General features: G+C 42.8%; 1 protein-coding gene across 1 annotated transcript; it reads left to right on the top strand.

Moving 5' to 3' along the window:
- Window positions 1-40,724: 40,724 nt before the first annotated feature.
- LOC139390104 (nuclear receptor subfamily 6 group A member 1-A-like) lies at window positions 40,725-66,272 on the top strand. The gene is made up of 9 exons (XM_071137256.1): window positions 40,725-40,960; window positions 54,612-54,842; window positions 55,499-55,554; window positions 57,833-58,002; window positions 58,536-58,769; window positions 59,012-59,266; window positions 60,527-60,648; window positions 60,987-61,139; window positions 61,274-66,272. Exons 1-9 carry the CDS (start codon window positions 40,945-40,947, stop codon window positions 61,411-61,413), a joined length of 1,377 nt encoding a protein of 458 aa, XP_070993357.1. The 5' UTR covers window positions 40,725-40,944; the 3' UTR covers window positions 61,414-66,272.
- Window positions 66,273-72,089: the final 5,817 nt, after the last annotated feature.

The raw sequence follows: 72,089 nt of genomic DNA, 5'->3' as shown, positions 1-72,089 counted from the left end.
ACATTTTATGCTCAGACTGCTTTTTTACAGCTATGGAAAGGCTCTGGAGAATCTGCCACTGCTTCATCAAAGCCAGTAATTTCCTGTCCATTTCAACCCCCATCCCACTACCCTGATTCCACGTCTGCTAATCCCACCCCCGCAAGCCCCCCTGCCGGCGCCCCTGCTGGCGCCCCGCCTGCCCGTTCCACTCCACTCTGTGCTATGCTGCCCTGGGCTGGGCTAGGCTAGGCTAGGCTATGTGGCTATGCGCTTTGTGTCAGTAGGCTTGCGGCTGAGCATTAACAAAATCCTCATTGTCCAGCGCGGGAGTGGTAACTCGCTGTCTGGTTTTCTATTCAAATCCAGGTAAAGGGGCCTGAGAGATCCAGCCTCATAGCAAAGTCCAGTCCCAGCGCAGGGCAGGCTACAGGGCCGGAGGACAGGTTGCACAAGCTCTCAAACCCTGCACCCGAACACACTCCTATCTCAGCCTCAAAGATCAACAAGTGATAGCGAGTGATTCACAAATGCTTTGACCCTAAAAATCTGTTTCAGACTAAAGCGAATACTTTCAATTCATCAATAGTCTTTCATTGATTCCTCTAATTGTTGACGGAGATTGAATGTAACTTCTTGCTGCCAGACTTCCATCGTGGCAACACAGATGTCTATCAGAGTAACAAGACTCTACATGTAAAGGCATCTCAAATAACTACTTGTACTGGGGCTATATCCTGGGGATGTGGTACACATATGCACACCAAATACTTTTTCTCTGTTGATTCTCCCCAGAGCCATAGCTGTTTTTAACGATGCCTATGGAAGACTGTCTGTCTATAGTCCACAGCTGTGCAGCGATAACGTTTGTTTTTAAAGCTGCTTTTCTAGTGTCATCAATGACGTGTCCGTATATTATTGTAGTTTCCAAAAAATACTTGTTGTGGTATTTTCACGTTTTTGTCATAATCCGTCTTTAATGTCTGTCCTCCTCTCTGTCACTGTGTCGGTTCGTTCATGGGATTTGGGCAATGTTTTTGGTGTTACTAGTCCCTCTCTCAGACAGCTTTTGTAGTGGATTAAGGGCTTTGGACAAAGCAGACACGACAAACAAGATAGCTGGGGACAGGCTGTATTTCCTGTCACTCAATACATTCCAACTCCTCCGACCCCACCCCCCCCACACACACACACACACACACACACACAACATGCCGGACAAAAACACCAGCCGTTCTTATAATTACACTCCTCTCTCTTCCTCTTTCACTGCTGTTTATAAACCTTCTTGGACATCCTACGTTGCATTTTTTACTTCTCAGCCTCCGAGCACGTTACTACTTCCCAGCAGCTATGTTTTTTCTGTGTACAACTAGAGTCAAAGAAAGGGGAGGGGGAAGAGAGAGACTCTTTGAAAAGCTAGTCAAAAGTGAAGCATGGTCACCTCTAACCCGGGCCAGGCATCCCCTCCTCCAGCACCCTGAGCAGCAGCTGGCTGCCTATCTCTCACTGCGCTAATGGCTGACACGGCGGTCTGGATGGGGCTGGACGCTTTTGTCCACAGTTCCTCTCAGTCAAACAACTACTAATGCTACTGGGCGCACCCAACATTCCCAGGGACCAGCGTTATGAAACACACGCAGACATACAGGGAAACGCACAGGGATGCATTCATTCACACACACGCACATGAGCACATACTTAAACACACACACACACACACACACACACACAGACATACTTTGTCTACCGCACACAATCTCTCTCGAACTCGCTCTTTCACACAGACCCTCTGTTTAAAGCACACATGCTCTCTTTACGACAAACTGTACAAACTCTCCAATGCATACACACACGTTATAATAACCACATACAAGCATGCCCTTTTAAAGACAATCCAATACTTACACAAATCCAATACTTACACAATCCTCTTCTTTATAAACAGTCATATCACCAATAGGTAAGTGGAAATCATAATTGCAGTTCTAGTACACTCAACTAAGCCATCAGTGAGCACATACAATAAGGCGCTCATTCAGAAATAATGCATAGAAGAAAAGCTTAGAAGATTGTGTTAATAAGGCGTATAATGGGGAGAATGTGTTCTATTCAGAGCCACTCAGACATCATGCAGAGGGGAGCGACTGGCACAGTGTGGCCAGAGGTGAATTGTTACAAAATACAGATTGTAAATGAATAGATACTCACTGAAATAATAGCGGATAGTTATTCAGTTGAAGTTCTCTGCTTGTCTCGTCGATGTTATTGCAGAACGTGGAAAAGTGTATAGGTGGGAGAAAAGGGAAGGAAAAAACCCTCCGTAGCCGGTCGAACAGCCAACTTCCCTCAAGTGCACACATTGAAAAGTTAGTGTGGAACTGAGGGGAATGGGTTCTTCTCCCTCCCTCCCTCCCTCCCTCCCTCTCTCCCTGCCTCTGTCCCACACACACACAAACACACATACTCAAACACATTCACACACGCTGTCCGATCTTCTGATGTCCTGCCCGATCTGTCTGTCTCTCTCCCTCTTTCTCTTTCTCTCTCTTTCACACACACTCTAACTCTCTGTTTTTCCTCCCTGTGTCTCACCCCACTCTCTCTCACTCTGTTTCTCCCCCCCCCCCCCCCCCCCCCACACGCACACATACACACACACACACACACACACAGACGCATACAAACATGCACATACACACAGAGGAGCTTGGCTACGCAAGTTATTAAACTGCTCCACATTTAATTGCATGAACTATATATGAACCAGTTGATGGACAGGAGCACATTTAGTCATGTGTTAAATAGGAAGAGCAGTTATTGGCTGAGACTTTGAGAGCCAGGGGCTAGGCCTCAGTGATTGGGCAGTGTTCAGACCATTGAAAGTAGAGCCCTCTCTATTGAATGGCTAGTGGTGTGGGTGGGGCCTGTGTTTGGGTGACAGACTGGCTCTGAAAAATGATCCTGAGAGTTCAGCTACTCTGGCAACCAGAGCAGCCTATGCAGAGAGGGGGGGAGAAGTGGGGTGATGTTTAGTATTTGTGAAAGGAAGGAATCTGCTCACCAGTAGTTTTATCATCGAAATATAGTCAGTATTTTTTTTAATGACACACTTTGGAGTATACAATGAAGAATATAATCTAAAATGTCTTACCCCACTGTTTTGAATAAAAACATGTGTAAAATATATTTAGCGTCATTGGACGGTACATACAAGAACAATTCTGATCTCATAATAGTTTGAAACGGATTCATTTGAGTCTCCTCGGCTTTCGTCTTGTCTCGCTTGCCAAGGATGGCGATTTCTCTCTTCGCCACCCAGCAGAGGCCGGCTAAACCCCTAGTGTCCCACAGAGCCTTACATCTACATGTCTCCCTGAGATGCACTGGCTGGATACAGCCCCACACTCCTCCCTTTGTGTGCCTTTCCCCCTCTCTCTCTCTCCCCTCATCTCTACCCAGTGATGACGACAGGCCGGGCCCGGCAGTGCTGCCAAGCGCTTTCATTCACACCTGATTAGATCACAGTGACCTCGATAACATCACTCTGCTCCACGCCCTGCGCCACACTGGGACACAAGCCTTTTGTTTGGGTTGAGAAAATACTGTGTCTGCACAAATTGACGCTAAATTAGATGGAGGGGATATTAATGTAGAAATGTCTGAAGATGTGAGAGGGGAGAATGTGCACGTTACAGAATAGGTGGATATAATATCTTACAATGGGGGTTAATTGTACAGTATTTCATGTCATTTCAAGTGGAATGTGTACATGTAGGTATGTTATAAAGGACTGAGGTGGAAATATTGATTCATGGAGCCGGTGACGGCTGAAAATGACTGTCTTTCAATGTTTTTACATTTAGTCAGATTAGAGGAGAGTTTGGGAGCCATGGCTGTGTGTTCGCGCGTGCGCGTGTGTAGGTGTGTGTTTAGGACACAGGACTGACATCAGTGCCATCTGAGACAACCCTACATCCCAATGACAATGAAAGCTATTTCAGCACAGTGGTTTTATGAGCATGATTGCATCAGTCTATTTTCAGTAACCTACATTAACATATTGGGCGATTCCAAGGTGGCATGGCCCCGCAAATATTTTTGGTATCACAGATTATTCTGGCAATTTTCACATAGAAACCTCATTAGGAGGAAGGATATTTAACGTGCTTTTTACATTTGTATCACAAGTCGTTTTTGAGAAAATCATGATTAAAGTGGCCATTTTAGGGCCTTTTTAGACTTACTGTATACATGCCTCGTGGTACATGGTACAGACAACATCGTGGTGTCATAATACTCTTTATAGTGTGTTCTAAAATATGGATTATGTCTATATTCTGAAAAAAAAAATCGCATTCAATTATTCAACATTAGAGTGCCCATTTTGATTTTTATTATGTTTTGGACATATTGTTTGAAACAATATACTCTTCAAACACATCACATTTCCAGAGTGGGCTCTCTGCTATTTTTAAAGAAGTTATCCATTTTATACATAGAAATGTACATTATTGTTACGTCGGATGATAAATGACCGGACCAAGGTGCAGCGTGGAAGGCGTACATTCTCTCTTCATTTGAAAACGTAACACCGGGAAAAAACAATGAACACAAACCGAATGTAAAGCTAGTCGTGCATAAAGCAACAAACAAAGACAAGATCCCACAAAACCCAAAAGGAAACTGACAACTTATATCTGATTCCCAATCAGAGGCAATGATAGACAGCTGCCTCCGATTGGGAATCAAACACACCAACATAGAAACAGAAAACCTAGAATGCCCACCCTAATACAACCTGACCTAACCAAAAATTGAGAAATAAAAAGGCTCTATAAGGTCACGGCGTGACAGTACCCCCCCCCCCCCCCAAAGGTGCGGACTCCGGCCGCAGAACCTGACTCTATAGGGGAGGGTCCGGGTGGGCATCTATCCTCGGTGGCGGCTCCGGTTCGGAACGTAGCTCCCGCTCCGCACGCTGATCCCTCCACCTCTGTGGAACCGGACCGTGGATCGTCGCCAGAGACTCTGGACCGTGAATCGTTGCCGTAGGAACGGACAGTGGATCACGTAGGAGGCTCTGGACTGCCGACCGTTGCTGGAGGCTCTGGACTGCCGACCGTTGCTGGAGGCTCTGGACTGCCGACCGTTGCTGGAGGCTCTGGACTGCCGACCGTTGCTGGAGGCTCTGGACTGCCGACCGTTGCTGGAGGCTCTGGACTGCGGACCGCCGCTGGAGACTCTGGACTGCGGACCGCCGCTGGAGACTCTGGACTGCGGACCGCCGCTGGAGACTCTGGACTGCGGACCGCCGCTGGAGACTCTGGACTGCGGACCGCCGCTGGAGACTCTGGACTGCGGACCGCCGCTGGAGACTCTGGACTGCGGACCGCCGCTGGAGACTCTGGACTGGGGACCGTCGCTGGAGGCTCCGGACTGGGGACCGTCGCTGGAGGCTCCGGACTGGAGGCTTCATACGTAGAGCCAGAACAGGTCTCACCGGAGTGAGGAGACATACTGGAAGCCTGGTACATGGAGCTACCACAACGCGTCCTGGCTGGATACCCACTTTAGCTCGGTGAGTGTGGAGAGCTGGCACAGGACGCACTGGGCTAAGAAGGCGCACTGGAGGCATAATGCGTAGAGCCAGCGCAGGATATACTGGCCGTGGAGGCGCACTGGAGGTCTGGAGCGTAGAGCTGGCACAACGCGTCCTGGCTGAATACCCCCTGTAGCACGGCAAGTGCGGGGAGCTGGCACAGGCCGCACTAGGTTAGGCTGGCGAACTGGGAATACCGTGCGTAGAGCTGGCGCAGGATATCCTGGGCCGAAGAGACGCACCGGAGACCAGGAGCGCTGAGCCGGCACAATCCGTCCTGGCTGAATGCCCACTCTAGCACGGCAAATGCGGGGAGATTGCACAGAGCGCACCAGGCTGTGGATGCGCACTGAAGGCACGGTGCGCAGAACCAGAAAACGTGGCACTTGAACCGTGACCAACTCCTCATTGTATTTCCGCCTGTTTCCACGGCAGGCTCTCATGCCCTTCCTTTACCTCCTCCCATGTCCATGATGTCCTCCACTCCGGGGCACGCTGCTTGGTCCGTGGGTGGTGGGATCTTCTGATACGCTCGTCGAAGGAGGATAAATGACCGGACCAAGGTGCAGCGTGGTAGGCTCGCTAAAGTCAGGGCGTGACAATTCTAGGTCATTAACCAATCACAGCCCTCCTGTAGGATTGCACATTCAGCAAATCACCAGCAAAGGGACTTCCCTTTGAATCCATTTTCACATTCACTGTGTGGCGGTGCTCGTGTGGTTTCCAGGTGTTTTATTCCATTCCATTTGCTCCGTTCCAGCCATTATTATGAGCCATCCTCCCCATCAGCAGCCTCCACTGGTGTCATGTACGGTTCACGGACCATTGGGTCTTACAGGAGGCTCGTATATGTCTAAAAAGTACCTAAAATGGACACTTTCAACATGATTTTCCCAATAATGGTTTGTGTTACAAACGTAAAAAGCATATCAAACATTCTCCCTTCCAGTGAAGTTGCTATGTCACGATTTGCCAGAACATTCGGAGATACCAAAAATATTTTTGGCCCATGCTGGTATGGAATCGGACGATATTTTCATCTACATGGATATAACTGCATCTCTGTTTGCTATCCATGCTATTTATCAATGTTTATCTTATATCTTCCTCTGATGAGCTAGTGTGATTTCCACATGTTCAGAGAACCTCTGGTACAGAGCTGAGGCATGGGGGCCGATGGGGAGGGGAGGGGGAGCACGTCATGCAGCTGTGCCTCTGATGACAGGCCTGTCCTCGACCTGCCCTCCATCAGACTAAACACAGACCTGGACAGGCTCTCTGTGCAGCCTGGCCCTAGCTGCTTACTGCCACACGCCATCCTACAGCTCACACGGAACCTACGGTATAGTACAAAAACACGCTATCGTGAGCACGCACACACACACGCTCGCACTCACACTCACACACACACACATAGGGACGATACCAGTATCACTCATTTTTTAAAATCCATGTAAAAAATGTAAACACACATCAGACCAGGCTGACTATTAGGTTAAAAACCTGCTGTATGTAAAATATTGTGTGCTTTGGGTTCGAGCCCAGGCTCCTTTGCAGCCGCCCGCGACCGGAGGCCCATGGGGCCGCGCACAATTGGTCCAGAGTCGTCCGGGTTAGGGTTTGGGTTTGGGGGGTTTGGCCGGCAGGGATATCCTTGTCTCATCACGCACTAGCGACTCCTGTGGCGGGCCTGGCACAGTGCACACTGACCAGGTCGCCAGGTGTACGGGGTTATCTTCGACACATTGGTGCTCCTGGCTTCTGGGTTGGATGTGTGTTGTCAAGAAGCAGTGCGGCTTGGTTGGGTTGTGTTTCGGAGGACGCGTGGCTCTCGACCTTCGCCTCTCCGAGTCCGTGCGGGAGTTGCAGCGATGAGACAAGACTGTAATTGGATACCACGAAATTGGGGAGATAAAAGGGGGTTAAAAAATATATATTGTGTGCTTTAGCTTGGAAAATAAATACATGTAACTCTGGAAGACGACATGATGATGTTTGCTTCCGACATTAGGGCTGTTTTCCTAAAGAAGTTTCCTTGCCACGATTCCTCGCAACACTGGTAGTAGTCACTTTAATAACTCTACCTACATGTACATACAGGTACTACCTCAATTACCTCGACTAACCGGTGACCCCACACATTGACTCTGTACCGGTACCCCCTGTATATAGTCTTGCTATTGTTATTTTACTGCTGCTCTTTAATTACTAGTTACTTTTATTTGTTATTCTTATTTGTATTTTTAAACTGCATTGTTGGTTAGGGGCTTGTAAGCAAGCATTTCACTGTTGTATTCGGCGCATGTGACTAATAACATTTGATTTAATTTAGTATCGTCCCGGCCCTATACACAGACACACACACACACACTCCCAATGAACACACACACACACACACAAACACACAGTCTCATGTTTTATGGGGACGCTCTGTTCATCATGTCTTCTTTGATACATCAAAGCATTTTTTTGTGGGTGTGGATGTGGGGATATGGGTTAGAGAGTGCTGCTGGATCACACATTGCCCATGTTGCATCACACTGAGTTGTGTGTTTCAGGGAAAGGTGCAGTGCCTCCTGTTGAGGTTCAAATAGTGGACGTGTCCTCTGTGTATTCATTGGCCATCTGAATGGATGGTCCCAGCAGGGTTTTGTGACCGCAGCAGATCTGAGAGAGTCATGCCTGCCCTTTCTGGGCCACGGGGAAACTAGGTCACTGGGCTGTCAGTTGTGGTAGTGCATGCATGTGCGCGCGCGTGTGTGTTTAACGTTGTAAAATAGGGCTTTTACATAAGAGTGGGATGTGTTCAACAGATATGCAGTACCACTGTTGCAGAGATTCTCTCACACTGCAGTACAACGAGATAGACAGAGACTTGGTTGAGATCCCTTACAACGTCAGAAAGGCAGGCTCTTATTATCATAGTCAGTGTGCAGCGTGTAGAGAGAGTGGAGGAGATTAGATGCTTCTGGCCTTTTGAAGTATATTTTCCAGTCATTGTGTGATGGCAAACTCCATCATGTATTTGAGGCAGCACTGATAAGGGGCATCTGTTATAATTGCAGTGGCATTAAAAACCCTCGTGAGAAATAATATAAAACTTTCTCCTCTCCTTGTTTAAATGAAAACGTTTCCCTCATTTCCAGTAAGTGTCATTAATGTGTGTTATTGTAAATCCAAAGAGGCCGGCATAACAATGAGCACATAGTTATAGGAATGCATTTCCAAATACCCTATATATACAAAAGTATGTGGACACCCCTTCAAATTAGTGGATTTGGCTATTTCAGCCACACCCATTGCTGACAGGTGTGTAGAATCGAGCACACAGCCATGCAATCTTCATAGACAAACATTGGCAGTAGAATGCTCTTACTGAAGAGCTCAGTGACTTTCAATGTGGCGCCATCATAGGATGCCACCTTTCCAACAAGTCAGTTTGTCAAGTTTCTGCCCTGCTAGAACTACCCCGGTCAACTGTGCTGTTATTGTGAAGTGGAACGTCTAGGAACAACTATGGCCCGGCCGCGAAGTGGTAGGCCCCACAAGCTCATAGAACGGGACCACCGAGTGATGAAGTGTGTAGCGTGTAAAAATCGTCTGTCCTCGGTTGCAACACTCACTACTGAGTTCCAAACTGCCTCTGGAAACAACTTCAGCACAGGAACCGTTCATCGGAGCTTCATGAAATGGGTTTGGAGCAGTGGAAACGCGTTCCTTGGGGTGAAGAATCACGCCTCACCATCTGGCAGTCAGATGAACAAATCTGGGCTTGGCGGTTGCCAGGAGAACACTACCTGCCCCAATGCATAGTGCCAACTGTAGAGTTTGGTGGAGGAGGAACAATGGTCAGGTGCTGTTTTTCATGGTTTAAGCTAAGCCCCTTAGTTCCAGTGAAGGAAATCGTAACACTACAGCATACAATGACATTCTAGACAATTCTGTGCTTCCAACTTTGTTGCAACAGTTTGGGAAAGGCCCTTGCAGAACAGTTTTTTTTTTTTTTAGATCGGTGTGGAAGAACTTGACTGGCCTGCACAGAACCATGACCTCAACCCTATCGAACACCTTTAGGATGAATTGGAACACCGACTTCGTGCCAGGCCTAATCACCCAACATCAGTGCCCGACCTCACTAATGTTCCTGTGGTTGAATGGAAGCAAGTCCCCACAGCAATGTTCCAACATCTAGTGGAAAGCCTTTTCAGAAGAGTGGAGGCTGTTATAGCAGCAAAGGGGGAACCAACTCCATATTAATGCCCATGATTTTGGAATGAGATGTTCGACGAGGAAGTGTGTACATTTGGTCATGTAGTGTATAACATGTAAAAGTCACAGTCCATAATCTGTCCGTTTTCATAGATCCCTTTTACACTTCAGCAACTATTTCACCAGAGTGGTAAAATAATTGTTGGTGTTTTGAGGGTTTGATGGGATAGTTTTTAATCTAACCCCTTGTTTTGTCTAATTTCTCACTTGTTTGGTAACTATCTTTGAGTCAATTTAGTAATAGTCACTAGCCCTCTCTTGGAATGGGAGTTGAAGGAGAAGACTTGTCTCGGAGGATGTTGGGCTCAAATTGCAGGGCTGGATGTCGAGGTGGTGCAACCATTTGATCTCCTGTGTTGGTGTGTGCTGCTCGGCTCTTTGAACTTCACTTTGGACTGTTGGCTTCTTATGATTGGCTGGGGTTGGGTGTCAGGATAGGGCTTCTCTATGAGTCCTGGCCTGGTGCGTTCACTCACAGTGGGGTGAACGGGGGCACAGGGAGAGGACCTCCCCCCACTCTCCAGGACCCAACGAGTGAGGTCAGGGTAACTGAACGTCCCCAGGGGCCCGAGGGGAGCACCATGACAGGATGTCCCTGAAGAGCTGTGGTGACAGGCATTTAGCCCTCAGATCCTGTTGCAGGGTGTTGTTGATATGCAACAGAGCAGCGCCAGACCAACCACTGCAGACCTCACAGAGGTGTCTGAACATGCCCGGCCTGCCCTAGGACATGTACTCACTCCCCACTCATCCAACCCCTACCATACTTACTTACTCTGGCCCCATACCTGCCTTACTCAGACCCTATACCTGCCTTACTCTGGCCCCATACCTGCCTTACTCGGGCCCTTTACCTGACTTACTCTGGCTCCAAATCAAATCAAAGTGTATTTCTCACATGCGCTGAATACAACCTTGTAGTGAAATGCTTACTTACAGGCTCTAACCAATAGTGCAAAAATTTTATTAGGTGAACAATAGGTAGGTAAAGAAATAAAACAACAGTAAAAAGACACACCTGACTTACCCTCGCCCCACACCTGACTTACTCTGGCCCTACACCTGACTTACTCTGGCCCTACACCTGACTTATTCTGGCCCCACCCCTGACTTACTCTGGCCCTATACCTGACTTACTCTGGCCCCACACCTGACTTACTCTGGCCCCACACCTGACTTACTCTGGCCCCACACCTGACTTACTCTGGCCCCACATCTGACTTACTCTGGCCCCACACCTGACTTACTCTGGCCCCACACCTGACTTAGTCTGGCCCCACACCTGACTTAGTCTGGCCCCACACCTGACTTAGTCTGGTCCCACACCTGACTTAGTCTGGTCCCACACCTGACTTAGTCTGGCCCCACACCTGACTTATTCTCGCCCCACACCTGACTCACTCTGGCCCCACACCTGACACACTCCCTTCTCCAAATTAATATATATACAGTGGGGCAAAAAAGTATTTAGTCAGCCACCAATTGTGCAAGTTCTCCCACTTAAAAAGATGAGAGGCCTGTAATTTTCATCATAGGTACACTTCAACTATGACAGACAAAATGAGAAAAAAAATCCAGAAAATCACATTGTAGCATTTTTAATGAATTTATTTGCAAATTATGGTGGAAAATAAGTATTTGGTCAATAACAAAAGTTTATCTCAATACTTTGTTATATACCCTTTGTTGGCAATGACAGAGGTCAAACGTTTTCTGTAAGTCTTCACAAGGTTTTCACACACTGTTGCTGGTATTTTGACCCATTCCTCCATGCAGATCTCCTCTAGAGCATTGATGTTTTGGGGCTGTTGCTGGGCAACACAGACTTTCAACTCCCTCCAAAGATTTTCTATGGGGTTGAGATCTGGAGACTGGCTAGGCCACTCCAGGACCTTGAAATGCTTCTTACGAAGCCACTCCTTCGTTGCCCGGGCGGTGTGTTTGGGATCGTTGTCATGCTGGAAGACCCAGCCACGTTTCATCTTCAATGCCCTTGCTGATGGAAGGAGGTTTTTGCTCAAAATCTCACGATACATGGCCCTATTCATTCTTTCCTTTACACGGATCAGTCGTCCTGGTCCCTTTGCAGAAAAACAGCCCCAAAGCATGATGTTTCCACCCCCATGCTTCACAGTAGGTATGGTGTTCTTTGGATGCAACTCAGCATTCTTTGTCCTCCAAACACGACCAAAAAGGTCTATTTTGGTGTCATATGTTCAGATGAAATTCTCCCAATCTTCTTCTGGATCATCCAAATGCTCTCTAGCAAACTTCAGACGGGCCTGGACATGTACTGGCTTAAGCAGGGAGACACGTCTGGCACTGCAGGATTTGAGTCCCTGGCGGCGTAGTCTGTTACTGATGGTAGGCTTTGTTACTTTGGTCGCAGCTCTCTGCAGGACATTCACTAGGTCCCCCCGTGTGGTTCTGGGATTTTTGCTCACCGTTCTTAAAGAAGAAGTAACAGGTCTCTGAGAGCCAGAAATCTTGCTTGTTTGTAGGTGACCAAATACTTATTTTCCACCATAATTTGCAAATAAATTCATTAAAAATCCTACAATGTGATTTTCTGGATTTTCTTCTCTCATTTTGTCTGTCATAGTTGAAGTGTACCTATGATGAAAATTACAGGCCTCTCTCATCTTTTTAAGTGGGAGAACTTGCACAATTGGTGGCTGACTAAATACTTTTTTGCCCCACTGTATATCTAACAAAGCTGAAAAGAACCAAACCAATATTTTTTACCCCTTCAGCAGCACACATTTAGTCACTGCATGGTTTACATCAGAATGGGAGGAGATATTCTGTCTGGGCTTGCTTCATGTGGTTGAGTCTTCCACTGTGCACATTTAGAGGCCCAAGAAAGGGAAGCCAACCCAACCAATGAAATACACATTCCCTTCACTTTTATGTTTGTAATGAGACGGTTGGTCATTGTGTGAAGTCTTTGTTGGTTCCTGGGGTTATTGTACTGCATTGTGTTACAGAGATCCTCCCCTCATGTAGCCTGTGAATTATTGAGATGGTTTGGGGAAGCCGGGTGGCTCAACATGAAGAGTATATTTTTAGCCTCTAGTCACTAACTGGAGGTCTGAGAAAGAGGTCTTTAGGGGGGACACTCCCTTTTCTCTCTGTTCTCTCTTCCATACTCACCCCCACTCTTTTATTTTCTTCCAACCCCTCCCATTCTTTTCCTAGCCCTACTCTCATCTCCTCTGGCTTTCTTTCTTTCTCCCTCTTCTCTTTTCCACATCTTTTTACAACTGTTATTTGTTTCACATGAGAGGGGAAAATGAAATAAGTAGTGTTCTGATATCAGAAATAGAAATACATCTTGTGATGAATTAGTATACTTCATGGTTCAAGGTTTATATGAAATATTTCAACACATGGCACGAGGGTGCAGTGAGATGGGTTGGACGATACTTATCTCGTCAATCATCTTGGGAAAAAAACGTATACTTAAAAACCGAAAATGAACCAGTCCCCCGTCGTTAACACAATAGAAAGGTCAAATGAACCAGTCCCCCGTCGTTAACACAATAGAAAGGTCAAATGAACCAGTCCCCCGTCGTTAACACAATAGAAAGGTCAAATGAACCAGTCCCCCGTCGTTAACACAATAGAAAGGTCAAATGAACCAGTCCACCGTCGTTAACACAATAGAAAGGTCAAATGAACCAGTCCCCCGTCGTTAACACAATAGAAAGGTCAAATGCTTCATTATCTAAATGTTGAAAGTGCGTCGGCTACGGAGAGAAACAAGATGGTGCAGTTTGAGGCGGAGAGCGAAGCGGGTGCTAGAGATGGGGGTATGAGCAGGTCCACCTGGGCAGGGGGGATGTTGTGGATGTGTGTGTGCGTCTGTATGTTGTCGTTTGTATAATAATCGTACAAAAAAAAACAAATATTTAAAATTCGAAAACCTTGAATTGTCATGGTCGCCTCTCTACTCATGGATACAGAATGTTAGCATCATGAGGAGTCTGCCTATTCTGCCTGTGCCTCTTTGTATGGAAGAGGAGCTGTTGCACTTGCAATGCAAATGTTCACATGAGGCCATTGGAATAATTAATTGATGCTTTGATATGCGATAATGGAAGTAGTTAGGAATAATTTATATGACAAATATTTTTTGTGTGTCTTCACCATCCACATAGTCCCACTCCTCACTACTTTCTCTCTCTCTCTCTCTCTCTCTCGCTCGCTCGCTCGCGTGGCTGAACAGGGCCCATTTATAATACAGCTCCTTCCATAATTCATCCATTCCACTCGATACTCCCCCAATCCCTTATTTTTCACTTTGATGCAAATTTGTATAAATTCTGTGTCCCACTGACAAAAACAGAATAAACCAAACAAGCACAAAGAAGAGGAGAGAGGAAGTCAGTGCAGTCAGCATTCATTTCCATAGCCCTGTCTCTGTGATTTGATGCTCTGTGACATATTGAGTCTAATTTGTAGCCTAAAGAACTAAACAGCTATGGCCTATTTTGTTGTTCTGTGTTCGGGTGGGTGATGTCACCATTCCTGCCTTTTTAAGGCTGACCTGTCTTCAGTGGTTAGTGTGAGGATGTCAGTACTATTTCTCTGGACCACTAATAGAGGGTTAAGGGGCAGCAAGCCTTAGTAAGGTGGTCAAGCAGAGATCATAGGCTCAGTCATTATAACAGTCATTATAACAGTCTACTATCTCTGCTCAGCATTCCTGCAACATTATTTTGTGGAAATAGAATTTGATGTCTGCGAAATTAAGTTTATTGATTGGACACAAATTTGCCCTTATAATTTATAGGATTCGTATAATATTCAATAAATAAAAATGTCAAAAGTCACCCACAGATTCCCCACTCCCCACGCTAATTTCAACCCGACAACCAATATACAGTATACGTTCTCTATGTCTGACAAGTAATATGGCGCTGCAGCTTGGAGTATTGTTTCTACATACTATGTAATGTATTCCCAGGGAATTTGGTGATGGTTAATTTCACCAATTCAAATAAATTAGTCAATAAAGTTGTTAGGTTTATGTGTCACGGCTGTTGAAGGAAGAGGACCAAGGTGCAGCGTGGTGAGTGTACATGGTCTTTTTATTAGACAAGACGCCGAACAAAACAATAAACACTACAAAACAAACCGTGAAGCTAAAGGCTATGTGCCGTAAACAAAGTCAACTTCCCACAAAGACAGGTGGGAAAAGGGCTACCTAAGTATGGTTCTCAATCAGAGACAACGATAGACAGTTGTCCCTGATTGAGAACCCTACCCGGCCAACACATAGAAATACAAATAATAGAACATAGAATACCCACCCCAAATCACACCCTGACCAAACCAAATAGAGACATAAAAAATGTACCATTATACATCCTGCTATTACCAGGTTCTGACCACTAGATGGTCCTGTTACTGTTATTAGGTGACATTTTTCACCCCTCAATATTAAATGGATAGTTCACCCAAATTACACAATTATATATTGGTTTCCTTACCCTGGAAGCAGTCAATGGACAGCAATCCATGCTTTGGTTTTGTTTACCTTGCCACGGTTTATTTTTTATTACGATTTATTTTACAATAAAAATTATAACATACGGAAGCATACAAACGTCCACAACATCACCCCTTCTCACACCCCAATCTCCAGCGCCCGCTACACTCTCCACCACATGGCCTCCAACCGCACCATTTTGTTTCTCTCCACCTTGCCACTGTTTCAAATGCTGACTTTTTAGCATTTATAGTACAAATCAAATGCAAGTCAATGGTAACAATTTAATCATGTTCAGTGCATTCAGAAAGTATTCAGACCCCTTCACTTTTTCCAAGAAATGTACAGCCGTATTCTAAAATTGATTAAATTAATTGTGTTCCTCATCAATCTACACACAATACCCCATAATGACAAAAAAACGGAAATATCACATTTACATAAGTATTCAGACCCTTTACTCAGTAGTTTGTTGAAGCACCTTTGGCAGCCGTCACATCTTCAAGTCTTCTTGGGAATGACAATATGAGCTTGGCACACCTGCATTTAGGGAGTGTGTCCCATTCTTTCTGCAGATCCTCTCAATCTCTGTCAGGTTGGATGGGGAGCTTTGCTGCACAGCTATTTTCAGGTCTCTCCAGAGATGTTAGATCGGGTTCCAGTCTTGGCTCTGGCTGGGCCTCTCAAGGACATTCAAAGACCACTCCAAAGCCACTCCTGCATTGTCTTGGCTATGTGCTTAGGGTTGTTGTCCTGTTGGAAGGGGACTTTTCACCCTAGTTTGAGGTCTTGAGTGCTCTGTAACAGGATTTCATCAAGGATCTCTCTGTACTTTGCTCCGTTCATCTTTCTCTCGATCCTGACTAGTCTCCCAGTCCCTGCTCTGAAAAACATCCCCACAGCATGATAATACCACCACCATGCTTCACCGTAGGAATGGTGCCAGGTTTCCTCCAGACTCATGGTCTGAGAGTCTTAAGGTGCCTTTTGGCAAACTTCAAGTGGGCTGTCATGTGCCTTTTACTGAGGAGTGACTTCCGTCTGGCCACTCTACCATAAAGGCCTGATTGGTTGAGTGCTACAGAGATGGTTGTACTTTTGGAAGATTCTCCCATCTCCACAGAGAAACTCTGGAGCTCTGTCAGAGTGACCATCGGGTTCTTGGTCATCTCCCTGACCAAGGCCCTTCTCCCCCGATTGCTCAGTTTGGCCGGGTGGCCAACTCTAGGAAGAGTCTTGGTGGTTCCAAACTTCTTCCATTGAAGAATGATTGAGGTCACTGTGTTCTTGGGGACCTTCAAAGCTGCATACATTTTTTGGTACCCTTCCCCAGATCTGGGCCTCGACACAATTCTGTCTCGGAGTTCTACAGACAATTCCTTCGACCTCATGGCTTGGTTTTTGCTCTGACATGCACTGTCAACTGTGGGACCTTATATAGACAGGGAAAGGGTCAGTTGGGGAAAGGGAAAGGGCCTAGTCAGTTGTACAACAGAATGCATTCAACTGAAATGTGTCTTCCTACAGGTGTGTGCCTTTCCAAATCCTGTCCAATCAATTGAATTTACCACAGGTGGACCCCAATCAAGTTGTAGAAACATCTCAAGGATGATCAATGGAAATCTCATAGCAAAGGGTCTGAATACTTATGTAAATAAGGTATTTTTTATTTTCATTTTGAATACATTTGTGAAAATGTCTAAAAAAACATTTTTGCTTTGTCATTATGGGGTATTGTGTGTTGAAAAGAAAAAAAGCATGGCCTGTATCCTTTTTCATAGTAAATTACTCTATACACTGTCTTTCCTGTGTTATATTTCCCTCTGATCCCCTGTAGTCTGTGTTCATGTGATCTAAGTTTTCGATACGTCTCCATTGGAACATGTAAGAGCAAGAACACATATTACTAATTTGTGCTTTTGAGTTTCCTGAATGTTCCAAGACATTCCATAGAATGTTCCATAGCATACCTGCATACCTGTGCTCTCAGACTGTACAGGCCCAGCCTGTCTGCCCAAGAAGCCGGGTGGTACGCTGTGAGTGACAGCTAGACACAACATGGTCCATCAGCTGGGATTGGGGGCCAGAAGATGCTTGACTGAATATGAATGAAAATGAATATGGGTCTTGGCAAGAAAGACTGTAGATTTTTGTGAAGCTATGAAAAAGGCAGAGTGATTCTTTCTATTTGAGTTGAATGGTGTTGATACTAATTACTGTGTGTTAATATGTGTTCTGTTTCTCTGTTTGTTTTACAGATGGAATGAATGACAGCAATCTTGGTAAGTGGCACAAACACTTTGTTTATAATTTAATCTATTTTCACAAGGAATCTTCCTGAACCTCCATTCTAACCATGTTCAGTCACTGAACACAGTGGAAGTATATGATAATATCTGCATTAGCAAATGCCAGGATTCATGTCCTGCAACTCTTCAGATAAAGCTCCCATCTGGTAAAGTAAACCCCAGCATAGTTTCTCTCTCAGTGAGTCAGAGCAAACAGCAGGTCAGGTCAGCTCAGGACAGGTCAGCTCAGGACAGGTGTTGCTGTCTCTCAGGTCATTGTGTAACTCAGTCAGTCAGTTCACTTCAGACAGTTAGGTAGGTTTTTAGATTTTTTTATGTGCCTGTAAAGTTGAGTCTGTCTGATTATCACAATAATACAGACTTGGGGATAGCCTACCAACCAGGCATGGAGGTTTTTTTACATTCCTCCCTTCCACATGCTGCACACAGGAATGTGACTGGGTCTGGGACGTCCAGTCAGGGGTGTGTCACCTCCAAGGAGAGGGGTGGGGGTTTGGGAGGGTACTGAAAACAGTTGGACCATCCTGGCTTGGATGAAGCCTGTGCCCATGCCCACCTGATTAGAGGTATTTTCCAGCCAGCCAGGGTGTAATGACAAAATTGTGTTATTGTCCCTTCCTGCAGCCCCGGCTGGACTAATAGTCATGTTAGCCTGGGGCAGTGTGTCATTAGCTCCCCACCCATATCCCAAATAAGAGGCAGGAGCTCTGTCATTTCACAGCTAAATCACAGGGCTCTCTGGAGATCACAGCAACTCTAAAGCCCTTGTGCAGGCGCCTACCCCTCACTCAATATGTAGGGCTTATACATACTGTATCAACACAGAGACATGACTGTGACATTGATGAAACAGAGGCGAACAGACCTCAATGAGGCAAAACTGTGATATTTGCTGATATAGGCCTACTGTGGTCATTTCATCTAACTGCTATTGGGAAAAATATATTGCTAATAATATTCTAATAATTCTAAGATGATTCATGGTTATCATCACATAGATGATTAACAGGCTAGCGTAGCGTAGCATCCATCAGAGCTCCCACTAATCTGCTGTGATTAGCCTAAGCCCTCTACGCCAGGCTCGGGAAGGAAGGACTGAGTGATGAGAAACTTTTCTCTGCTCAGAGTTTTGCTTATTTGTCTGGAATTGCTTGTCAAACTGGTAATTACACTGCCATTGGTTTGGATCCTCCCTATGGTGCAAAACTGTCCTCACAAGAGCCACAGACATGCAGGGTTATTTTAATGTCGTGCACAGGCTATGTCATAGAAAAAGCTGTATGGTCTCCTGGTATTGGCACAGTAAAAACTAATATGCAGTTTACAAAAACAAAAAAAAATGTTTTAACAAACATTTTACTCCATATTGATCCACTTTTATATAATTTTATGTGTTCACTCTGTAGGCTTCATAGGACGATGGAAATAGATGGCTCGTTCGTTCTTCCAGTATTTGCTTGACTTTATTACTTTAGTTAAAGGGCCATGCTACGGTTGGTGACACCGTCTAATAATAATCCAGGCTCAATTATACAATATACATGACATTCTTTTAGGTCAAGAACATGACCTCCTCCGTTAGGATTCGTGTCTGCTTCACTTTGCCCTTTAGTGGGCTGTGTTGTGTAAGGGCCACAACATGAATAATGTTGGTATTTGCGAGGCAGGCTGTGCTGAGTGGAGAGCTAACTGGAGCAGGAGAATGGCGCTGTTCGGCGAGGTTCACGGCTGTTATTCCTACAGGCGATGAGCGTGAAAGGAACTAATGCCATCTGACAGTTCTGGAGCGGAAAAGGAGGAGAGAGAGAGGGGAGGGGAGGGGAGGGGGGGGGGGGTGGTATGAGAAGAGGTAGATGGGGGATGATGGAGAGGGGGAGGGAGGAGAATACATAGGGGGGGGGGTTGTTGGATGAGGCAGACAGGGAAAGAGGGGATGAGCTAGATATGGGGAAAGCAAGGATGAGCAAGATGGGGGAAGAGAGGGAATGAGCTAGAGAGGAGAGATGGAGCAGCAATGAACTAGATAGTGTAGGGACCTCCACTGTTCACCACCACAAATAATGTAATATGGGCTCTATAGATGTTATCAAGACACATGAAAAGTAGACAGGAAGACGACGGTTTGAAATGCCCGAGGCAAACTCTGACATTTTATCACACAGTCAGGCAAATCCAGTGTGGGTAGTATGTGTGATTTAGCTGGGGACAGATTGGCTACTAGCCTGTCATTCTGAAATTGAGCCTCTAACAGGATTCTTATGATAAGTCCTCAGGGGGGGTTCAGTCTAGAATATTTCTAACAGAGGTGAACCCGGTCATTTCATAGGATGCTGGGATAACTCTTAGGGCTGGAAGATGGAGAGAAAATGGACAGGAACATGAGGGATAGATCGACTGAGAAAAGAGGGTCAAGGCGGCTCGCTAATGAGGATTATAGAGATAGAGAAAAGGGACATGGCAAGTGAGGGAGGGAGAGACAGAGAAAGGGGAAATGGTGGAAGGTGAGAGAAGGATTGACAGCGAGAGGAGAGGGACAGGGACGCGCAGGAGGATCACACTGTAATTTGGCAGGCTCCAGGCCCACTCAGTCTACAGCCGGCTCCTTTTGAAGGAGGAGTAGCAGACAGGGATCTGCACCCTGCTGTCTGTGAAACCTGTCATTATCATGTTGGCTGAGAGAAGAAAAAAAATGGCTTGATGTCTCATCCTTAAAAACACACAAACCCCTCTGCTCCTAAATACCGGACAGCCCAGACGCTTGATGTCAAGACTACCTCTGTGTTTTAGTAGCTTTACTTATAAAACACAGTGTTTTAGGCATAACCCTATTAACCCTCTGTGTTTTAATAGCTTTACTTATAAAACACAGTGTTTTAGGCCTAACCCTATTGAATGTGGTGTAGGTTAGGGGCAATACTAGTCCACTCTGGTTTAAAATGTAGAAATGGAGCCATCAGACGATTTGTTTGTCTATCACATGGGGCGGCAGGGTAGCCTAGTGGTTAGAGTGTTGGACTAGTAACCAGAAGGTTGTAAGTTCAAACCCCTGAGCTGACAAGGTACAAATCTGTCGTTCTGCCCCTGAACAACCCACTGTTCCTAGGCCGTCATTGAAAATAATAATTTGTTCTTAACTAACTTGCCTAGTTAAATAAATATTTTAAAAAAACATTTTTTATACATCATAGCTGAGGACAATGCTGAGGACATTTAGTGTGATGTTATTACTAGTCTTATAGTAGTAAATCTTTAGGTTAGGGATACGACTATAGTGATTCCCTAAAATAGAGACAGCAATGCTCGTCTCTGAAATAAGCAGGGTGTGTTGTTTGATCCCAGGCTTATGGTAAAAGCCAGACTAAAACCCTCAAACACTGGGTCTGTGAGCTGGCCTCATACCCGTTCATCATCTGTCTATCTAGCACGGTATACCTGTCTGTTGTAGGTGACCATAGGTGGAAGAGATTGTATATTAGTGGTGCCTATGCGTGTCTTTGTTTGTAAAAGAGCGAATTGATTCACGTTGGCGTTAGCTATCTCTTGGTCCCCTGGGCGAGTGGTCTTGAGCGGGTTTACTATTATCTGTTGTCTCCCTCTGCTGGTGAATCCTCTGAAGTCTGGTCATGTTGAGGCTGTAGACCCCAAACTGGGTTCTCTGCAGCACTAAACGGCCCTCCCCTCTCCTCCTCTGCTTACGGAATATAACATCATGTTTTATCTGTAGACTGGGTTAAGGGTACCACCTAAATACTGTCAAAAATAGCTTTTGTTTCCCACATTGTAGAAAGCTAGCTAGTGGTATGGATATTTGAAAAATATAGTTGTTCTTTTTGGGGTTATTTAATAGGCACTCTCAGTAACCAGTGATGTTTTTACACATCTATCCCCACATAGCTATAGGCATATGGATTTTCGTCTTTGAGAAACAGATAGCTAATTGTTGGCGTACTGTGCGTTTTAGTTACCGTAACAGGATATGAATGTCTCTCACTCAGTACTGTTCAGTATTGCAGTGTACCCAAAGCCAGGGTGTTACCACTTTACTTGCGTTAGCTAGAATTACACTGATAAAAAATGTGCGAGTTTCACCACCCTGGACTGACTGCCAGCTGGAGACTATGGAATGTGTGTGTGTGTGTGTGTCTCTCTCTCTACAAGACAAGCCTTCTACTGTATGTTCTATGAGGGCCCAGCTGGCTAGGAAGTTAGGGGTAGTGTATCTTCATCCAGTACTTGTGTGACACCAAATGGTTGTGTCCTGTGACTTTACAGGTAGAAACAGAGAAAGAGTTACAGTATGTTGGCAGTGGTGTATGAACTCACAAAGTCCTGTTTTGTCAAATGCCCTGTGTTCTGTCATTAGTTTGATATTTTTGCTTGGGATGAAAAACAGAATATATTGGAGATATTAGCATAAGTCTTGTCAAATGGATCACAAATGGATTCTAAAGATTCTCTGTTTTTACTGTTCAGTCACGTTGACACTGGCCAGTTCAGTTTTACAGTGTCTTCATGTAAGATACTGTAAATCTTCATGTAAGATACTGTAAATCTTCATGTAAGACACTGTAAATCTTCATGTAAGACACTGTAAATCGTCATGTAAGACACTGTAAATCGTCATGTAAGACACTGTACATCTTCATGTAAGACACTGTAAATCGTCATGTAAGACACTGTAAATCGTCATGTAAGACACTGTACATCGTCATATAAGACACTGTAAATCGTCATGTAAGACACTGTACATCGTCATGTAAGACACTGTACATCGTCATGTAAGACACTGTAAATCGTCATGTAAGACACTGTAAATCGTCATATAAGACACTGTAAATCGTCATGTAAGACACTGTACATCGTCATGTAAGACACTGTAAATCGTCATGTAAGACACTGTACATCGTCATGTAAGACACTGTACATCGTCATGTAAGACACTGTAAATCGTCATGTAAGACAGTGTAAATCGTCATGTAAGACACTGTAAATCTTCATGTAAGACACTGTAAATCTTCATGTAAGACACTGTACATCGTCATGTAAGACACTGTAAATCGTCATGTAAGACACTGTACATCTTCATGTAAGACACTGTAAATCTTCATGTAAGACACTGTACATCGTCATGTAAGACACTGTAAATCGTCATGTAAGACACTGTACATCGTCATGTAAGACACTGTAAATCGTCATGTAAGACACTGTAAATCGTCATGTAAGACACTGTAAATCGTCATGTAAGACACTGTAAATCGTCATGTAAGACACTGTACATCGTCATGTAAGACACTGTAAATCGTCATGTAAGACACTGTAAATCGTCATGTAAGACACTGTAAATCGTCATGTAAGACACTGTAAATCGTCATGTAAGACACTGTAAATCGTCATGTAAGACACTGTACATCGTCACGTAAGACACTGTACATCGTCACGTAAGACACTGTAAATCGTCATGTAAGACACTGTAAATCGTCATGTAAGACACTGTACATCGTCATGTAAGACACTGTACATCGTCATGTAAGACACTGTACATCGTCATGTAAGACACTGTAAATCGTCATGTAAGACACTGTAAATCGTCATGTAAGACACTGTAAATCGTCATGTAAGACACTGTAAATCGTCACGTAAGACACTGTACATCGTCACGTAAGACACTGTAAATCGTCATGTAAGACACTGTAAATCGTCATGTAAGACACTGTACATCGTCATGTAAGACACTGTAAATCGTCATGTAAGACACTGTAAATCGTCATGTAAGACACTGTAAATCTTCATGTAAGACACTGTAAATCGTCATGTAAGACACTGTAAATCGTCATTTAAGACACTGTACATCGTCATGTAAGACACTGTAAATCGTCATGTAAGACACCGTAAATCGTCATGTAAGACACTGTAAATCGTCATGTAAGACACTGTACATCGTCATGTAAGACACTGTACATCGTCATGTAAGACACTGTACATCGTCATGTAAGACACTGTAAATCGTCATGTAAGACACTGTAAATCGTCATGTAAGACACTGTAAATCGTCATGTAAGACACTGTAAATCGTCACGTAAGACACTGTACATCGTCACGTAAGACACTGTAAATCGTCACGTAAGACACTGTAAATCGTCATGTAAGACACTGTAAATCGTCATGTAAGACACTGTAAATCGTCATGTAAGACACTGTAAATCGTCATGTAAGACACTGTAAATCTTCATGTAAGACACTGTAAATCGTCATGTAAGACACTGTAAATCGTCATTTAAGACACTGTACATCGTCATGTAAGACACTGTAAATCGTCATGTAAGACACTGTAAATCGTCATGTAAGACACCGTAAATCGTCATGTAAGACACTGTAAATCGTCATGTAAGACACTGTAAATCGTCATGTAAGACACTGTAAATCGTCATGTAAGACACTGTACATCGGCATGTAAGACACTGTAAATCGGCATGTAAGACACTGTAAATCGTCATGTAAGACACTGTACATCGTCATGTAAGACACTGTAAATCGTCATGTAAGACACTGTACATCGTCATGTAAGACACTGTACATCGTCATGTAAGACACTGTAAATCGTCATGTAAGACACTGTAAATCGTCATGTAAGACACTGTAAATCGTCATGTAAGACACTGTAAATCGTCATGTAAGACACTGTAAATCGTCATGTAAGACACTGTACATCGTCATGTAAGACACTGTAAATCGTCATGTAAGACACTGTAAATCGTCATGTAAGACACTGTAAATCGTCATGTAAGACACTGTAAATCGTCATGTAAGACACTGTAAATCGTCATGTAAGACACTGTACATCGTCATGTAAGACACTGTAAATCGTCATGTAAGACACTGTAAATCGTCATGTAAGACACTGTACATCGTCATGTAAGACACTGTACATCGTCATGTAAGACACTGTAAATCGTCATGTAAGACACTGTAAATCGTCATGTAAGACACTGTAAATCGTCATGTAAGACACTGTAAATCGTCATGTAAGACACTGTAAATCGTCATGTAAGACACTGTACATCGTCATGTAAGACACTGTAAATCGTCATGTAAGACACTGTAAATCGTCATGTAAGACACCGTAAATCGTCATGTAAGACACTGTAAATCGTCATGTAAGACACTGTAAATCGTCATGTAAGACACTGTAAATCGTCATGTAAGACACTGTAAATCGTCATGTAAGACACTGTAAATCGTCACGTAAGACACTGTAAATCGTCACGTAAGACACTGTAAATCGTCACGTAAGACACTGTAAATCGTCACGTAAGACACTGTACATCGTCACGTAAGACACTGTAAATCGTCACGTAAGACACTGTAAATCGTCATGTAAGACACTGTACATCGTCATGTAAGACACTGTAAATCGTCATGTAAGACACTGTAAATCGTCATGTAAGACACTGTAAATCTTCATGTAAGACACTGTAAATCGTCATGTAAGACACTGTAAATCGTCATTTAAGACACTGTACATCGTCATGTAAGACACTGTAAATCGTCATGTAAGACACCGTAAATCGTCATGTAAGACACTGTAAATCGTCATGTAAGACACTGTACATCGTCATGTAAGACACTGTACATCGTCATGTAAGACACTGTACATCGTCATGTAAGACACTGTAAATCGTCATGTAAGACACTGTAAATCGTCATGTAAGACACTGTAAATCGTCACGTAAGACACTGTAAATCGTCACGTAAGACACTGTACATCGTCACGTAAGACACTGTAAATCGTCATGTAAGACACTGTAAATCGTCATGTAAGACACTGTACATTGTCATGTAAGACACTGTAAATCGTCATGTAAGACACTGTAAATCGTCATGTAAGACACTGTAAATCTTCATGTAAGACACTGTAAATCGTCATGTAAGACACTGTAAATCGTCATTTAAGACACTGTACATCGTCATGTAAGACACTGTAAATCGTCATGTAAGACACTGTAAATCGTCATGTAAGACACCGTAAATCGTCATGTAAGACACTGTAAATCGTCATGTAAGACACTGTAAATCGTCATGTAAGACACTGTAAATCGTCATGTAAGACACTGTACATCGGCATGTAAGACACTGTAAATCGGCATGTAAGACACTGTAAATCGTCATGTAAGACACTGTACATCGTCATGTAAGACACTGTAAATCGTCATGTAAGACACTGTACATCGTCATGTAAGACACTGTAAATCGTCATGTAAGACACTGTAAATCGTCATGTAAGACACTGTAAATCGTCATGTAAGACACTGTACATCGTCATGTAAGACACTGTACATCGTCATGTAAGACACTGTAAATCGTCATGTAAGACACTGTACATCGTCATGTAAGACACTGTACATCGTCATGTAAGACACTGTAAATCGTCATGTAAGACACTGTAAATCGTCATGTAAGACACTGTAAATCGTCATGTAAGACACTGTAAATCGTCATGTAAGACACTGTAAATCGTCATGTAAGACACTGTAAATCGTCATGTAAGACACTGTAAATCGTCATGTAAGACACTGTACATCGTCATGTAAGACACTGTACATCGTCATGTAAGACACTGTAAATCGTCATGTAAGACACTGTACATCGTCATGTAAGACACTGTACATCGTCATGTAAGACACTGTAAATCGTCATGTAAGACACTGTAAATCGTCATGTAAGACACTGTAAATCGTCATGTAAGACACTGTAAATCGTCATGTAAGACACCGTAAATCGTCATGTAAGACACTGTAAATCGTCATGTAAGACACTGTAAATCGTCATGTAAGACACTGTAAATCGTCATGTAAGACACTGTACATCGTCATGTAAGACACTGTACATCGTCATGTAAGACACTGTAAATCGTCATGTAAGACACTGTACATCGTCATGTAAGACACTGTAAATCGTCATGTAAGACACTGTAAATCGTCAAGTAAGACACTGTAAATCGTCATGTAAGACACTGTAAATCGTCATGTAAGACACTGTAAATCGTCATGTAAGACACTGTAAATCGTCATGTAAGACACTGTAAATCGTCATGTAAGACACCGTAAATCGTCATGTAAGACACTGTACATCTTCATGTAAGACACTGTAAATCTTCATGTAAGACACTGTAAATCGTCATGTAAGACACTGTACATCGTCATGTAAGACACTGTAAATCGTCATGTAAGACACTGTACATCGTCATGTAAGACACTGTAAATCGTCATGTAAGACACTGTAAATCGTCATGTAAGACACTGTAAATCGTCATGTAAGACACTGTACATCGTCATGTAAGACACTGTACATCGTCATGTAAGACACTGTACATCGTCATGTAAGACACTGTAAATCGTCATGTAAGACACTGTAAATCGTCATGTAAGACACTGTAAATCGTCATGTAAGACACTGTAAATCGTCATGTAAGACACTGTAAATCGTCATGTAAGACACTGTACATCGTCACGTAAGACACTGTACATCGTCACGTAAGACACTGTAAATCGTCACGTAAGACACTGTAAATCGTCATGTAAGACACTGTACATCGTCATGTAAGACACTGTACATCGTCATGTAAGACACTGTACATCGTCATGTAAGACACTGTAAATCGTCATGTAAGACACTGTAAATCGTCATGTAAGACACTGTAAATCTTCATGTAAGACACTGTAAATCGTCATGTAAGACACTGTAAATCGTCATTTAAGACACTGTACATCGTCATGTAAGACACTGTAAATCGTCATGTAAGACACTGTAAATCGTCATGTAAGACACTGTAAATCGTCATGTAAGACACCGTAAATCGTCATGTAAGACACTGTAAATCGTCATGTAAGACACTGTAAATCGTCATGTAAGACACTGTACATCGTCATGTAAGACACTGTAAATCGGCATGTAAGACACTGTAAATCGTCATGTAAGACACTGTAAATCGTCATGTAAGACACTGTACATCGTCATGTAAGACACTGTACATCGTCATGTAAGACACTGTACATCGTCATGTAAGACACTGTAAATCGTCATGTAAGACACTGTAAATCGTCATGTAAGACACTGTAAATCGTCATGTAAGACACTGTACATCGTCATGTAAGACACTGTACATCGTCATGTAAGACACTGTAAATCGTCATGTAAGACAGTGTAAATCGTCATGTAAGACACTGTAAATCTTCATGTAAGACACTGTAAATCTTCATGTAAGACACTGTACATCGTCATGTAAGACACTGTAAATCGTCATGTAAGACACTGTACATCTTCATGTAAGACACTGTAAATCTTCATGTAAGACACTGTAAATCGTCATGTAAGACACTGTACATCGTCATGTAAGACACTGTAAATCGTCATGTAAGACACTGTACATCGTCATGTAAGACACTGTACATCGTCATGTAAGACACTGTAAATCGTCATGTAAGACACTGTAAATCGTCATGTAAGACACTGTACATCGTCATGTAAGACACTGTACATCGTCATGTAAGACACTGTACATCGTCATGTAAGACACTGTAAATCGTCATGTAAGACACTGTAAATCGTCATGTAAGACACTGTAAATCGTCATGTAAGACACTGTAAATCGTCATGTAAGACACTGTAAATCGTCATGTAAGACACTGTACATCGGCATGTAAGACACTGTAAATCGGCATGTAAGACACTGTAAATCGGCATGTAAGACACTGTAAATCGGCATGTAAGACACTGTAAATCGTCATGTAAGACACTGTACATCGTCATGTAAGACACTGTACATCGTCATGTAAGACACTGTACATCGTCATGTAAGACACTGTAAATCGTCATGTAAGACACTGTAAATCGTCATGTAAGACACTGTACATCGTCATGTAAGACACTGTAAATCGTCATGTAAGACACTGTAAATCGTCATGTAAGACACTGTAAATCGTCATGTAAGACACTGTAAATCGTCATGTAAGACACTGTACATCGTCATGTAAGACACTGTACATCGTCATGTAAGACACTGTAAATCGTCATGTAAGACACTGTACATCGTCATGTAAGACACTGTAAATCGTCATGTAAGACACTGTAAATCGTCATGTAAGACACTGTAAATCTTCATGTAAGACACTGTAAATCGTCATGTAAGACACTGTAAATCGTCATGTAAGACACTGTACATCGTCATGTAAGACACTGTACATCGTCATGTAAGACACTGTAAATCGTCATGTAAGACACTGTACATCGTCATGTAAGACACTGTAAATCGTCATGTAAGACACTGTAAATCGTCAAGTAAGACACTGTAAATCGTCATGTAAGACACTGTAAATCGTCATGTAAGACACTGTAAATCGTCATGTAAGACACTGTAAATCGTCATGTAAGACACTGTAAATCGTCATGTAAGACACTGCAAAAGTTCAGTGACTTTTTCCACATTTTGTTGTTACAGCCTGAATTTCAAATGTATTAAATTGAGATTTTGTGTCACTCGCCTACACACAATACCCCATAATGTCAAAGTGGAATTATGTTTTTAGACATTTTAACAAATTAATAACGCTGAAATGTATTGCGTCAATAAATATTCAACCCCTTTTTTTATTGCAAGCCTAAATAGGTTCAGGAGTAAAATGTACTTAATAAGTTGCATGGACTCAATAGTTAGTGTTTGACATTATTTTTTAATGACTACTTAATCTCTGTACCCCACATATACAAGGATCTGTAAGGTCTGAATTTCAAGCACAGATTCAACCACAAAGACTGGGGAGGTTTTCCAATGCCTCGTAAAGAAGGGCACCTATTGGTAGATGGGTCAAAAAATAGAAGCAGACATTGAATATCCCTTTGAGCATGATGAAGTTATTAATTACACCCTGGATGGTGTATCAATTACACCCAGTCACTACAAAGATACAGGCGTCCTTCTTAACCTCTTGAAGCTAGGGGGCACTAAGTCGTCAGCAATTTTAATTCTGTGTCGTTAACACACCTGATGCCCAACTTCCATCAAGATGTCTCCTTCACCACTAGGGGCGATAGAGTCCTAGACCATTGTTACTCTACCCCACAAGCAAGCATACAAGGCCCTCCCTCGTCCGCCTTTCGGAAAATGAGATCATGACTCCGTACTCCTGCTTCCTGTTTACAAGCAGAAGCTCAAACAAGAAGTACCCGTGACTGTTGAGAAATGGTCATCAGAATCAGAGATCATGCTACAGGACTGCTTTGCAAGCACTGATTGGAATATGTTCCAAGACTCCGCCGATAACATCGACTAGTTAACCACCTCCGTCACTGGCTTCATAAGGAAATTCATCGGCGACATTGTTCCCACAGTGAAGGTTTGCTGCTTTCCCAATCAAAAGCCCTGGATTAACTGAGGTTGGCGCTAAACTTAAGCACAGGGCTACCGCACTCCGGGCTATCGCAGACAACCCTGAGGCTACGGCTGAGGACAGGAACAAGTACAAGAAGTCCCACTACGACCTCTGCGGAGTCATCAAATTAGAAAAAAGACAATATAGGAATACATTGAAATCATATTACACAGGCTCCAAAACGTGGCAGGGCAGTTCATTATGGATTACAAAGGAAGACCCAGCCATGATCTGCCCAATGCTGCCTCTCTACCAGACCAACTTAACGTATTATATGCACGCTTCGACAATAACAACACCATACCGTGCGTGAGGGCCCTCACCGAACCAAAGGACTGGATGATCTCGCTCTCTGAGGCCAACGTGTGTAAGGTCTTTAATCAGGTCAACACTCGCAAGGCCGTGAGGCCGGACGGAATTACAGGGCGTGTTTTCAGAGTACGCGCAGATCACCTGGCAGTCAGCTGGCAGTCATTTTCAACCTCTCCTTGTCCCAGTCTGTAATCCCCACATGTCTTAAGGTGACCACCATCATTCCTGTTCCCAAGAACTCTAAGGCTTCATGCCACAATGACTACCGCCCTGGAGCACTCGCATCTGTATTCATGAAGTGCTTTGAGAGGCTGGTTATGGCACACATTAACTCCATCATCCCAGACACCCTAGACCCACTCCAATTTGCATTCTGCCCCACAGATCCATAGAAAAAACGCAATCTCAATTCCACTCCACACTGCCCTCCGACCTGTATAAGAGGAATACCTATATGAAAATGTTGTTCATTGACTATAGGTCAGGGTTCAATACCATAGTGCCCTCCAAGCTCATCACTAAGCACAGGACCCTGGGACTGAACACCTCCCTCTGCAACTGGATCCTGGACTTCCTGACGAGCCGACCCCAGGTAGTGAGGGTAGGCAACATCCCCTCCCCCACACTGACCCTCCACACGGGGGCCCCACAGGGGTGTGTGTTTAGTCCCCTCCTGTACTCCCTGTTCACCCACGGCTGTGGGCAATTCACGAATCTAACACAATCATCAAGTTTGCTGACGAAACGACAGTAGTAGGCCTGATCACCTGCGATGATGAGACAGGTCAGTGACCTGGCAGTGTGGTGGCGGGACAACAACCTCTCCCTTAACATCAGTAAGACCAACGATCTGATTGTGGACTATATGAAATTGGGGGGCGAGCACAACCCCTTCCACATCGACGGGGCTGCAGTGGAGTGGGTCGAGAGCTTCAAGTTCCTCATTGTCCACATCACTTAAAATGGTCCTCACACACACAGTCATGTAGAAGTCAGGAGGTTGAAAAAGTTTGGCATGGGCCATCAAATCCTTAAAAAGTGCTACAGCTGCACCATTGAGAGCTTCTTGACTGGCTGCATCACTGCTTGGTATGGCAACAGCACCGCCCTCGATTACATGGTGCTACAGAGGGTGGTGCAGACAGCCCAGTACATCACTGGGGAAGAGCTACCTGCCATCCAGGACCTTTATATCAGGCGGTGTGACAGGAATTCCCTGAAAATCATTAAAGACTCTATCCACCCAAGCCATAGACTGTTCTCTCTGCTTCCGCACGGCAAGAGCTACCGGTGCATTAGTTCTGACACCAACAGGCTCCTGACCAGTTTCTATGCTAAGACTGCTAAATGCACAATTCCAAGCGGCTGGAGTGGTATGAAGCTCGCCACCGTTGGACTCTGGAGCAGTGGAAATGCATTCTCTGGAGTGATGCTTCACGCTTCACCATCTGGCAGTCCAACAGACTAATATTTGTTTGGCAGATGCCAGGAGAATGCTACCTGCCCCAATGCATAGTGCCAACTGTAAAGTTTGGTGAAGGAGGAATAATGGTCTGGGTCTGTTTTTCATCATTCAGGCTAGGCCCCTTAATTCCAGTGAAGAGAAATCTGAATGCTACAGCATACAATGATATTCTAGACAATTCTTTGCTTCCAACTTTGTGGCAATAGTTTGGGGAAGGCCCTTTCCTGTTTCCCCCGTGCACAAAGCAAGGTCCGTACAGAAATGTTTTTTTGAGATCGGTGTGGAAGAACTTGACTGGCCTTCACAGAGTCCTGACTTCAACCTCCATCGAACACCTTTGGGATGAATTGGATCGCTGACTTCGTGCCAGGCCTAATCATGCACATTGTGAATAAGGTATTGGAACTGACTCTGTATATCGCTTTTTACTTTCTCCTGTTCTTCTTATTTCTTATTTTTATTTATCGTGTTTTTGTTCTACCTCATGTAATTTTTTTGTACTACAAAAGGGCATTTCACTGTACTTGTGCACGTGACAATTAAACTGGAAACTAATCTTTGGGGGTGGGCATGACCCCGGAGCCTGTTGGAGAGTGAGGACAGCCCTCATTAAGGCAAGCTCACTTCACACCCCTATCCTTCACCATCTATCTTACTGACTCACAATTTATATCACCATTATCCTGTATGCCATTGCTTAGAGAAGGAGCATATTTGTTGTGTGTTTTAAAAGAGAGAGATTAACTGTAGATGTGTTTGCGGTGTAGAGTGGGTTATGTCTCATTGGTTGTGTCAACTTGCTCTATTAAAATGGGCTGTGACTTTTTGTGATACAGACTCTATAGTCTTCTCCATATGAATGTGGTTTGAATATTGTGAATATTTTACATTGGGTGTTTGTGGTTTATGTGTAGATGTATGGGTTATTGAGAAAGAAAAGGGGGTATGTCTATTCCTGTTATACAGGATAGTCATTGCCTCCCAACTCAAAAGGAATTTGCCAGTATGCTTGGCCAAACAGGAAAGGGAGGGGGAGGGGAGGGAGGAGCAACAAACTAAATACTACCCTTTGTTACTCTGTTTAGGGAAATGCAAAAAAACGAACAATAAGCTCTTTCCAATTGACATTTGATTCAATTAACATTTCAGAAAACAGCTTTACATGATCACTATTGTTGTGTCCTGGCCTTTGTCTAGTGGGATCACCCCTAATGAATACACTTCTCATATATGTCTTGTGGTTATTTCTATTCATCTTCTTAGATAAAGTTGTGAACATTCCCTCAAACATTTTAATAGTTTTTAAGAAATAAGCAAAAAAATGACACAAGTAGTCAACTGGGATTCAACTGATGTTATGTGACAGAAAGCGCTGATGTCCCCCAGCCAGTGTTCTCTCTCTGTGTGCTCAGCCTGTTGTGCAAGAGCAGACAGTGGGCCACATATATAACCTCCCTCATTGTTTAACCAGATAAAGCAGGGCTGTTTGGGATTTAGATTAGCAGCGATACAGGGAACAGAAGCCATAAACCAGGCCTGGGACATCCATGAGACATGTGGAGATAGCCTCTACCTGACCTGACCTGTTGAAGAACAGTCATAATGCCTCTCCACATCGTCCTAATAACTAGCCAAGTAAATTGCAGGCAACATTATCCCCGCCGTCTCCTGTGACTTCAAAGTTAAAGGCAAAATAGCTGATTATGCTGTTCATCTTCGCCGTGTGCAGGGGGGGGGTGTGAAGGTACTAAGGTCAAGGGTGACATATGGCCAGTTCCCATGGCCGAGCTCCCCACTCATCATCATCAGGCTTGGTTTCCTACTAGCATTGACAAACTGAGGTTATGCCCTTCAAAACATGTAAACAGAGGACATTTCCTTCAGAAGTACAGATTTGCCAAAAACATACAGTATGGCATCTGCCTGTGCCAAGTATATCCTATTAAAGTGTAGAATGGTGCATTGACGGCATGACTAACAATCTCCGTATTTCTAGCATATGAAATCAAAGTGCAATAACACAAACAACCAACATTTGACCCAATAGCAGTTGTGAGTAGTGCATATAAACATAGATTTAATATATAGTAAAGTCCCTGTGGAGTAACCTTGACATAGTGACATATGGCGTGAGACTCTTTAGGGTATTACTGTAAAGTAATCTTGGAGACGGCGAGACTTGTCTTTGGCTATTACACTACTAGAGCAGGTCTGTCGATGGATCAGCAATCTGCTATATTACCAATGGTGTAAAGTGCTTAAGTAAGAATACATTAAAGTACTACTTAAGTCATTTTTTGGGGTATCTGTACTTTGCTATTTATATTTTTGACAACTTTTACTTCACTACGTTCCTAAAGAGAATATTGTACTTTTTACTCCATACATTTTCAAATGTTACATTTTGAGTGCTTAGCAGGACAGGACAATAGTCCAATTCACAGACTTATCAAGATAATTCGTGGTCATCCCTACTGCCTCTGGCTTGGCGGACTCACTAAGCACAAATGCATCTTTTGTAAATAAACTCTGAGTGTTTGAGTGTTCCCCTGGCTATCAGTCAATTTTAAAAACAAGAAAATGGTGCTGTCTGCTTTGCTTAATATAAGGAATTTTAAGTGATTTTTACTTTTGATACTTGAGTATATTTTAGCAATTACATTTACTTTTGATACTTAAGTATATTTAAAACCAAATACTTTTAGACTTTTACTCAAGTAGTATTTTACTAGCTGACTTTCACTTTTCCTTGAGTAACTTTCCACTAAGGTATCTATTGTATACTTTTTCCACCAATGTATATTATTACTACGACTGATTTCAAGTTTGAAGTTTTAATGTCACATGCACAGGTACAGTGAAATGCCTTGCAAGCTCTAAACCCAACAATGCAGTAATCAATAACAATGTAATATAAAACTTATAAGGTAGAACTAAAACACACAAGAAATAAAAATAAGGAATAGGAAGAACACGAGAAAGTAAGTAAGCATACTATATACAGGGTCAGTCTGTTCCAGTACCATATTTACAATGTGCAGGGATCCTGGAGTGGTGGAGATAGATATGGTGACTGGGAATCGAGATATATGATGAACCGAGTAGCAGCAGCGTATATGATGATTGTATGTGAGTGGTTGTGCTTGTGTGTAGAGTCAGTGTCAATGTATGTGCATATTATGTGTGTGTGTGAGCAAGTGATGAACTGAGTGTTTGTGTGTGTGAGTGAGTGTGCATAAAGATAAAATAAAATACAAGGGTCAACTCAGATAGTCCGTGTAGCCATTTTGCTAGCTATTTAGCAGACTTCTGGCTTTGGGGATAGAAGCTGTTCAGGAGCCTGTTGGTGACAGAATTGATGCACCGGTGCCGACTGCTTTGCTTGATGTAAGGAATTGTATACAGGTGGGTGAAGGCAGTGTGGAGTGCAATTGAAATTGCGTCGTCTATGGATCTGTTGGGGCGGTATGCAAATTGGAGTGGGTCTAGGGGGGCTGGGATGATGGAGTTGATGTGTGCCACAACCAGCCTCTCAAAGCACTTAATAATTACGGCTTAATAATTACGGATGTGAGTGCTAGAGGGTGGTAGATGGTGGTGATCTTAAAATATGTGGGGATTACAGACTGGGTCAAGGAGAGGTTGAAAGTTACAGTGAATATGCCTGCCAGCTGTTCTGCGCATGCTCTGAGAACGAGCCCTGGAAGACCGTCGGGCTTTGCGGCTGTTGACCTGATTAAAGACCTTACTCATGTCGGCCTCACAGGGCGGGATCACCCAGTCTTCTGGGTCGGTGGCGGCCCTCACACCCAGCACAGTGTTGTTATTGTCTAAGCGTGCATAAATGCATTGATTTCGTCTGGTAGAGAGGTATCATTGGGCAGATCACGGCTGGGTCTTCCTTTGTAATCGGTAATAGACGGTAGCCCCTGCCACATGTGTTGGAGCCTGTGTAATATGATTCCACCTTATTCCTATATTGTCCTTTTGCTCGTTTGATGACTCTGCGGAGGTCATAGTGGGACGTCTTGTGCTTGTTCCTGTCCTCAGCCGTAGCCTCAGGGTGGTCTGCGATAGCCCTTAGTCCCGTAGCCCTGTGCTTTAGTTTAGCGCCAACCTCAGTGTTAATCCAGGGCTTTTGATTGGGGAAGCAGTGGCCCTTCACTGTGGAGACAACGCCAATACATTTCTTAATGCCAGCTTGTTATTTTTCTTGTCCTGGGGTGGAATGTATACAACAGTCACGATAACAGCTGAAAACTCCCTTGGTAGGATAGAAGGGTCGGCATTTGACCATCAGGTATTCCAAAACGGGTGAACAATGACACTTCCACTGCGCTCGAGTCAGCACAGCAGTTGTTGTTGATGAAAAGGCAAACTCCTCCCCCTCTCGATTTCCCTGACTCCACTGTCCTGTCCGCATGGTGAATGAAGACTTCGAGTTTGATAGCCATGTGTATCTTGTCTAAGAGTCATGTTTCAGAAAAGCAGAGAATATGGCCGTTTCTAGAGTCCCATTGGTAGCAAATCCACGACTAGAGGTTATCCATCTTATTATCAAGTGACTGTATGTTGGCCAGTAGAATGGAGGGAAGAGGTGGCCAGTTTTGCCTGAAAGACATTAATGGGGGTGTCCACAAATGCTTCCAACTTAAAGTCAATGGCTTTTTAAAATGTTATTAGCCTGTGTGTTTATGCAGTTTTCAAAATGATTCCACCAATCTTATAACCCCTTTGGGTGGATGTCAGTGAAAGAAACTCTACCACAAAAGTGTATTTTGAACGCTCAAATATCTGGGCCCTAAAAAACACCCACCATGAACGCCCACTAAATTTGCCAAATAAGAGGCAAACAAAATAAAATCAACACCAAATTTAAAGACAGGCAACTAACTAAAAAGTGGAGCAAAATTAAAACCATGAAGATCAGATAAAGGATTGTTTTTTACAAATCAAAATAGAAAACGCCAACTAAAGGTGTTTAACCCTCCAAATAGCTCAAGCCAACTGGAGCACTGGGCCAGCCGCTCTTAAATAGGTGAAACACCTTCTGACTAATGAGATGACAAGCCAGCTCAGGTGTAACACATACTGACTAACGAGTTGACAGCAATCGTTGCAATATGTTTACATTTTCAAAGCAAGTGAAATAAACAATCAAATTTAACAACAAAAAACAATTAGAGTAAAAATATTTTAAAAATATAAAAACATTTCTAGTGTTATATTATCAGCAATGTACAGTGTTTAAGAAATATGCAAATAATTGTAGTACGAATAGTGGGGGAAGATAAATAAACATAAGTATTGGTGGTATTTACAATGTTGTTTGTGCTCAACTGGTTGCTCTTTTCTCATGGGAATGGGCCACAAATCTTGCTGCTGTGATTGCACATTGTGGTATTTCGCCAAATAGATATGGGAGTTTATCAATGTTGGATTCGTTTTCAAATTGTTTGTGGGTCTGTTTGATCTGTGGGAAATGTGGTCTCTAATGTAGTCATACCTTTGGCAGGAGCTTAGGAAGTGCAGCTCAGTTTCCACCTCATTTTGTGAACAGTGAGCACAACAATAAGTTGGGTGAATTTTGGCCCATTCCTTCTGACAGAGCTGGTATAACTGAGTCAGGTTTGTAGGCCTCTTTGCTCACACCCGCTTTTTCAGTTCTGCCCACATAATTTTCTATAGGATTGAGGTCAGGGCTTTGTGATGGCCACTCCAATAGCTTGATTTTGTTGCCCTTAACCTCTAGTGACACCCCATCCCGTGAACGGGACCGTTGTCATCATCTGACACTAATTAGCATAACGCAACGGACATAAATATTCCTATTCATGAAAATCACAAATGAAATATATTGAGACACAGCTTAGCCTTTTGTTAATCACCCTGTCATCTCAGATTTACAGCCAAAGCTAGACAAGCATTTGTGTAAGTTTATCGATAGCCTAGCATAGCATTTTGTCCAGCTAGCAGCAGTAACTTGGTCACGGAAATCAAATTAAATTGTTTACCTTTGATGAGCTTCGGATGTTTTCACTCACGAGACTCCCAGTTAGATAGCAAATGTTCCTTTTTTTCCAAAAATATTATTTTTGTAGGCGAAATAGCTCCGTTTGTTCTTCACATTTGGCTGAGAAATCGCCCGGAAATTGCAGTCACGAAAACGGAGAAAAATATTCAAAATTAGCTCCATAATATCTACAGAAACATGGCAAACGTTGTTTATACTCAATCCTCAAGGTGTTTTTCAAATATCTATTCGATAATATATCCATCGGGACAATTAGTTTTTCAGTAGGACCGATTGGCGTAATGGCTACCTCAGTATTTTACGCGAGAGTCACCCTGGGAGCCATCAGGTGACCACTTGTGCAATGTAGCCGCCTACGGGTATTCTTCAACATAAATGCGTAAAACTACGTCACAATGCTGTAGACACCTTCGGGAATACGGCGAAAGAGTAATCTGGTTGATAGCCCATTCACTGCTCAATAGGGATGCATTGGAACGCAGCGCTTTCAAAACATGAGGCACTTCCGGATTGGATTTTTCTCAGGCTTTCGCCTGCAACATCAGTCCTATTATACTCACAGACAATATTTTTACAGTTTTGGAAACTTTAGAGTGTTTTCTATCCTAAGCTGTCAATTATATGCATATTCTAGCATCTTGTCCTGACAAAATATCCCGTTTTACTACGGGAATGTTTTTTCTCAAAAAATGAATATACTGCCCCCTAGTCACAAATTAAGCCATTTTGCCAAAACTTTGGAAGTTTGTCCTCCAACACCACTTTCCATCAATTTGTATAGCAGACCCTCATGCCAAATTGAGTCAAAAGCTTTTTTGAAATCAACAAAGCATGACTTTGTTTTTGTTTTGGCTTGCTTGTTTGTCAATAAGGGTGTGCAGGGTGTATACCTGAACTGAGGATAATGTTGAAGAGTTTAAGAATAGCCTATTTGAATTTGTGGTCTGTATCATTTTGTTTAGTTTACCGTCAACACCGCAGGCCTTTTGGGGTTGGAAGGTTTGTATTTTGTCCTGTAGCTCATCCAATGTAATTTGAGAATCCAATGGATTCTGGTCGTCTTTAATAACTGACTCTCTAAGTTTTGTAAATTATCATGTATTTGTTTTTATTCTTGGTTCTTTGTTATATGGCCGAAAAGGTTTGAGAAGTGGTTTATTCATACATCTCCATTTTGGATAGGTAGCTCTTCATGTTGTTGTTTGTTTAGTGTTTTCCATTTTTCCCAGTGATTTGATTCTATGGATTCTTCAATCACATTGAGCACTTTTCTGTCATGCTATTACTTATTTTTTTCTTAGTGTATTCTTGTACTGTTTTAGAGTTTCCACATAGTGAGGGCGTAAGCCAATATTTTCTGTATCTCTGTGTTTTTGGTTGGATATGTTTCTCAATTTATTTTTAAGGTTTTTGCATTCTTGATCAAAGCATTTCTCATTGTTGTTAGTTTTCTTTTAGGTTTTCTGCTTGAATTTTAATGTGATATGTTATACTGTTCATGCTTCCTACTGCAAAGTTTACACCTTCACTATTGCAGCGCTCTCTCTTGGTCTCTCCCTCTCCTCCGTGGCATTTGAATGTGAAAAGCCTCTTATGTGTGACTTACTTAGGTAGGTCATTAGCATTGGCATGGGGGGTGGGCTGTGTGACTGTGGGAGAGTGAACAAGTGGCTGCAGCATTAGCAGGGTGGAGCTCAGGAGGGTGGGCTGAGACCTGACTGGACAGGACAAGGGTGATCCTAGGAGAAGAGGGTAATGGGTATAGAATCATTAGGGTAGCAGGGTACAGGGTAGCAGGATAGCAGTAGAGTACGTGGTCCACTGGTTCAGAACTGGACCATTCATAACATGGCTACTTAGAAAGGACACTGGAGGGAATGAAGGAGGAAACCCCAGTGGATTTGTAAGGCATGACCAAATAATTCACAAAACTAGTTCTAGGAGTACACTACCAAGCAATTCATTGGGGAACTGTATGAGTGGCTGAATGTTGTGATGTAGCTCTGTGGGCTCATTTTCTGGGGTATATTTGTGACAGGAAATGTTGGATCATTATTGTGGACGGAAACATATGCCTGCAGGAACAGATAAATATCATTCATATCTTATCTTGTACTTTTTAACCTGTTATGGATGATGCGAATTTTCGCAGCTTTTTGTAAAAAATCGCGCATCATTTCAAAGTCCTGCTACTCATGCCAGGAATATAGTATATGCATATGATAAGTATGTGTGTATAGAAAACACTGTGAAGTCTCTAAAACTGGTTAAATCGGGTCTGTGGCTATAACAGAACGTGTTTAGGAGTAAAAATCCCTGGTAAAACTGTTTACCAAAAACACAAAAAAAAAATATTAGTCCGCCATTCAATGTATTATTTAAGGCGACAGAAAATATATGCGAATCCCCTGTAAACGCCTATTTCTAGAGGCTTTGTTTTATTTCTTCCTTTGCACTGTTCCTGGTTTGATACCTAGCACTGACACATTGGCTAACTCTATTTGTTTCCAATTGACAAAATGACTCAATTAGTTAATGTCCGTGTATGTTGTCAGCTTGAACCTGTTTATGCTTGAACCTGTTTATGCTTGAACCTGTTTATGCTTGAACCTGTTTATGCTTGAACCTGTTTATGCTTGAACCTGTTTATGCTTGAACGTGCACTTTGGTCCTCTGTGAAAAGTGCCAGAGGGAGGGGAGGCTAATTTGGCCAGGGAAAGCATTGTTCATCAACAGAGAAAATAGTACTATCAGTTCCACTCAGATAACCCCTAGTCGTCATTGGACCTCAAGCCAAGCCGTGACCCCATGGCTTGAACTCTGTGGTCATGTGACCAGGCAGTAAAGTGGCCAGTGGTGCTGGCTTAGAAGACTATGCTCAGAGAGAGGGCAGGCTGTGGAGGGAGGAGGTTGTATGTCAGAGCGAGAGAGAGCAAGAGGGAGAACAAGAGAGAGAGAGAGAAGAGTCATGAGGCCAAGGCTCCAATGCCCTGTGGCTTTTTTTTAGCGGAATCTGTGCTTGAATGGCGTCCTGGCAAACTGGGAGAAGCATGAAATGGATACATGGGAAGGTAAGGGAGGATGCGAGAGTGAAAGGGGTTGGGTCTGTTGCCTTTATGGCTCATACTCTATGCACCCCTAAATATGCATGTATAAATGAGAGAACAGGCTAGCATTTGGTCGGTGCGAATCATTTTGGTTTCCTTTTTTTTGCCATCATCAGATTCGCTAGCATTCTGGCTAAGCACTTTGTTTTCATTCCATATGTTTAACAATAGATGAGGATCATTCTGGAGTTGAACAAATAATAAATCAATGAAGTATGTTGTTGTTCCACTGAGGAGTTTAAACGACATGATATTGAGAAAAATAATGTTTTTTTTGTTAAATGAAATTTAGACAATGGTTTTGTCAAATTATTTTATTTGTTTCCTATTTTCTTCTTGGAAAAAAGGACTGGTTACAAACCCATTATGTAATTACATTTTGACCAGTTTGTTACTTTTGTTGCAGCTATACTTGCCAAGGTATACATGTGATATATTTGTTATTTCAAATATGTTTTTGTATTTTGTTGCATAATCAATTAATTTCTATGAATTAGTGAATACAATATTGTACAATATTGTTCAAAGTCTTTTCAGAGTATTTCAATATATTTCATTATGTGTGTTAATTTGGGTGTAGTAGAGTATTTGTGTGTATTGGTATGTATATAGTTGATTGTGTTGTTGTGTCCTGCTGAGTGAAGTTACATATGTATTGATCTGTGGTATGTGTCTGTGGCCCATCTGGAAAAGGTTTTTGTCCCCAGTCAGCATTGTTTATGTGATAGAGGAGAGGTTAGGATTGCTTCACTGGGCAGTTTTAACCCCCAGGGTTAGCCCAGCTGTGACTACCTTCCCAAACCTAACGCAGTTTCACTTCATGTCAGGGTATAATAAGTAGCTAATGTACTGCCTCTCACTGACTGTTGGAGTTTTTACAATATTTTATGTTGATACAAATACCTTTAGTGTAAGTTAATGGAAATTGCTCATTTACAGCCAAAACCAATCCACTCAGTCAGTCCTACTAACTATCATGTCCTTAGACTTTGCAGATGAGTCAGACCTCTGCAATGTTCTCATGTCTCTTTCCCAGGTTCGTTACAAATCAATGTAGTGTTTGTTGGTACACAGTGAGGAGTTTTTTTTTGTTGGTATGGAAGATCTTTTCAATGTGGAATCAGTCATATTATTTCATACATGAGTAGTATATGACTTGTAACTCAGTTTCCACCAGGAATTGGTCTAGAGACACCATGTTGAATGGACAACCAGATCAAGAGCTCTTTGCTGGGCATTACTTGTTTGATAATGGTTCTACATTTTAGCAGACACTCTCATCCAGAGCAATTTACAGTAGTGAGCACATACATTTTCATACTTTCTTTCTGTACTGGTCCCCCGTGGGAGTTGAACCCACAACCCTGGCGTTGCAAGCGCCATGCTCGACCAACTGAGCCACATGGGTATGTGATAGTCATTGTAATCATTAATCTAGTGGTTTAACTATCAGCAAGCTTCATCTGAATTGTTCCCTTTACGAATTCTCTGGGAACATTTCTCTCATGTTTCCTATTGTTTCTTAAAGATGCACTATGCAGAAATCGCTCAGCCATTTCCTGGTTGCAACAATTTGAATAGTTCCCCTAATTGAATTTCATGTGACCAAACAAGCAAGTATAGTGTAGAGAATAATTGTACCTTCTAAACCGCTGTGAAGTATATTTTCCAAACATTTTGTATTTGAAGCTAGTGCACCAAACCGAAATTAAAAGACACAAAAACTAAATTTAAGAACGGGAAGCATAGAAAGAGCACACATAGAACAGATCTACCGCTCCTTAGACTTGCTTTCATTGAGAATGACAGGCTAATAACTCATATTTCCATGTGAATTTGGTTGGATCGCCCAAAAAGTTACATATTGCAGCTTAAAGAGTTGTATTTTCTGGGAAGGGAGGGGTTACTGTATCTGCTCCCTCCCCATGCTAATCCTATCCAGTCAGCGTTAGAGGTTGTGTTTCTTCTGCAGCTGAAGGAGGGTTAAATCCAATCAGTCTTTTATAATGCTAAGTAGCCCGCTGATGCCTTTCCTGTCTCTCAACACACCACGTCACTCTGGACTTGCCAGGAAGTCCTTTTTCTTACAAATTCTGGTTAGGGGGAGTGTGTGTGTGGGGATGAGGGGGTAGGGGGATAGAGGCTGTGTGTGTGAAGATCAATAAGAGTGGGGGAGGTCAGGAATCGTGGCTTCTGTAATGCAGGCTAAATATAGCTAATGCCAAAGCCTCTTATTATGGCCGTCTAGGGCCTTTTCGATCATTCCATTCAAACCTTTATGTGAGTTCTGATCCAGACAAACCAAACCATCAAGTCCACCATATCTCAGACTTTTGTCTCCAAGGGAAGTGTTATTTAAACTACCAGTACCCATCCCCCGATGTATACGCACTTTAAATCTAACACAAACACCATCTGATACCCGTTATGAACAAAGGACCTAGTTTGACCTGATAACTTTATTGATTTTTGAAATCTTACTACAACCCCCTTACACACACACACACACACACACACACACACACACACACACACACACACACACAGATAATATAAAGTGCTTGATTGCATTATACGGTGTATTTCCCAATACAGGAAGAGTCTGGTCATAGGAAAGATGGGTGGGAGTTAGCCTGCTGAACCTGTTAGCCTGCTTATTCTGCCTCTAGGAAGCCTCAAGTCATACTGAGGAGTTTTGGGGGAAACAGACTTTTATTAAAGAGGGAGTTTATATGGCCCAGTGTTACAAGCGCCTGTGTTGTTAAATACCACCATGTGGTTCATATTGGGTTGTGCTGACTGTTTAGGCTCCACATTAACAAGCACACTGTCAAACTGCTGCACTGGAGCTCTGCAAGCATACTCATGTTTGACAACAAAGAAATAGTATTTAAATATGCAAAATGTCCTACTTTTGTCACCGGTTGGTTGAAACATTACATTTGGACTTTTATTGAACACTATAGTAATTATATAATCGCTCCGACATAGTGTGCTCCATTCTGTGAAGAGAATCAATTAGATATGTGTCAATGGTCATGTTGAATTTAAAGATTTGTGATGAGTGGCCTTTTCTTGATGTATTTTAGGGAACGATTTGTAACTGTTGCCACTGCTGAGAACCCAAGGAGCTATGATGCAGAGAAATAGCCAAACATGTCAATGAATATTGATTACATTCCAATAACGAGATCAAAGACCTTCAAATGTACCTTTAGGAAATCAATGGCCCTCTCAAAAGTGTTTAAGTTAGGGCAGAATGTGGAAGTTGACAGGAGAAAGAAGAGAGAGCTCACTATGTTATCTGTTGTCTCAAGACTTGTTGCTGTTTAGGACAAAAGAGAATTCAAGACAGCATTACCCTTCATTCTGTTACTGATTCATTTTTGAACTTAATAAATGTTTTGGAATGAGCTGGATTATGGAAATCAGAAACAACATTTACTTTAATGGAATCTCTGAAATATCTAACAAACTAGTGACTAATACAGTATTAATTAGCATATAATTAACATGGTATCTGGCTGGAGTCTAATTACCCAAATGCTAATGACCCAGGCTATAATCCCTGGTAAGATCTCAGCCCTCCGCCCTGAGACAGTACTGTGTGAGAGGGGTACATTTTATCCAGTATGCGATGTCAACAGGCCAACATTGACATGACAATGAGCCAAATCTACAACAGCATAGAAGTAAAAAATATTAACATAACACTATGGAGACAGAGAGAGACCAAACAGCATGGTGGCTGACTGTTGGAAAGGTGTATCTCTGGCCCATATTGGTTCTATCTTCCTACTATCTCACCACCGGCGGAGAAGAGGTATTCGGAGTGGGCTTCTAGTCGTGCACACCATCCACGCGCTTCCTAGTATATTACTCGCTAATGTAGACAAACTCATGGCGAGGATCTCCTTCCAGAGAGACATCAGGGACTGTTTCACAGAATCATGGCTCTCTCGGGATATACTGTTACCGTCCATACAGCCAGCTGGGTTCTCAGTTCATTGAGCAGACAGGGATAAAGAGTTCTTTGGGAAGAAGAAAAGCGGTGGTGGTGTATGTTTCATGATTAACTACTCATGGTGTGATTGTGATAACATACAGAAACTCAAGTAATTTTGTTCACCCGACCTAGAATACCTCACAATCAAATACAGACCATACTACCTCCCAAGAGAATTCTCTTCGATTATAGTCACAGCCGTGTATATTCCCCCTCAAGCCGATACCACGACGGCCCTCAAGGAACTACACTGGACTTTATGCAAACTGGAACCCACATATCCTGAGGCCAAATTTTATTGTAGCTGGGGATTTTAACATAGCAAATTTGAGGAAAATGCTACAAAAGTTCTATCAACACATTGACTGTAGTACTCACTTAGGAAAAACACTAGACCACTAGTGAGATGCCTACAAGGCCCTTCCCTGCCCTCCCTTCGGGAAATCAGATCACGACTCCCATTTTGCTCATCCCTTCCTATTGGCTAGTCTGACAAATCGGAATCCATGCTCCAAGATTGTTTTGATCACGCGGACTGGGATATGTTCCGGGTAGCCTCTGAGAATAACTTTGACATAAACACAGACCCGGTGACTGAGTTAATCAGGAAGTGTATAGGGGATGCTGTTCCCACAGTGACTATTAAAACCTACCCAAACCAGAAACCGTGGATAGCATTCGTGCAAAACTGAAAGCGCAAACCACCGCATTTAACCATGGCAAGGTGACTGGGAATATGGTTGAATACAAACAGTGTAGTTATTCCCTCCGTAAGGCAATCAAATAGGCAAAACGTAAATACAGAGACAAAGTGGAGTCGCAATTCAACGGCTCAGACACGAGACATATGTGGCAAGGTCTACAGACAATCAGGAGGGTAATACAGTGCCACTGATGCGGCCCGCTCCCAAGGACTGTGAGCTCTCGTTCTCCGTGGCCGACGTGAGTAAGACATTTAAGCATGTTAACCCTCACAATGCAGACGGCATCCCTATCCGCGTCCTCAGAGCATGCACAGACCAGCTGGCTGGAGTGTTTAAGGACATATTCAATCTCTCCCTATCCCAGTCTGCTGTCCCCACTTGCTTCAAGATGTCCACCATTGTTCCTGTACCCAATAAAGCAAAGGTAACTGAACTAAATAACAATTTCTATGAAATGCTTTGAGTGGCTAGTTAAGGATCATATCACCTCTACCTTACCTGACACCCTAGACCCACTGCACACTTCCCTATCCCATCTGGGCAAGACATCAGAATGCTGTTCATTGACTATAGCTCAGCCTCCAACACCATAGTACCTTTCAAGCTCATCATTAAGCTCGGGGCTCTGCGTCTGAACCCCGCCCTGTGAAACTGGGTCCTGGACTTCCTGACCGTTCGCCCCCAGGTGGTGAAGGTAGGAAACAACACCTCGACTTTGCTGATCCTCAACACAGGGGCCCTCCTGTGTCATGGCCACCCATGACTGCGTGGCCATGCATGTCTCCAACTCAATCATCAAGTTTGCAGACAGCACAACAGTAGTAGGCCTGATTACCAACAATGACAGACAGCCTACAGTGAGGAGGTGAGGGCCCTGGCGGAGTGGTGCTATGAAAGTAAACCCTCCCTCAACGTCAACAAAACGAAGGAGCTGATCATGGACTTCAGGAAACAGAAGAGGGAGCACACCCCTATCCACATCAATGGGACCGCAAGTTCCCTGGTGTACACATCTCTGACAATCTGCAATGGTCCACCCACACAGACAGTGTGGTGAAGAATTCGCAACAGGGCCTCTTCAATCTCAGGAGGCTGAAGAAATTTGGCTTGGCCCCTAAGACCTTCACAAACTTTTACAGGTGCGCAATTGAGAGCATCCTGTCGGGCTGTATCACCGCCTGGTACGGCAACTGCACCGCCCGCAACCGCAGGGCTCTCCAGAGGGTGGTGCGCTGCCCAACGCATCACCGTGGGCACACTGCCTGCCCTTCAGGGCACCTACAGCACCCGGTGTCACAGGACGGCCAAAAAGATCAACGACATCAACAGCCTGAGCCACGGCCTGATCACTGTGTTCTTTCCTCCTGTATTTTAGTCCATGCCACTCCGACATTGCTCGTCCTAATATTTATACAGTTCTTAATTCCATTCTTTTACTTTTAGATGTGTGTATTGTTGTGCATTTTTAGATACCACTGAACTGTTGGAACTAAGAACACAAGCATTTTGCTACATCTGCAATAACATCTGCTAAATATGTGTATGTGACCGATTTGATTTGAGACAGATAGAAAGAGCGGTCGAGAGAGTCATCATGTACTGTACTTAATTAGGAAAAAGTATGCACCCTTTCCTCCCATAAAGGATTGAGTATGGAGTATGGATAGAGAGAGAGATGTAAAGAAGGGAGGGAGGGAGGAGGGAAATTAATAGTGGAAAAGTACAGCAGATCCCTTCAACCCCCGTTGCCTTTCAGCTGGGGATGATTGTGATGGAAACACAAGACAAAACCGCTGAGTGAAATACCCTTCAGCAGGCCTTGTGGTGAGGTGGAAGAGGGAGGAACCGAGGGAGAGGAGGCAGTCACAGGACCCAGACTATAGAGAGAGAGAGGGTAGAGTTCAAGATGAAGCAAAGGCTTGACTTTACAACTCTCCCACATGTCCCGTCACTTTGGATTTATCACCCCCATCACATGATCCACGAGAAGCAGGGGGAGGGGAGTAGACCAGAACCAGGACAGAACCAGTTTGATGGACTGGACCACTGACTGCCATACAGGGAGGGGTTGGTGAGGTGGAGTTTGATGTGACACATTGAGATCAAGTGTTGGTGATTATATGGTGGCCATGCACTTGAAAGAGAGGGTGACAGATTTGGCAAATAAGCCTCTGCTGGTGTGAATGAAGGAAACTAACGATCATTGTGTTTTTCTCATTGAAGGAAGTCAGGCATTTCACATGGGATGCTCAATTAAATATATGGTTTTGATGCCTTCTTTGAATTACCACATGTGCTGAAATAAAACAGACAAATGGCTCAAGGCGTCAGCATTCTTCAGTTCGGCTGTCGGCTAGCCAAAGTCGGGTAGTCGAACCGAAAAAGTGGGCTCGCATGCTTCCGAAAAAGACGTTCACTTCAAAAATGAAGAAAGGGGGGCAAGCAGCAATATTACCCCGGGACAGTAGAGGGCAATGAGCTGGTAATAGCCATCTACGCCAAACAAGGAAGTGATGACACACCCAAACACACCCGAGAATAAAATAGTGTACAGAGAGACAGTTGATTGGATGTGTGATTTGCCAGGGATCTACTAGATCTGATCTACCTAGCAACTCGTAATAGAGATCCGGAGACAGAGAAGATGTCCGCTAAAGGTTCACAATGGTTGATATAGGGGCATACGGCCGAGAGAGCTATGGTGGAGTGTTTCAAGAGAGTTATTTTGGGTCCAAACTGCTGAAGAAGACCCTTTACCACCGCCAGCTGTCCTGTCAGGTACTACAACGTCAAGTCCTCATGTTTTCCTGGGAGATGCAGCTTTCCCCCTACATGAGAACCTCATGCGCCCTTATTCAGGTATGAAATAATTCAACTTTTTCTGTTTCTAATTCCCCTTGTTGCTGTATATATGTATGCATCTCTATATGAGAAGTGCAATTTTATCAAAGCTTTTGGAACACGGTTCCTGGAAAATGGTATGGTGTTTTTGTTGACCAAATGTATATATCTGACATTCTCTTGTTACCTCTTATTCACAGGTGTCCGTCTCAATAAACCTGGCTGTACCTGGAACTACCACCACTCGTCGGAGAGTCAGAGAATGCTGAGAACACAGAGTTTCGAGCTGAATTGCATCACCCCTACAGTTGACCAATCATGGACGAAGGGGCGTAGACTTCGCCTTCAGAACTTCGGCTGGCCCTTGAGAATGTATTTTGTGTGCGCGAACAGTCGACAAAACCCTAACCAAACTCCAAAACGAACAAAAACATCCCAAAATGTTATCATAATATATGTACGAACGGTACCGAACCATTTGCGGCCACCTTTATTGAGGAGGAGAGGATCCATTGTGTAAAGCAGGGCTCTCCCATCCTGTTCCTGGACTGCTTTTAAATTATATATTTTTTTATTGAACCTTTATTTTTTTTTAGACAAGTCAGTTAAGATCAAATTCTTATTTACACTGACGGCCTACACCGGCCAAATCCACACGACGCTGGGCCAATTGTGCACCGCCCTATGGGACTCCCAATCATGTCCAGTTGTGATACAGCCTGGAATAGAACCAGGGTGTTTGTAGTGATGCCTCAAGCACTGAGATGCAGTGCCTTAGACCACTGCACCACTATTAATTAGCTGGTTAATCAGGTCAGTTAAAACGGGGGTTGAATTGAAACCCTACAGGAGGGTAGTTCTCCAGGCTTGGAAAGCCGTGGTGTTAACCTATGTGACCTCTCACAGCTTGTGTTTGAAGTAAAATATCAAAACAGAGCAGGGTTTTGGGCGGTCTATAACATATGCAAGACAATGCAGAGGGTGGAGCACCTTTTTAGGTGGCCATTTTGAGAACGAGAACGAGGAGAGCTCTGAGTTCAAATGAAGGGGGAAAGTATGTGGGTCCTGTCCTCTTTTCTGGCAGACTTAGTAGAGGTGTTATTCTATTACACACAGAACAGGGGCTTTAATGACCGAAAGGCTTTTGATTTAGACCTTAAGGTGAATCTTCACTGATACCTCCGCCCTTCCTTCAGTGTCAAGCTTTGTCCTCATTGTGCTCCGAGAGCCCACTTTCATCGGGCTCAAGTCACTTTATACAGAACCACTATAATAGAGTACTACAGGACATCAAGTTCTTACGTGCTGCGGTATGTAGTAGTGGGTGAAAGCGTACTGATGACACTTCTATATTTGTTACTGCACTCTGGAGTTGCTTCTGGCAGGACGTTTCTCCATTACGTTGTTAACTGTATGGCAGTGCGAAAGACCCTCGTGACATGAGTGTTCCTTATGGAAGAACAAAAAAATAGGTGTTGGGGTCAAAACATAATCTATTACAAACCTCAACAAGTTTGTTTTGAGTAAGAGCTCCTCATTGTTCTCAGGCTGGTGGGATGTTCACGTTAATGACCAAGGATTACATTTGAATCCGTTGGCGGGGCCCGAGTGAGCCTTTTGTGTGTGTACAGTATGACGACCCCAGAAGAGCGTCCCGAGGAGACAGAACTTAAGCCTCATAGGTAATCCCATTGGGCTTTAGAGCTCTTCCATTCCCCATTCAGTAGATCTGGGAGAGGCTTTATGCTCCTTAACATTTCTCCTGCTCTGGCTAATTGCCTCTAGTAAGAGGAACCATACCCTGGGCTCTGAAAGCCCACTCTGCTCCTTCTAGTAACAGGAACCTTACCCTGGGCTTTGAAAGCACACTGCTGCTTCTAGTATACTTAGAGCAGGGATGGACATATAGGACCTCTGTCATCTCTTTGACAGGATGATGTCTGATTCGGTTGCAGCTCTATTTAAGTTCTAAAGAAGATGAGGTTACCACTCCGTAGTAGTAGTTTAGTGTTTTATCAGTCCACAAGTGTGTCCTTGTGGATAGTACCTGAGGTCTAAAAGTTGTTATCTGCCATTTTAGTAGCTTTTGGCCAATCTTATACGTTCACGATAATCAGTACTTGGTTTGGACTGAAATAGGTTCCGGGACTCATTTTGGGGGCCTGTACTGTTTATATTTAGGTGCAGGAGCTCCACAAGCTAAATACATTTGAACAGGTGCTCAAGCAGTAGCCCAAGTCAAGCACTGATGACAGTGAATGTGTAAGGTAAAGGAAGCCTTTGCACAGTATGGGTTGGCATGGGTTTGATGACCTTGTTGCTTTAGATCACTGCACCCATGTCTCCCTCTTATATCTGATGGGTTAGTCCATGCCTGGATGAGGGGAAAGTTCATGGCTATGTGAACTACTGGTTGACCAAAGGCCGTCAGTAAGAGACTTACCTCAGAGCAGCTAGGGTTAATTTATGGGTTCAGGAGAAGGTAGCATTAACCATGCCCACTATAGCTGAGTTCTCACCAGTCTCCTTCAGGACTGGGTTATGGGACCAACAACCCAGTCGTCATTATTTACTGTTGGTAGAATCAAGTGAAAGCAGTTCAGTCTGCTCTCATTTTGCTCACTAACTATGGGAGCGCATCACAGGAGGCTGTTGAGAGGGAGGACAGCTCATAATAATGGCTAGAAGGTAGTGAATGGAATGGCATCAAACACCCAGAAACCATGTGTTTGATGTGTTCGATAACATTCCATTTATTCCATTCCAGCCATTACTATGAGCCCATCCTCCCCAATTAAGGTGTCACCTGTGGAGAGCACAAACCGCACTGGATCTCCATCTAATGTTCATCTGACATTCGCACCGCCGTTCGGTGGGGTGTGTTTTCGGGACCACCTGCCGCCGGTGGGCGTCTGACTGCCGACATTTGAGTGTAAATCTACATGTAGAATCGGTTTGAACTCAGTTTGGACCCCAGTTCTAGTCCTGGTGTAATAGGTGAGAATGGAGGTGAAAACCGGGGTTCTGGATGTCTCTCTCTGTATATTTACGAAATCTCCCAATGCAGTCTCCCATGTTGATCTGTAAACCTTCACTGTTTATATTTTCCCAGTTAGTGGTCACCTGTTTTTCAGGATGAACCAGTTCACGGTACTTTATTTTGGGAGTTCTGTTTGAAGCACACTCCCTACTTTAATGTTTGCATATTTTGCATTGCTCATTTTATATGTATATACTGTATTCTATTGTGTTTTAGTTTATGCCGCTCCGACATTGCTGTCAGGTATTTATATATTCTTAATTCTATTCCTTTACTTTAGATTTGTGTTTATTGTTTTTGAAATTGTTAGATATAAATTGTTAGATATTACTGCGCTGTTGGAGCTATAAACACAAGCATTTCACTACACCCACAATAACATCTGCTAAACATGTGTATGTGACCAATAATCGCAGTGCAAGAGACGTCACTACAGTCCCTGGTTCGAAACCAGGCTGTATCACATCGACGTGATTGGGAGTCCCATAGGGCGGCGCACAATTGGCCCAGCGTCGTCCGGGTTTGGCCGGGGTTGGCCGTCATTGCAAAGAAGAATTTGTTCTTAACTGACTGATATATAATCATTTTTTTTAAAGTTTGTATTATACTTAGTAATGGATCATGATGATAAAGCGGGGACAACAAACCCCATGTAATTGCTGATTGACCAACAGAAACTGGGATGGGGTGCCTTGTCAACTGATATCATAATTTTGAAAGCTAAGCCAGTAAGGTTGGGGTTGTTCTGCGTTATCTCTTCTTCTGGCAGCCATTGCGTCACTGGGCTATTCACTGTAACCATGGCGTCAACCCATCTGTTCAGAGCTTTTATGAGGGGGGATGGTGCGGGGGTTGAGGGGTGTGTGTGTGTGTGTGTGTGTGTTTGTGTGTTGGTGGACGGGGGTTGATCGATAGGGTAGCACTAACACGGTGGACAGCAGATAGTAGGGAAATAGGTTTTTCTGTCTAATTCATTCTCTGCCTGCATAGTGTTTTATTATCTCACCTAGAGGTAGATGGGGATTATGCCAGCTAAGATTTTAAACAGCTTTTTTGAAGTTTGGTGTCCTCAAAGTGTGCTGGTCTGCAGATTGTGCCGTTTCTGTGGGGATTAGTAAAGTAACTAAGAATGTCAGGAGTTCACAGAGGATTGTAAAGTCTTCCATTTAAATCCTTAGTTGCTTCGTCTCTTTTTGGATTTATAAGTGAATGACCCACTGATTCTTGAAGAATGTTAACTATAAATGCCGTAATCAAATCAAACTTTATTTGTCACATGCGCCAAATACAACAGGTATTTCACCTTACCGTGAAAGGCTTACTTACAAGCCCTTAACCAACAGTGCAGTTCAAGAAGAGTTAAACAAATATGTAATATATTTAAAAAATAATTTAAGATAGTAACACCTTATGCACTTCGTTCAAGTGTCGTTCCCCATCAGAACCCAAAAATATAAGATTGGAGTAAAACAATGTTTGTAATCAACATGCATCTAAACTGTATAGCCTCAAAACATGGTTAAAACGATACATTTGGGATCATGTATGGTCAGTCCTTGCATCCGTAGCTCTAGTAGTTACATTTCTCCAGCCCAATCCCTTAGCTTTTTTAGTAAAATAGGAGATAACACATTATTGTTTCCATTGAGGATTCTAGATTTAAGTACATCTCTCTATGATTCCAAACTCCAACACCCACACCCAATGGAACGTGTGCACACACAGACACATGAAAGCAAGAAATGTCACTCTATAGAGATGAATGTAAAGCCAAAAGCTATTTAGCATCAGCGATATTGTAATTTGGGGATAAGGGCTACTGTAGTAAGCTAGGTGTTTTGAGCTTTATTCTGTTTTCACATCTGGGTCTCTCGTGGCCACCACATGTTGTTAATCTGCTGGCTAACCTTAAACTCAGAGCACTGTGTAATTTAACCAACTATTTTTGAATGTGCTTCATTTGGAACATCCTGTTCCACTACTTCCTCAACGGCAGCCCTTCCCTCGCCTTTACCCAAGGCCCCCAAATATCCCCCAACATGTGTTCCAAGTTACTGCCCTCCCTTTTGCTCTTAACAACATTTCACATTTTGAAACTCTTAGAGGAAAAGCTGCACCATATACCCTTTGAGGAAACAAGGTTTAGGATAAAATGTAAAGGCTCTGGTCTGCACTGTGTTTGTCTTCTAAAGAAGATAGCTGTGATATGAACCTACCAGTTGGACACTGGAGGCTGCTGAGGGCGTCTCATAATAAGGGCCTGATTTGGGTGGATGGAATGATGTCAAGCATATGGAAACCATGTCTTTGATGTGTTCGATAACATTCCATTTGTTCCATTCCAGCCATTACTATGAGCCCATCCTCCCCAATTAAGGTGCCACTGCACGCCTGTGGAGTTAGAGAATCGTTAACTGTTAGTTGGTCTGATATATTTTAACAAATATAAATTCCCTTGTCACACCAGCGTGTTATGCTCACAGTGAGAGATTTAGATCTTATGCGGGCTTGTGTTTCAATGTACTCTATCTATCTATGAAAAGGGGAGTGAATCTAGTCAGGTTTCACCGAGTGGTGTTAGACTATAGTCACACTGAAGAGTTGAAATGACGCTGCCACTGTGTCTAAGGGAAAGGAGAGCCTGTAAACAAATCACCAGGCAGCCCAGCGTGTGTCGTTTAGCCTGGCCCTTTCTCTGCTCAGACCTACTGAATAAAACATTCAAGATGTCTGCCCTCTCTGCCCATTCTACCTCCTAACATCCAACTGGTTACACGGGTTGGCTACACTAAGTTCCACGACGATGGTTAGAGCTGTAGGGCACATATGCTTGGTGAGGACTTATGGTGACGGGTTTCTTTTCAGATCTGAGAGCAATTTTGATCATGCTGCATTTTCTCCGTAGATATTTGTCTTTATTATGTCCAATTTGTCATTGATGTTACTTGAATGTTGTGATATGTGGCAGGCGTCTGTCGGTTTTCTGTCTCCTGTTCTAACAAGTCATTCTGTCTCTTCTGTCAGATGTTGCAGCTGACCCACGTGTTTGCCTCATCTGTGGAGACCGCGCCACAGGCCTGCACTATGGCATCATCTCCTGCGAGGGCTGCAAGGGCTTCTTCAAGCGCAGCATCTGCAACAAGCGCGTGTACCGCTGCAGCCGCGACAAGAACTGTGAGATGTCGCGCAAGCAGCGCAACCGCTGCCAATACTGCCGCCTGCTCAAGTGTCTACAGATGGGAATGAACCGCAAAGGTAAGAGGAGACCAAAGAGGCAAAAGTGACGAGCAGACAAGAGCCACGTATGCAGAGGCCTAGAATTCTGAGCTGAATGTACTGTACTAGAACCATAGTGGATTGTTCTAGAACCACAGATTTCACTGGATAAGCTCCATGGGGGTTTCCACTAGATAGCACAGCCACAAAGTCAAATTGGCTATATATCGTAAAAAAAATCTGGAAAACCAAAACAATGTAATTTAAGGTTAGGCATAAGATTATCTGTGTGGTTAGGGTTAATGCTAAGGTTTAACGTGATTATAAGAAGATAAATGGTATAAATTGTTAGGGGGGGTGACTTTGTGGCAGTGTTAACTAGTGATGACCCCACCCTCTTGTCAGCTCGCAGCTAGGCCCAGCTCTGTTGTTATGCAGCTAGTGCTCTCTGCTGGATTGACTGTGTAGATGAAGTTTCACATTTCTCTGTACTCTTTCCTGATGATCTGCTGTGGCACAATCATAGCAGCCACCAGGTGGAGCCATAGTACCAATGTTGCTATCACTACTCCTCTAGGAATTGTTCTGTACTTTAGTGTTTTTTATGTCTTGAAACCCAAACATAGTATTTTTTTTAAACCATACAGTTTGTTTCTCTTATTGTGGTGCTTATGGCTGTTCTGTGTGTTTTCCAGCAATCAGGGAAGATGGCATGCCAGGAGGGAGAAACAAAAGCATTGGGCCTGTACAGGTAAATATTCACTGTGCACTCTACCACAGCTAATTACAGCTGGTTTCCCACAGTGGCTTTGATATTGCAGAACTGTTCTGAATTGTTTTTTTATTTTATTTAAATGGCTTACTAAGAATTGTTATGTAAAATACTGGTAATTTCTAACCCATTGCCCTGAACTGTGATTATTATAAATGAAATTGAACCCATTGACAGTGATTTCATGCTCACATTCATTTATAATTTCATTAGCTGGCTTTAAACAAGGTAATTGGGCAAATCAGCATCCCTAATTGCTTGCAGCACCAGTCATTATTTACAGTGTTCAAGTCAATCTATGTCATTAACTCCTCCCGAGTTGAAGTGATGAGAGAAGATCGAAAATTAGGGGGTAAAAAAACACACACAAAAAAACAATAAACAAATCTGTCATTAACAATAGATGAAGGATTAGCCATGCTTTTCAAATATCATTGTGGCATAGCTAAGATGTGGGTCATTCCATGTCATTTCAGCAAGCCATGACACCCACCCTCTCAGATTGTTCTGAAATCGTGTCTGTAGTTAGAAACAGATAAGATAAGCCTTCCGGAAGCATTATTTTGTTGAAATACAATTTGATCTCTTAGAAATTAAGCTAATTAATTGCACACAAATTGGATATTTTAATTTATAGGATTCATATAATATTCAATAATTATTGTACCTAACATCCGATTTGGACCAAACTTTTTGGTAACCATGAGTAAGACATGAGGAATCCAAAGAAGCGGTCAAAAGCCACCCACAGACCCCCCTCCCCCACACCCCACATCAATCCCACTCCAAAAATAAGTATATAGTATCGGTTCCCTATGTTTGAGGAATATTATGGAGCTGAGTTTCTGAGTATTGTTTCTTCATCCTATGTAATGTATTCTCAATGAATTTGGCAAAATAAAAAAATGTTCTCCTGTTCAGAGAAATTAGTCATTGAAGTTATTGGGTTTGTGTCCCATCCTACTGTACATCCCAATTAACAAGTTCTGACCACTAGATTGTGCTGTTCCTGCTAATAGGTGATCTTTAAAAAAAATAATATTCCCCCCAACCACCATTATTAAAGTGATAGTTCACCTAAATTACAAATGAAATATTGCTTCTTACCTTGTAAGCAGGATGGGACATAAACACTTCAAAGAATTACACATTTTTCTGAACAGGGGAACGAAAACATCAACAAATTCACTGAGAATACATTACATAGGATGAAGAAACAATTCTCCAAGCCACGGCTCCATACTACTTGTCAAACATAGGGAACTGATACTATATACTCATTGTTGGGGTGGGATTGGTGTGGGGTATGGGAGGCTTTTGACAATTTCTTTGGATTCCTCATGTCTAACTCATTGTTAGAAAAAAGTTTGGTCCAAATCAGATATATTATTATATAGTTATTAAATATATGAATCCTATATATTAAAATGGCCAATTTGGGTGCAATCAATAAGCTTAATATTTTAGAGATCAAGTTATATGTCAACATTATAATGTTGCAGGAATACTTATCTGTTTCTATCAACAAAAACTATTTCAGAACAATTTGAGATGGTGGGTGTTGAAATCCTCTTTCTTGTGTTTTTTTGAAGTGGAATGACCCCTGTATGTGTGGGTGCGTGTGCATGTGCATGGTGTGGCCTTGTGCCTCTGTGGAACAAGTTGTCCTAGGATAATTATACCCTGGATAACAGTGCTATGTTAATCCATTCAGATGCTTGAAAACAATGCTGTAGTATTAACAGCTAAAGACTTGAAGTACCCAGGGGAGTGAATTATAATAGTTAATGGGCTTGCCAATGCCATGACTCTTTACAAATTCTCTCTCTCTCTCTCTCTCTCTCTCTCTCTCTCTCTCTCTCTCTCTCTCTCTCTCTCTCTCTCTCTCTCTCTCTCTCTATTCTCTTTCTGCTCTCTCTCTCTCTCTCTCTCTCTCTCTCTATTCTCTTTCTGCTCTCTCTCTCTCTCTCTCTCTCTATTCTCTTTCTGCTCTCTTTCTTCTCTCTCTCTTCTCTTTCTGCTCTCTCTTTCTTCTCTTCTCTTTCTGCTCTCTCTTTCTTCTCTTCTCTTTCTGCTCTCTCTTTCTTCTTTCTCTCTATCCTCTCTCTCTTCTCTTTCTGCTCTCTCTTTCTTCTTTCTCTCTATCCTCTCTCTCTTCTCTTTCTGCTCTCTCTCTCTGTCTCTCTGTCTCTCTGTCTCTCTGTCTCTCTGTCTCTCTGTCTCTCTGTCTCTCTGTCTCTGTGTCTCTGTGTCACAGATCACAGATGAGGAGATTGAGCGGATCATGTCAGGACAGGAGTTTAAGGAGGAAGCCAGTCTCCCGGAGCACACCTGGAGCAACAATGGTGACAGTAGTGACCACAGTTCCCCTAGCAACGGCGCCTCCGAAGGCAACCAGCCATCACCCGCATCCACTCTGTCATCCAAGTGAGTTAGCAACTCCTCTAGATTAGGGAGCATCGTAGCCATTGTCAGCAGTTTGTCCATTTACAAAATAATGAACTGCCTCTGACAGCTCATTGCCAAGTTAGTAAGGTGTTTGCCACTAGAAGAATGCCTGAATGCAATCTATTCAGAGTTAGCAGTGATATCTGTAGAATTAATTCGTACCAGTGTCTGCTGTTCTGGCTATGGAGACATGCATAGTGTCTATCAACAAGCATCAAGGCCAAATATAGTCTATGTAGTGTGGTGGTATCTATTTGAATCTCTCTCTGTGTCAACATCCACATATCTATATCAGCCATGTACTCTGATTATGTTAAAAATGCACAGAAATAGTTATTTATCAAATCTCAACAACATGAGCACACTTAACAATTTCTGGCATTTAGTGTAAGTACAGTATGTAGTTGAACGACTATTGTGAGTAAATTATCTCGCGGCAGTGACAGTTCTACTGTGTTTTCCATAATGTCTGAGGTGTGAGTGTGTTTGACCATTGTGTTTTTTCTGTCCAGTCGCTCTGTAGAGATGAATGGCGGCTACACGGCGGCTCTCAGGGACCAGTACATGAACACCCCCATGAACACCCCCTACCAGCTTCTACCTCACCTCTTCAGCTACCATGCCCAGTCAGGCCTGCTGGCCCCACAGCCCCGCAGCCTCTACCCCCAGTCACACCCCCTGGTGCTGCAGCTAGTGGCTGCAGAGGACCTGGCCCCACTGACCACCCCCATGCTGATAGAGGATGGGTGAGTATGCCTGCTTAACCGGGAAATATCTGCTGAGCACTCAAACCGTGGCATGTTTTTTTTGACACAACAATTCCAGCAGACATCTATCTGGAAATGTGTTTTACAATATGAATTGTTCAACCATGTGACCAGGTCAGCTACAACTCCTGGCCCAATACAATAACATTAACACTTTGCTGTTATGAAGCCTGTCGATATTCACATCCGCGTCTCTCTGTCTCCCCTGTTATGTGTGTCAGGTACAAGGTGACTCAGGTGGAGTTGTTTGCGCTGCTGTGTCGTCTGGCCGACGAGCTGCTGTTTCGTCAGATCTCGTGGATCAAGAAACTGCCGTTCTTCTGCGAGCTGTCCATCGAGGACTACACCTGTCTGCTCAGCTCCACCTGGCAGGAGCTCATCCTGCTCTCCTGCCTCACCATCTACAGTGCGCAGATCTTTGGAGACCTGGCCGACGTCACCGCCAAGTACACGCCCTCTGAGGACGAGATGCAGGGGTGAGTATTGCCCGACAGTGGGATCACTGTCAGGTTTAAACAATGATACTAGGTTGTGTTCATAGGTTTATTTTGGAATCATTGTATGGAAAGAGACCATTTAGCTGGAACACCCTCCTCTTCTGCCGAGTGGCGCAGCGGTCTAAGGCACTGCATTTCATTGCTTGAGGCGTCACTACAGACACCCTGGTTCGATTCCAGGCTGTATCACAACCGGCCATGATTGGGAGTCCCATAGGGTGGCGCACAATTGGCCCAGCGTCCTCCGGGTTTGGCCGGTATAGGCCGTCATTTAAAAAATGTTAATAAAACTATCCTTTTGTGTTGGCATTCAGGCATCAGATGTTAGAAGGCAATAGTGTTTGCTTACCTGGACTAATGTTATTGTAGTATTTTTGGGAGGTGTGGTGGCTGAATACGGCTCTTAAGAGAAGGGATGATGTCAACATTTGAGTTGTGTTTCCTTCTGCAACAACAGTCTCCTACAGAGACCACCGTTCCACTCTGTGAGTTCACCATCTCTAAAGGCTGTGATATTTCGACCATTACATCGGGGTATATTGGTTTTGGAAGTGTGCCAGTGAACTGTCCTGTGAGGTGGATGACTCCTCAGGACTGTGGCTAGCACTGTCTGGGCCATTATGAAATACAGGTCTGTCCCTCTGTCCCAGATTGGCCATAATACTGTGGGGGCTTTTGGCTGTGTGTAAATCAGACCAGAATTATCAGCCCTTTTGGCACACTTCTTCCTCATTTTCTATTGGATTTATGGCTGGGTTGTGTTGCAAAGGCCCATTTGCCTGCAGTTTGCACATTCAAGGAGAAGGTGTCTGATTTACTAAGCCAGTGCTAAGCGGTGTGTAGGCACATGTACTAAAGAGATCAAGATTTAAGGGGAGCTGCAGAGACGGGTATAGAGATTGATGAGTACAGTTGTTCAGTTTGCCCTGTTTAAGTACATGCTCCTTCCTTAAAGCTAAAGGAAATGTTTAGTCAGCGAGATGAATGTCCTTAATCACTTGTAGTGGATCAGCCTCCCCCCTCCACCCCTACTGCTCATCATCTTATTACGGTCATGATTGAATCAACTATCATAAATCTACTCTCCCTTAACTTTGTTATTTCTTTGTGATTTTCCACTTCTGTAGCTGTGTGTACAAGAGCTGGTAGTCTTGTTGATTTTGTGGGTTGTTTGCGAGTGAGCGGGCGTGCGTATCACATTTCACAGTCTCACCATGTTTTTGTATGCTTCCTCTCCAGGTTCAGTGAGAATGGCATGGAGGTGATGGAGAGGCTGATCTATCTGTTCCGCAAGTTCCACCAGTTGAAGGTCAGCAACGAGGAGTACGCCTGCATGAAAGCCATCAACTTCTTGAACCAAGGTAACACACACACACAGTCACACACACACACACACACACACACAGTCAGACACACACACACACACACACACACACACAGTCAGACACACACACACACACACACACACACACACACACACACAGTCAGACACACACACACACACACACACACACACAGTCAGACACACACACACACACACACACACACACACACAGTCAGACACAGCACTGATCCTCCAGGGATTTTCTGAACTGCTCTGCTGCTCAGATGCTTTATTGAATAAAAAGAATGCAAACGTCACACACACATGAACAGTAGCTAAGGTCCTCTCCTCAATGTGCCCCTGTCTGTCGTGCAGATATCCGTGGTCTGACTAACGTCTCCCAGTTGGAGCAGCTAAACAAGCGCTACTGGTACGTGTGTCAGGACTACACTGAGTACAAGTACCCTCACCAGCCCAAACGCTTCCCCGAGATCATGATGTGTCTGCCAGAGATCCGTTTCATGGCAGGTAAGTTGGGGCATCTATCAGGGATTGGCATGGCGGGCGGTGTATTACGAAATGCTAATATAAAGGTCCATAACAAGGTAGGCGATAGGATAATTGCTCTGTACTCACACCCTGTGAAACATGTTTCTTTCCAGGCAAGCTGGTGAATGTTCCCCTGGAACAGCTCCCCCTTTTGTTCAAAGCAGTCTTGCACTCCTGCAAATCCAGCCTAATCAGCTACAGGACAGGAAGTTCCCCCTGTCTGACTTCTACGGGTACCTCCCCTGGGAACTGAGGCCTGCCCTGCTGGCTCTAGGACCGCCCCTTTACTCAGAGCTGGCCTAGGGGGCAGGGCAAGGGACTGGTCCTCCTTCCTGTGAATGTGACAAGCAGCTAGTTTTATAAAGCTTTTTTTTTCTCTATATATTTATTACATGACAGAGCTGAATGTATGCTGATTTATGCTGTGCACATGCTTCTGTACAAACTAAATGCACAGTGACGCATTGGTCTTTGGAGTTTACAAGTGTGTATCCGATTGCTCAATGTGTCGGTGTTGCCATTGTTAGAACTTGATTTTAAACATTTATTTTATTCGGAGGGGGCCGGATATAAATGAGTTGACAAGTGTTTTGAGACTACCTCAGGAAGATGTTGTTTCTATTTTCAGGTACCTTTTTCTCGCTGTTTTGAAATGAAGAGTTGCCCAGTCTAAATCCAATCCCTGTAAATGCTTTAAACTCCTGAATCATAGATTGATAAGTAGGCATTTACCACAAAATTGACCAAAGGCATTGCTGTACATTGAACCAAAGATTGTTTTAAAGCATTCACCCTTGCAATCAACAAATGAATGTTCACTACAGGTGTATTGTCCCCCTTCTTGTCGTATTTTTCTATACTGTGTTACACACACTATCTCTTACAGAACCCACAGACAGACTTCCTGTAAGGGATGGGCTGGTCTGTTTTGAACATTCCTAGACTTTCGGTGAGGTGACACTTAGCTGGATTGTGGGATCTTCGTAGAAAACAAGCATACGGGTATTTTCTACAATCATAGACTGCGGAACAAATTAAATTGCAGGGGTAGGGGGCGTTTGCTGTTAGCTGTATTGATTTTTGTTGTTGTTGACCAAAGTGTTATGCAAAGCTTTTTCAAGCAGAACCCATAGATGGGCGATGAGCCGATAGCTCAATGTAATGATTTCTTATCAACGAAGGACCCGAATAAGAAATTAATCAATGTGCGTCGGAGCTGGAGGGGAGACCTTCTGCTGACAGACAGACACACAGTGCAGCTGGTTCCCATCCTAACCCCTAACGATGAGACACCACAGACAAAGGCCCCACTGTCTTCCCTCCTAGTCCCTGTAGCACCCATCTGTTGCTCCAGACATACAACTTTTAGCCCTCCACTGGTACTCCCTTGCCCAATCCTTAGCCTCTGCACATGCTCATTGGGTTGGTGGTCCGCTCCGCACAGTTAGGCTAGAAGGAAATGCTGGCCTGTTCATTTTTACTACTGCATCTTTAGACAGTGTTGGGTTCGGAATGCTCAGGTGACTACCTTTTTGGCTGTAAAAGCGGAGAGACGGAGGAGACATTAGGGGCTTGTCTATTAATCTGGAAGGACTAGAGGTTACTTCCGGCTTGCACATCATCTAAGACAGATATGCACATTGTTAAAAAAAAAAAGAAGAAACATACGGAGAAATAGGTTCTTTATTTTCTAAGTATGAGATGATAATTTTTCCCACTTGAAGAGTCTTTTTTGATCATTCAAGTTTTAGCTGTTTCCTAGTAACCGTTGTTTGAACATTTGGGGCAATGCAGTCCTTAAAATGACTCTCTTTTATGCGTGCTGTGGTGAGGCAGGACACATTCTTTGACCATGAACTTGGCAAAGTCCCCACCCTGCATGCTCCTCTCTCTCAGGTCCTTGTGGACCTGTATTTAAACAGGGTAAAGTGAGTGTTGTGTATTGCATTCAGGAGTTATTCAGTGATCACAATGCTGATGTACTTGTAGGATTCGTAGTCGTAGGATTCAGGACATTGTAGGTCCTTCTTAGAAGGTGTTTTCTTTTTCAAATATTTTCCTGTTTTTATGAAAGTGAATGTGTTGGTTTTAAAGGGCATGTTTTGGAACAGATTGTTTTTGACCAGATTTTAAACAACTGGTGAACCGGTGCTCCCAGTTCAGTGTTGAGATGATTTGGCTGAAGGTGGCCTGAGACAGGGCCGAAATGCCAGAGATGTCCCCTTTCCAAACTGAGCATGCTCAAAATAACCTCAACTATCAGGTAGGCTTACTCTCTCCCTGCATCACTGCTGTAAGTCCAGCCTCGTTTGTCTTGCTCAGCCTTAACACTACTACCTACCTGCCTTAAAGGAGTACTCCACCCCCCCAAAAAAATCAATGTTTTGTTATTTGTTTCATTTGTCCATTGTTGACATAGTGCCAAAAATGTTTTGCTGGTCAGCAATCCATTTTCAAGATATGATATTAAAGATATAAAAATACAGAAATCCTCCCCCATATGATGCATCTCTGGGTGGAATGTTCCTTTAACACACATCTTATGCCCTGAACAACCCTTTGAATACTTTCTCCAATGGTGTGTTCTTTGTTTCAGTAGTTTTCAAGTAGCCACCTTTCCATCTTTTGTTTTTATACATTTTCAATGTTATTGTTAAAACTAGAATCCTTAATTAGAACAATAACAAAGCGGGCACCCCGCCTGTGTTTTGGTAAGAAGCCTGAGGGATGGGCCTGGAGAAATGTAACCACTCTCAGATTCATAGACAGAGCTATGGATGCAAGGACTGACCATCCATGACATGAATTCTAGTTATAACCATGTTTTGAGGCTATACAGCGTTTGTTTACATTGACATTACAATTCTTTCTGATGGATGTTGGATGGGATTCTATCAACTCTCTGCTGTAATTTAAGTTCCAAAAGACTATAGTGTTTATGGTATTGATATTACAATTCAAAATTGTTTATGGATTGGTCACTCTTTACTATTACCAAAGACATGTCACAGAGTTGATGAGTGAAATGATATCTGCAGACAGGGAATTAACTCGGCAGGAGACGGGCGCCTGTGAAACTGGTAAATATTATGCATCCTTCACATGCAAAGCCTTCACTGTATTCCCCAGTGTCATTTGGGCCTGAGGTGTGGAGTTTTCAACTCCGATATTAGAACAGAGTCACACACCGTGGCGTCCTACTTTTCTTTCAGTTGACCATCTGTGAACAAAGCAGAGAACATTGAGGTGTGCCAGAAGTCACGGTGGAGAGTAGCCAGCCACTGGTCTGGGGGGCTCAGTGCATATGGCACTCCTAAACTCAGGGATCAGACATTTTTAGGGTACTTGTGTTTGAGATCCTAGCCCAGTGCTGCTGCTGCCGCCATACAGTGTCACTCTGGCCACCATACATGAATATAGGGACTCTAAGTGGCAGGTTCTTCGTTGCAGTCTCTTTTAAAATCAAACGGCACATTGCTACCTCGCTGCCAACACCTCTCATGTTTTGAAACACATGTAATACAAACTCATTACCATTCTTACTATTTTCTGGAATGTGTTTTTACAGATAATGGATATGTAATTTGCAATTTCTATACTGAAACTACCTCTTTTTGTGTGTCATCACGTTGCTTACTCTCACACAGGTAATGTTTTTAAAAAAAAAAATCATATTTATTGGTTTCATTGCACCAATGTTCTGTTATTTTGTGTCTCTTATTTCATCCAGTTACCTCACTGTTACCTATTTTGCATGTAAACGTTTCCTCATATGTTTTTCCGTGGTACCTCAGGACAAACTGCAGCCTCGCCCTTAATGGATGGGAGTCAGTTTGACCACCGTGCCAGTTTACATTTACAACCTTTTTTTCTGTGAACGATCATGCAGTTTACAACGTGATCAATGAAAACGGATCAGACTTATCTACCACGTCATGACCGTACACTACCAATCATTAACACACCTGATTACCATACCACAAATCATTTCTGTGGGAATCTCGGCATACTGTATGTAATCACATGCCAAAAGGCGGTTACCATTTGTTCACTTTTCTGCGGTCGTTTTATCAATACTTCCCATTTTACTGGTGAATCAGTGTCTCATTGTACAGTTCATATCGCAACATATAACCCAGTATGGTATTCCAATCAATGTATTGTGTTCCTTCACTGTATTTATATAGTTTTCAAGATGGGGTGTACCAAACAATGTAAAGGCAAAGTGTAAAGACTTTAATAGGGTTAAATGATCAGTATCATGTTTGATATTTAGAATGCTGCTTGTGAGTGATTATTCATTAGAATGTAACTTTGGCCCTTTTGCCATTTCCTGTTTTCCTTCACTCATCTCAACAATGAATGGTTTTCTGTTATAACAGTGTTATTACAAGCTTGTTCAGTGTTATTACAATTCATTTGTTGAAGCTCCTTATTAAGGAGCCCACAATGGGGCAACTAGAGCAGATAAAATCATAACATATCTCAGGGAACAACGTCTTAAAGTATTTCCATTGAATCTGCACCACTGGATACGCAGATGAAATGCATTACATTTTTATCTGCCATGTTTGTTTTTTTCTCCTTAAAGGGATACTTTAAGGGATCCCCAGAGTCAGATGAACTCATGGATACCATTTTTATGTCTCGGCATCCAGTACGAGGGAAGTTAGAGGTAGTTTCGCGAGCCAATGCTAACTACCGTTAGCTCAATGAATGGAACTCCATGGCAACATCTAGCATGCTAGCTGTTACCATAGATTTCCAGTCATTGCGCTGATTCAGAGGGGTTGGGTTAAATGCGGAAGACACATTTCAGGTGAAGGCATTCAGTTGTACAACTGACTAATGCTAGTTAGAAGTTGCGCTGACGCTAGTTAGCAACTTCCTTCAAACTGCACACAGAGATATAAAATGGTATCCACGAGCTCATCTGACTCTGGGGAAGTAGATTAAGCGTTTCATTGCCAAAATCCTGAAGTATCCCTTTAAATCTTTTGAAAAACCTCTCTCCTCTGCTTTTCTTACTTGAACTACCTGTGACAAATGTGATCCATATGTGTTAAACGCATGTTTAGAATATGTTAGGACTTGAAACCAAATAAATGTGAACGTTATGCAACTGTGCAATTGTTGTCGTGTCTATTATTATTTAACAGGTAGTGACCGGTGTGAAGAGGCTCTACGCTTCCCTTTTATTTGATGCTTATTTGCTGTACAAAAAATAACCGTTGCTATCTGATCATTCTATCGGATAGTATTACAGTTTTTCTCAATCGCTAACACACAATTTCTGAAACCTTGCTCCATTTCCTGAAAACATTAAACACAAAACCTCATCTTCAAGCACTATTTACATAACCTCTGACTCCTCTCGCAAAAATGAAACATTTGCCTCAAAACAGTTTTACCTGTGTTCAAAATCAAACACTGCTCTCAAATCATCTCAAATCATAAAAAGTGATCAAAATGATATACACTCTCAAGCAGTCAGTAAACAATACACCGAAAAACAGAAAACACATTGTTCAAAACATACAATTCTCAGGGAGAAGTACATTTTTTATCTAAAAAAATAATCATATTTTTCCGTCATTGTCTTTTGATGAGCGAAAACATGTTCTATCATAGTAGCTCAAAATGTATCAGAAATTACTAATTATTACTACTGCTTTGCTCTTTGCAATTTAGTTTTTTGTTATTTTTTGTTCTGTTTGCTCTCTGAACTGGCTTATATTGTTTGTCGCATCATTTGAAACAGGTTAAATCAATTTTGAATGGTTGTGTTCAATCAATCCCTATTTGTATTTGATTGTTGCCACTTGTGTTTACCAGTATGGATAAAATGTGCATTAGAGTGCAGAACGTGTTTTGAGAATGAGAATGTGTTTAGAATTTTGCTGAAAAGTCTAAGTGAGATCTGCAAATTGTGTTTTACCATGTGAAATGGTTTAAGGTATTGACAACAGACTGCATAATTAGCTAAATTAGTCCAGGCAACTGAGAACTTTGTTCAGCCAATGGGTTTTAGTGTTTTAGCAATTGAGAAAAACTGTAAGCTTACCAAGACATGTACATCTAGGGTTTAAGGGACACACTCTTTCTCTGTCATTTGAAGCCCGTCAGCAGATTTTGGATGGGCCTAATCTGTGTGTCCATGACCCATCCAGCCTAATTTGTTTTGCAGACTGAGAAAGCCTATCATTCACACACACACACAAAAACAAACCGTTCCTGCATTCGAGGGAGAAAGATCTGTATCTAGACAATATGAATTATGATCATCTACATTTAGGGTGTGACTAAAACGCAGGACCAGGGACAGGACCACAGTACACTGCACCTTTTGGTAGAACCTGAATGCTAAATCTGAATGGAACTGCAATGCATATGGAAATGTAAAGCAATGAATCTCAATGTCGTCCTTAATATAGTCAAAGAAGAGGAGGAGATCGAGGCCAAACACACGATCGCCAGTAACATTGTCCTGTTTAGGTTATCTGGAGACTGATTAGTGGAGCTGCTGCTTGCATCATGTCTGTGATCCGGCCCAGGAGTGGTCCATTGGCAGAGGGGGGCCTACTTATCTGCTCAAGGCTGAGCGAGGCGAGGGAATTTTGACAGGCTGTACTAACAGCAGCCCCTCTTCTCTCCCCTGACAGGATCCCCTCCTTCACTGACTGACCTCCACTCTCAGGCCCACTCAAGGCTGGAGGTGTGGAGTCCCTTTCAATGGAGATGTATCATGCAGGGATAACAAAGGGTATGAAGGGGAAAATGTATCCTGTGCATGGATTGTGTTGAATATGATGGTGTATACCTGACATAATAGCAAAACATATCAATACCACTATTTACTATCTACCACTCACAATAGAGAAATGGGCCATACCATGACAAATGCAGTATACACAATTCAATGCGTTATGATAACACTATAAAAGTCACAAAATCAATAACATTGTCAAGACCAACATTTTCAGAACCAAACATGGTTATAGTATGTGTTGTGCAGCTCCCAGTCAGGACAGGGTTGAGAGATCTTAATTGCAGGCCCCTGCAGCGTTAGGTTTTAGTTGGCCCACCATAGCGGGAGCTGCCCTTTAGAAATGCCACCTTCTGAGCCAGGTTCTCTTATCAGAACTAAAAGTCCAATATCCTATCTCTTTGATAAGAGCCAGAGGTTCGATAAGAGAGTTGGAGCTGAGATATAAGAGCACAGTACCACAGACTTAGGGGAGGATTGCTGCTTTGATTAAGATGTAAAGACAATCTAGAGGAAATGACATCTTTACTTGTCTTGCCAAGGGGTTTCGTCATAACATGCCTTTGGGATTCACGCATGCATTCCTCCAACTGCACTATCATTTGTTCATTTTGTTCGCTCAATGCCTTGACGATGTATGCTGTAATGTGACTTGGTAGCAGTGGTGGTGTCGGTGTTTAATTGAACTAGCCCCGTGACACCTGCCTGTGCTTTAGGTTGAGCCCATTTACGTTACTCTTGGAGACATGTCAAGGCTAGGCCTGACCCCCTCACCAAAATGAGAGAGATACAAGTGAAGAGAGAGAGAGGGGGATGGAGAAAGTGAGGTAGGAAAAATCCTTAGAGAGGGTGGATAAAGACATAGATAGAAGAGAGAGCGGGAGAGAGAAAGAGAGATGGAAAGAGAGAGAGAGAGAGAGAGAGATAGAGAGAGCATTTCGGGAGCTTGTAGCATGGACTATAGGGAAATGGCGGTGGCATCAGAGAAATGTGAGGGAACAAGGTTAGATCCCTCTGAACGTGTGTCAGTTGGCGGAGGGTGAGGAATGGTGGGACTGTTATCGTAAGGCAGCGGGGCTGGAGTGCGCCAGGGTCAAGGGGAACAACATGATAGGGCTCCCCCAAGGAGAGTGGGGAGATGTGGAGAGGGGGGAGACGAGAGAGAGAGGGGGAGATGACCACACCTGGAGAAACCACGCTTCAGGAGCGTGGCAGAAAGGACACAGGCCAATAAATCCGAGAGGACACTGATAGGCCTGAACTGTCAAGGCTGAAAGACCATTGAATCTCCATAATGATCTTCTGGTTGTTAAAGGAGAAATCTGCAGTTTAAACAATAACACAGTTGGGCCTAGAGAAATGTAACCACTGTCAAATTCATAGACAGAGCAATGAATGCATTGACTGATCATCCATGATATTAAAATTAATCATTTTAACCATATTTTGGGGCTATGTTGCTTACAAACAATGGAGTAAAGCAAGCTTATATTTTGAGTTCTTACTGTATATGCTATTCTTCAAGAATCAATGGGTATATAATGAATTTAAAAGTTTAAAAAGTAAAATAAATAATTAAATCAATATACCAATGCCAGATTGCCCCTTTAAAGATGTACAACAGTGTCACGACTTCCGCCAAAGTTCGGGCGGCGTTCGGCGGTCGAAGTCACCGACCTTCTAGCCATCGCTGATCCTCTTTTCATTTTCCTCTGGTTTTGTCTTGTCTTCCATCACACCTGGTTCCAATCCCATCAATTACATGTTGTGTATTTACCCCTCTGTTCCCCCTCATGTCCTTGTCGGTGATTGTTTGTTGTAAGAGCTTGTGCACGTCTGTCCTGGTGTGCGGCAGGTTAAGTACCCATTATTTTATTGTTCTGTTTTCCGGTGGGGTTTTTGTTATTAAACTGTGCCGTTTGGAAACGCCGTTTTTGCTCTCCTGCGTCTGACTTCTCTGCCACCAGTACACACCCCTTACAAACAGGAACAAATTACATGTCTGTTGAGTTTATATGGAAATAACGATCGAAAACGTATTCAAATAATTTGTTTATATTGTTTAAGATATGTTTGGCCTTATAAATATACATATATTTTAAACATATATATTTTGTTCTTGTCTCCTCAAATTATCTGTCTGGTGTCAGAGATTTATGATGGACAAAAAGCTATAAATGCTACAATCTTACCTAATGAACAGCTACCAGGCTGTTGTAACCTTGAATGGGCTTCTGGCAGACGCCAACATTTGAACATCTGGTTGTCCAGTTAATCACTTCAATCTGATTCCCTTCACTAGAGCATGCTCATAAATGGAAACAACATTTTAATAAATGCTCATATCAAACATTGAGCGATATAACCCTGATTCTCAGGGCCAGGAAATGAAATTGAGGGAAAACAAATGAGATTTTGTTTAAAGTTTTGTTTTTGCGTCTATAACACTTTGGAGGCAAAAGAGATTGAGGACTTTTAGATCTGTCTCCAAATTTTGAGAGGAGAGTTTTGGTCAAGGACAGCCCCAGGAGGTTTGCCAGGCGGTAACAGTAATATCTGTACTGTACATGTTAAAGTGGCTGTACTGTCCAGAGAGTCCATATTGACAGATCCACCTCAAACGTGTATTATAGTACACTATTATGTACGAGACAACTGGGTTGCGCCTGTCTTTCTCATTACTGAATGTTTTGCCAAACAAACATTTATAAATGTGGTTTCTGAAGATTCCTGACACGTTAAAATGTGGAGGACAGAGAATTTTTGGACTGAAGTGAAAGCGGAATAATATTCTGAAGAGAGATGTGCCACAACAATGGACTGTATAGGCCCTTTTGATGCATACCAAGTTGATACTGCATGAAATTACTTTGACTGCTATAATGGATTATCAAACCAAAATATAGTGAGTGATATGTTTAAGTGTGTGCAAGGTTTCATTTGAGGATGACCTTGTGAGGGCATGTTTCTATTGTTGTTGAACACAAAGCTGACTTCTCAAAAAAGCACTAACGGAAAGGGCTGTTAAATTTCAGTAATAAGTCAAGGCCAAGGAATGGTGTTAATGTATTGAGGTGCTCCATCTATGCTGTAGGCCTTGGCTTGCATCTCCCAGCTCTGAGCATCAATAAGGCTAAGCACAAATACTGAAAGGGCTGCATTGTTTTATTGGTTTCTCACAATTATTATTCAATACCGTCTCTTACTACCTTAGTATTACTACTTATTTACTTACTTACTAATTACTTACTTACTAATTACTTACTTACTTACTAATTACTTACTTACTTACTAATTACTTACTTACTTACTCAGTGGTGTAAAGTACTTAAGTAAAAAATACTTTAAAGTACTACATAAGGAGCTTTTGGGGGTATCTGTCCTTTACTATTTCTATGTTTGACAACTTTTACTTTTGCTTCACAACATTCCTAATGAATACATTAATAATAATGTACTTTTTACTCCATACATTTTCCCTGACACCCAAAAGTTCTTGTTACATTTTGAAATGCTTAGCAGGACAGAAAATGGTCCAATTCACACACTGATCAAGAGATCATCCCTGGTCGTCCCTACTGACTCTTATCTGGCGGACTCACTAAGCACAGATGTTTTGTTTGTTAATTATGTCTGAGTGTTGGAGTGTGCCCCTGGCTATCTGTGAATTTCAAAAATCAAGACAATTGTGCAGTCTGGTTTGCTTAATATAAGTAATTTGAAATGATTTATACTTAAGTATACATACTTTTTGACTTTTACTCAAGTAAAAACATTTCTGGGTGACTATTAAAGTATCTTTACTTTAATAGTTTAAACTCAAGTATGACATTTGGATACTTTTTCAACCACTGTACTTACTACTACTACTTACTTAGTACTTACTTCCTATAACAATTAATAGCTAATACAATCCCCAATGCTCACAGTAGGCCTGCTGTGCATGCTTCAACCACTACTGAAAGAGTGTTTGCTTTTGTCGTCCTTGGTAGTTTATATGCATTACGATGGTAGTCCATATACATAGAGTAGACCACCAGAGGGCATAACTCCAAAATAGTCATAACAGATACACATGTTCATCTTGTCCATCACATTTTATCAAACCCCATGGTCTATTGTAAATGTGACTAATATGGATATATGAAACTCTTTGAGGGGAA

Source organism: Oncorhynchus clarkii, chromosome 30 (assembly GCF_045791955.1).
Source record: "Oncorhynchus clarkii lewisi isolate Uvic-CL-2024 chromosome 30, UVic_Ocla_1.0, whole genome shotgun sequence".
In the NCBI taxonomy this organism is placed as follows: Eukaryota; Metazoa; Chordata; class Actinopteri; order Salmoniformes; family Salmonidae; genus Oncorhynchus; species Oncorhynchus clarkii.
Note: the sequence above shows the minus strand (reverse complement) of the source record. Positions and strands in the feature narration are given on the sequence as shown.

Excerpts from the sequence above, each read along its gene's own strand:
- LOC139390104 (XM_071137256.1), top strand. Across the intron at positions 58,003-58,535 it reads GCATCCACTCTGTCATCCAA|TCGCTCTGTAGAGATGAATG; the intron begins GTGAGTTAGCAA and ends TTTTCTGTCCAG. Across the intron at positions 58,770-59,011 it reads CCCATGCTGATAGAGGATGG|GTACAAGGTGACTCAGGTGG; the intron begins GTGAGTATGCCT and ends TATGTGTGTCAG.